This window comes from Electrophorus electricus, chromosome 9 (assembly GCF_013358815.1).
Source record: "Electrophorus electricus isolate fEleEle1 chromosome 9, fEleEle1.pri, whole genome shotgun sequence".
NCBI classification, from domain to species: Eukaryota; Metazoa; Chordata; class Actinopteri; order Gymnotiformes; family Gymnotidae; genus Electrophorus; species Electrophorus electricus.
Genome location: NC_049543.1, coordinates 1,752,172 through 1,823,388, shown reverse-complemented (window position 1 = coordinate 1,823,388; position 71,217 = coordinate 1,752,172). Strand labels below are relative to the sequence as shown.

Sequence of the window (71,217 nt, the reverse complement as noted above, 5' to 3'; positions counted from 1 at the left end):
GCTGAGAACGACTGGCCGGCCGTTAGCCGAGGACATTTTACCCAGCGGAGGAGCGAGCGAACACGCAGTGGCCAAGCGGACAAAACCCCCTTTTCTCCTCCGCCGTTGCTCACCACGCTCCCGCGGTCATCGGACTCGGGCTAACGCTAAACTAGTGCCGCGCATGGGTAAAAACCGCTGAGAAGCGAGAGAGAGAGAGAACTGAAAGAAGAGATAAATGTCATGAGGTGTCAGAGAGAGAGAGAGAGAGAGAGAGAGAGAGAGAGAGAGAGAGAGAGGGGTTGAAGAAACCACCCTGGAAGGAAAGAAATCGGTGGTTTGGTGACGCAGCAGTTGTGACAGGACCAGCTCACGCAGTGTGGGAACTCCAGCTACGTCATGCATGCGTGTGTGAGCGTGCGCGCACGCGCGAGTGCGTGCAAAGGCACATGTGTATGTGTGTGTGAGTGTGTGCACGCGCAGTTGGGCTTGCAGGAACCACGAGGTGTTGTGATGTTACGCTGGGAAGGGGTGAGACTCCACCTCTCTCTCGATCGTGACTCGTGCAACGTTTAAAAAAAATAAACACGCCGTATGAAGCTTGCGTGCGAGTCTGCGAGCATGCGTGCGAGCGTGAAAGAGTTCTTTGCTCTTCTCTGGGCATACACATAACGAACCTTCCTAAGAACGGAAAGAGAAAGACAGCGGACCGAAGAACTGGAACGCCGTTGCCTCAGAACTGAAAAGGAGAGAAGGGAAATTAATGGAATTCCATGGAGTAGAAAACACGGAACCAGAACAGAAGGAACGTGGAGCTGAAGGCGTCCGTAAGTAACCAAGCACCGGATCAGAGCATGTGCCGGTCCGGCTGCGTGCCGGTTCTGTGCGAGGGTTCTGGAGCACATAACATGTCACCCACATCGGCACCTGCTCTCTCCTGACAGACTGCTACAGTTCACTGAGTAACACAGCAAAGTCCATACAGGCACTCAGAATGGTGTCGTAATCACACACACACACACACACACACACCATCACCATGTCTCACTTTAACACACTGTCTCACACACTGCTTCGATGGGATCATTAAGGCTGCATCACTAAAGAGTTGTGAGAACTTGCACCTGTGTGTGTGTGTGTGTGTGTGTGTGTGTGTGTGTGTGTCTGTGTGTGTGTGTGTGTGTGTGTGTGTGTTTGTGTGTTGAATGAAGCATTGCTGTAATAACAGAAGAATTGACAATCCTAATTAACCCTGTGACCACCTCCTCCCTTTCTAACAATAGCCAAACTAAAGCCTGCTAATCTACACATCTCCTCAGATCCCCCAACACACACACAAATGTCACATGGTCTCACAGACATACCCCAAAACTCTTTCCATTTCACTCTCTCCCACACACAAACAGATGTCCTGCACACACACAAGCTCTCTCATGCTCACACGCACAGTCCAAGCTGTTAAAATGATTCAGCTCCACACACACCATCTCCTTAAACATCGGAGTGTTGCTGTGCACATCCAACAGAAATAAGGTGAAGCACTGAAACCTGAGGCCTGAGCTACCCAACATTCACACTGAGGAAGTTTCTAGCAGCTAAAACCAAAGTCCTTCCGTAACCCACATGCTCGGAACAGCAGCAATACAAACTGCCACCTCGGCAAAGACTGCTAACTGGTTTCACCGTCATTAGCTTTATTGAGCAACACAGCGTGTACTCACTTGCTGTGTCCCCATTGGTAGAGGGGGGCTATAATGGGATGGGGTTGCCAGGCGACAGGTAGTCAACTGGGTTGGCGGGCTTGCAGGGGTCAGTCCAAGGGGAGGGTGAAATATAGTCTTCTTCATCAGTACAGTCATGGATAAGGAGTGAGGGAACTCATATTGACCTGAGACCAGTTTTGCAGGTCTCATAAAAATGTATTTTGTACAGACAGGCTGATTTTAGATCAGTGAGAAATTGACTAATGTGTGTCCTCTACTCACACATATGTGTAGAACGTCGGCTCTAAAGCACTGATATACTGAAGTCCTGACTAATAATCAATTATTAACTAATAAGATTAAATATTTAATAAATGTGTTAATTAACTGGATGAATCGGAGAGATCTTTTTTGAAAACATGCTCATTCACTTATTGCTCATTCATTCTCTTAATGTATTTGTGTAAAATCCTGAGTCCCGTTCACACTGAAATGGTGATTCCTGGTTTGTAAATAGTTAATAATGAACTAGCAAGAGGTGGAGTAATAGCTGTGTGTGTGTGCGCGCGCATGCGTGTGAGTGTGTGTGTGTGTAAGTCTCTCTCTCTCCTTTGACTCATTTGAGTGAAGTGAGGAGGTGTTTGTGAAGAACTGGGGGAAGGAGACCTCATGGTGATAAGCCCCTCTCGTATTCACACACACACACACAAAAACTTACCACTGTGCCTGTTACCCCTGTCTGTGTTACCCCTGAGTCTCTTAACGCTCTGTCTGTTACCCCTGAGTTTGTTACCAGTCTGTCTGTTACCCCTGAGCCCAACTGCAGCCTCGTCCCCATATGCAGCTACACTACTGAGTACCAAATTATTACAGCAAGCAAATCATTATTGTTATTATTGTTATTATTATTAACAGCAATAACAATAATAATGCCATTACAAGGGAATAAATAAATAAATGTATTTATTAATGTACACTTAAATAAATACATTAATAAACAAACCCCTTTGCACAAAGGAAAGACAAGAAAAGGGGCCCTCTGTGTCCCAGGGAGACTCCCACATGAGTCACGGGAGCGCCTCCAAAGGTCAAAGGTCACAGAGCCGTGCATATGGAGCGTGCTGGAGGAATTCTCCGCCGCTGTGTCTGAGAGCTTCACGCTTCTCTAGCGCACACTGAGCTAGTCAACCCACCCCGCCTCCAAATAATGTTCAGACCGCTCTCGTGATCTTGTGATCTTTCCTTTAGAAAAAGTTCAGATTTACATGGCGCAGGTCAGACATGGGGGACTCCACCTTGCTGGCTCAGCGTACGCCTGGAACAAACTTCCCGTTGCGCTTGGAAAGCGTGAAAACACATCTGGCTTTGTTTATCACATACAAAGCTCGGTCCTGGAGTAAGAAGCAACTTCCGTGAAGAGTCTTTCACAGCATAAATTAATCCAGAGCTTAATCTGGGCTGGGAACACCAGACTGCAAAACTCCAAACGTGGATACACAGGCTGGCGGTTGGCAGTGCTAAACTTCTCACATTATAGTGCACACGTGATGGCCAGCTCTCTGAGCTGGTGCTGATCCTGAGCAGGCGGTGCCACGACCTCCACAACGGCCCTTTAAGAGGGAAAGAATGTTCGAAACAAACTGGCTTTTCCATCTACAGCCCTGTATGATGATCCTGATATACCAGTCACAGAACACACACACACACACACACACATCCACTCCCCCAGCTATCACTCAGCACACAGCCCAAAGCAAACAAGCAAACAAAACAAAGAGTCGATAATCTGGCTGCCTTCGGCTGGAGCAGAGGAACTGAACCGACGAGAAACAGCCCAGACCCTCCCTCCTCACCCTCGCGCCCGGACAGGCCCCAGGTTGAACCAGCCAACCACCGCTTTCAGGTAACTGTCATAACCTGGAAGTATATCTTAACGAGCCAGCTGGAGCAAATTCCATGTCGGTCTTGCTAAGACACGAGAAAGATGCCAATGCTGAAGACAGCAGCTACAAGGCTCATTCTAGTCAAAACCTGTCAGGCTTGGACTTTAGTATTTTACACACAATGTGCACACAAATATCATCATTTCTCACACTCATTTCTCACCACACAGCAGGTGGTGTAAGGCAGAAACATAATGCACTCAACAACGGCAGGGGTGGAAGGCCTTCAACCTAATAATCTTATTAATAATAATAATAATAATACTACTAATAATAATAATAATAATGATCTTAATAACCATCATGATAAATTATATAATGCTCTCCTCAGACCTCAAGTCAAAGTTGCATAATTCCACAACACATACACAAAACACCTTCCACACATAGTAGCGTTTAAAAAGATGGCTCCATAGCTCGTGCCGTTTATCCTTACTGAGTCTCTTGAAGACACTCAGTTAACTGAGTGAAATCACTGTCATGCTCACCCATCCTGTCTGCAGGCCAGACAGCCAGGTGTCAGCCTTCTGCAAGAGGCTGAGGGTCAGGGCCATGTGATCTACTGGGGCCCTGAGCAGACACAGGACAGAGGACAAGCTAAACTCAGGACAGTCACCAGGACAGGAGCTTCGGGTCCCTTCGCTCGAACAGAGATTTGTGGACAGAGTCTGATGTATCCCATAATTCCAAAGTTAACAGCTGTGTAATGCACATTAAAAGAGATTACGGAGGTGAAGACGATGTCTGGTAAACGTAGCGTTTCTCAAAGTCAATCCAAGAACCCAAAACCTGCCTCGAACAGTTGAATGGTTTAACCTCCCATAAAACCAGAACACTCCCACGCAGAGAGGGCGGCACCCAGTACCAGACTGGGGAAGCAGAACCCCACATGTTTCTTCACTGCCAAACCAGTTCTACACAGGCAGAAGTACTCCTAGCTGTGATGTCAGGTGTATGCAGTCTCAAAGACCAGTGCAATCAGAGGGTGTGTGGCAGACAAGTTCAGGCAACACACATGTGGAATGCCTCTGAGCTGGAGCCAGAACAGGAACCCAGAGCAGGACTGATCCTGGATCAGCTGAACCCCGAGCAGAGCTAAGCCTGGATCAGCTGAACCCAATGCAGGGCTGACACAGGGTCAGCTGAACCCTGATCAGGGCCGAGCCTACTGTTACCATATCGGACCAGTCTGTACAGACTTCATTCTTGGGGCCTGTTCAAGAAGTCACAGATAAAATAAATGGCTAAGGTGAATAATTAAATGTTTAATTAGTTTAAATGTGTACATGTATGGTGTCATAGCAACGACTGTTTCTCAAAAACTACTCGACCCAACTTGTATGAAGAGTTACAACAGTTCAGTTTAAGGAGAGGAGCAGAGTTATGGCAGGGACCTTTACTGTCCCACAGTGTGGCCTTTAAATGACTGTAATTATGATTCTCATAAATGTTTCACATGAACTTGTTCTGGTGTTACATTAGTCCTCATTTTTCTCAGATGTCAGAGTGAGCAGAATAATTACACACTAACCAAAAAGGTTCGAGTGTGAACACACACACACACACACACACACACACACACACACACACACACACCTTTCCCCTCTTTGTCTTTTTTGACACAGTGTCCTAACATTCAACATTTTTACAGTTACACGGTAATTACTAGCCTACATCTGCACAACAACCAGTTCATGATCACTTATTCCATAAAAAGACTTTCAGGATTAGACAGATCTGCTAAATCATCTCAAGGAAAACCAATTAGCACAACATTTAAAACCAGAGTCCTGGCTAACAGGTAATCGTCAAATAACAACCCATGATCATAACAGAGAGTCTGTCTGCTGCCTTTAAGATCCACCACAACAATGACATGATTTAATAGATAAGAAATGTTCTTGTTTCTTATGCATTGTTTCTTATCTATACACAGGAATAATAACAAGCCATTTGTGTGTGTCTGTGTAGCTGCTTCTGGAGTATGCGCTCCCCTGGTCATAGGCCACACGCCTTACCTGCCAGGGGTCCTTCCTCTTTTTCAGCTTGTCACACTTCCTTAGCTTACAGATCTGATGGCCAATCTTCCTGTTGAGGCAACTACCACAGCTGCCGCAGTTCTCCGTCCGCCTGCAGGGGGCGCACGTCCCGCACCGTCTCCTCTTCTTCCGGGTGGGCACCGCCGGCCCTGGGAGCTCGGGGTGGGATAGGGTGTAGAGGCCGGTGTGCTGGTGCTCCGTCTGAATGTACTGCATCAGCGGAGACACCACCGCCATGCCCCTGGAACCGAGGAAGACTCTGGCATCCTCTTCATCCTGGGAGAAGTCATAGATGTCGGGTGGGGGGGGAGCCGAGGCACCCCTTGAGTTGGGCATGGTTCCTCTGCTGGTCTGGCCTAGCAGAGGCAGGGAAAGGTACGGTGGCCAGGGAGGGACACAAGGGGTTTGAGACAATTAAGGTGAGTGTCACCACAGCAGAGAGATGTGAACAAAGTAACTGCTGCTGGAGTTGAGTAGGTTGCCAACGAAAGAGGGCGACCAAAGATGGCAGAGCAAGGCTGGATGTCCCTACTGAAGGCGACTCAGGTGCTCAAGCTCTGTTCACCTGTCCTGACAGGTGACCTGCAGGCAGGCAGTACAGGGCATCCAACCAGGTGGGACCTCAGTGGCTTCATGGCCATTTCAGCTCATTGCTCCTCCAGCCTTTAGCGGACTGCGGGATACAGAAAAGAGGGGGAAAAAAATAAAAAGTGAGAGAGAGAAAAACCCTGCGTTAAAAAAGTCCTCATCTCAGCTATCGATACGTCAGTGCGGTGGGGGATGGCAGATTTGGGACTGGCTTAACATTCAGCATGCTAGCCCGAACCTGACTACATGAACCTGTCTACACAACTGTGCGGAGATGGGTGTATATGTAACTGCACTGCACGCCAGGTACTGTGATTAAACACCGAGTGTGCGCATGGCCACACTCTCCCAGTCTGGACGCACATCTCGGCACGTAGAACCGCCGCGCGACGTGCGCCGTGTGAGAACGCGCGCAGTTGCAAGGGCGAGTTCCCGCGAGGACAGCTCGCTTTGTTCGTGCTCGGAGACTCCGCTCAGCCGTCTGTAAAACCGTCAGTGAACGACCCCTCGTCATATCACATTACGGGCTGGGTCCCTCCCTGCGCTGCCCCGCGCGTCTCTTATGTCGTTTTGGGGACCACGGCGTCTCGCACCGCTCCCAAAAATACCCCCAGCCGTGGCTCCGCTACCGCGAGCCCGACACGCCTCGGCGTGGTTTGCGCCCCAGACACGATAAAGTGCTGGAGCAGCCGTGCGCGCCCTTCTCCTGCACGCCAGACAGCTGCTGAAAGGCTCGGCGCTGTCCTAACGCGGCAGGCGCAGAGCACGTGAAGCGGGAGCACGCTAGAGACGCCCGCGGCGATCGTTCGCTCCGTTCGAGCGGACGTCGCGCGCGGAGGCTATAGAAAACTGCGGGGTATTTATTTATTCACCCTAATGCAGGGAGGCTGGTGGCTGTTGCCGGTTGTTCAGAAGCGGGAAACGGTGATCCGTCCGCGCATGCCGAAGACAAAAAATGTAGCGCGCGCATCCTGGCCGAACACGCGCTGCGACGAATGAGCACGTGGCTCATTCGGCGATTAAAACCCATGCCGGGCGCTTTCGCTCGAGCGGCGGGAGAGATCGTTGTCCGCTAGAACACGCGCTGCCTGCGGCGGCCTTAAAGACCACCGAGCTACCGTTTGTTCCGCTAAATCGTGTTTGCACGCGGGCAGCAAAGTTTACTTTAAAAAAGGTGGAAAAAACGACACATCGGCACGAGACCCCCCTCCCCTCCTCCCTCTGTGAAAACAGAACCCCGGGGTGCACGCGGATAATGGCCAACCCATCAGGGGAATTTGTTACAAGTTACACCAAAGTAAACACAAAGCGCCACGGCGATTAATTACCGACTAATTAACGCATTTGTGAGTGGCGGAGCACCAGATTCCGGACATCCCCCAGTCCGGAGTTATCAGGGACCAGTGTGTATTGGGCTAATTGCACCTAATCGGCCTCTAGGCGGAATACACACCGGTCGCCGGTAGCCGCTGTCATCTGGCCGCCGTGAAGGAAACTTACAAACATCAAACTACAGGAAACTACAGCCGCGGAATAAAAAGCATGATACTACTTACCCCGAGGACGGAAAGCTCTGCGTGCGGTTGCATGGCCCTGCTGAGCGACTGAGTCTGTTAAGGTAGGACTACTTAAAACACATCTGACCACGACAAGAGTGTCCCCAACAGTGCCAAGACCCGCGCGGCGGAAAACGTAGGCGAGTGCAAGCAACAGCGTGACTCACGCGCAACGGGCCTCGCCGAGACGCGGCTGGAAACCTGCCAGCACGTCGCGCTGTAGCGTCATGAGTGAACCAGAGCTGAGAATTAAGAGAGAAACTTTCTCGTGCTTCTCGTGTCTTGAGTGTTGGGAGTTGTTGGAGGAGAGGGACGAGCCGGGACAACGGACCCACGAGGCTGGAGTAAACCGCGGACTGGAATTCAGCGACCGCGCTGGAACGAGAGGCTTAAATGTTCATCTCCAAGACAGCAGGTGTCATTCCAACCACTAGCACTAAATAGCATTATCATGAGAAAGGTTTCACATATTGGTTGCTTTAAGAAGTTTTAAACACCTTCCAACGGATAATTGCCAAATATTTTGTGCAAACTGTTCACTGGACCAAGTATTTCAGACCAAGATCAATATCACAGAAGTCAGAACAAACGCTCAGGTCAGGGACTGAGTGCCCTGTGCAACCTCCCAAATTAAACCCTAAAAAAGTTAACACTTATACGGTCTTCCTTTATGGTTGGACCGAAGTCTGGGTCCAAGCAGAACCTTTCTGCCTTCGTCCGAAGCCCCCGGGCTGAGCCAAACAGGCATTTGGTTCCAGGTAGTGTACTGTCTTTCAGAATGTTTTTTGAGGGAGAGTTCTGAGACGTTCGTGGAATCGTACAGGAGGACACTGAAAAACGCAGAAACAACTGCACGTGAAGCCAGTGAGTTTTAAAAGTATCTTCAGAAGGGGAGAAGCTCGTGCACGTGAACAAACTCAGGGATGACAAATCACTTTCACATCTTTTATTCTGCAGCACTGGAGAAACCACGTGGATTCAGGACCAACACAGAAATGAAAAATCACACACAACACAAGCAAAAGTGCAAAACAGAAAACATCCAACACAGTGCATAGTGCCAATAAAAAACAACAGGCTCCAATAAAACAGCTGAAGGGCTCGCTCAGTTTGGAGTCTGTTCCATTGGTTCCCATAACCTAGCAACCAATCCGGACCTTGGACCTCCACCAATAGGTGAAATTAAAGGGCTTCAATATTTTCATATCAGAACTGCATTATGGGTAATCCATGGGAGAAACATCCTTTCAACCAGATATGTTTCTGAAATAAACACAGGAATGTGGTGTAAAACTGGTCAGGTTGAGTGGATACTCTAAACTGTCCTGTATGAACATCACCTGTGTGTAAGTATATATGTGTGTGCGTATGTGTGCGCATGTCCAGTGATGGTTGGTGGTATATAAATGTAAATAATAATAAAAGCCGTGCTACACAGATCCAGGCTTGGTAATGGAAAGCTTGTTTACTACGGAGTGTCTGACTGATCAACAGGATCATCAGAAGAACAGGACCCCATAAACCAAATGCCCAGGAAACGTTCCCCACACATTGCGCACACACAGGAATATCAGTGCACAAACCAAACAGGAAGAAAGAAATAAACAATAAAAACACAAAGGATGAGGGAGTCGAGGAAAGAGCAGGGAAACAGATGGAATGATGGGAATAGAGACAGGGAGTGATGAATGGGAAATCCGAAGAGGCTGATGTAGTCAGTGTGTGGAGAGGGAAATGCAGAAAGGACAGAGAAACTCCAAAGACTTACACAGACTGGTGCATTACTGAAAATGCACGATTATGGGAAGAGGACCGTTTTCATAGAGGACAAGAGAGTTGAACACTAACATGTGCATGAGTTTCAGACTGACTGTAGTCCGACTGTACATTAACACACAGTCACTGTGGTCCGACTGTACATTAACACACAGTCACTGTGGTCTGACTGTACATTAACACACAGTCACTGTAGTCTGACTGTACATTAACATACAGTCACTGTGGTCTGACTACACTAACAGTCACTGTAGTCTGACTGTACATTAACACAGTCAATGTAGTCTGACTGTACATTAACACACAGTCACTGTAGTCTGTACATTAACAGTCACTGTGGTCCGACTGTACATTAACATACAGTCACTGTGGTCCGACTGTACATTAACATACAGTCACTGTGGTCTGACTGTACATTAACATACAGTCACTGTGGTCTGACTACACCAACACAGTCACTGTAGTCTGACTGTACATTAACATACAGTCAATGTAGTCTGACTGTACATTAACATACAGTCAATGTAGTCTGTACATTAACACAGTCACTGTGGTCTGACTGTACATTAACATACAGTCACTGTGGTCTGACTGTACATTAACATACAGTCACTGTAGTCTGACTGTACATGGTCCATAACTCCACTGTCTGTGTGTCTAACGTCAGTCATCCCCCAGGTCCGAGATCACCAGGAGCCGCGATTAGTGTAGAGGACTGCCCTGCGATCAGGAAGGATAACATTACTAAGGTATGACGAACTCCAAACACTACTGACTAAAACCTTTCATGAAGAAATAATAATTTCTTTAAAATCCTGAAATGCATTATTTCTAGTTAATAAACTTTAGTTAATAAAGTCCCCTCCCAGTCTTTGTTTGTTGGTTATTGGGTCGCTTTGTTGTTTGCTCGTTTACACTGCGTACAGTAAAACGTCAGCACGCGGGTGTGGATGTCGTAGTGCTCCCGTAGGCAGGGCGCCACGGAGCCATCAGCTTCTAGGTCCGGACCTGGAATTTGCCAGCCATGGTCATGTACTTGATGCCTTTAAAGGGTTTGTATTTCTCTCCATACATGTCCAGGCGATTTACCTTCAGGCCTTCAAGACAAAGAAGAAAAGCCACGTGTGACAACACAGTCTGTGCTTTACAATACTTTGCCATGGTTGCCATGGGTATAGGTATGTGGGACAGGTCCTTCGCTGAAAGAGACATTTGCATGTGAACCCACAATCCTGCAGGTTTAGGGCTCGACTAGGACCGCTGCTAACGCTGTGCAATTGCACCACCTAGTGGTCGAATCACGGTAACGTCACGAACGGTTACGTTGGCGTAACAATAGCATTATGGTTTAATAACAGCATAAAGCAGGTCACAATCACTTCATGAGAAAATCAAAAGCCTCAGGCGATGAAATGTCACGATTTGAGTTCGTATTGTCTAAACTGAAGTGGTCCTAATAAAATGGCCTGTTTTATTTTTATATTTAGCTTTTATAAAAAGTGGTACGCTTCATTTGACTGACTGCCCCAACTGCATTTCTGATCCAAGCCAAATCAGAAATTTAAAATCACTAGCTATTTTCCGATTAGAATATTTTTATAGATAGAAAATGCTCTCAGCAAATGGCCACTTGACAAGAGTTTATGCAAAAAAAACAGGATGAAGTGAATAAGACTGATCTCAGATCTGTCCATCAACAGGGTGAACATTGCATGAAAAAGGACTGGGCACAGAACTACAGGTGGGCAATACATCATACGCCATCATTATCACGATAAATTACATACAAGAAAATATACTTTTCTAAATATACTGCAGGTATTGCGAACATTCTAGTACATTCGTGTTTCATGAAATGAGAGATTTAGGTCAGATAATAGCATTTCAAATGCGTCATTACTGTTTTGTTGGGGTTCAGAGTTCAGAGTTCTTGTTCTGTAGGCAGCAGTGAGAGGAGTTGTGTGGACTTGGAGGCCCCAGGCCCCGGGACAGTTACCTGAGACGGCCATCTGTGGGATCTTGAATTGGATGTTGATGGTGGGGTTCTCGTCCGGCTTGGATGCTCCCGCCTGTAGACTCATACTGCCTTTCAGACTGGGCAGCTTCTGAGGGTTGATCTTCCCCACGTCCCAGGTCAAGAGCTGAGGACACGGACACACACACACACACACACAAGCACACACACAAGCACACACACAAGCACACACACAAGCACACACACAAGCACACACACAAGCACACACACAAGCACACACACAAGCACACACACACATGTACACAGACAAATTAGTCTTATAATATTATGAATGTAAATGTAAATATTATGTAATTATATTATCTTTTGGGGCTGTATTGCACTTGTATATTAACACTAATTCTATGCCTGCACTTAACCTAACCTTTAACCTCTGATCCTTCAGCCCTAAGTGTCTGAAAGTACTGGAGATCTGCTGCAGACGTTTCTGCTGAGAGTCACAGCACCAGTTCACCCAGTTAACACCCAGTTAACATCTAGTTCATCATAAAAGCTTCCAGCCATACAGAAACAGAAAGAAAACTATCAGTACTTTCCTTTTTTTTTGTGGATATTTTATACTGACACTCCAGCATAACAATTAAATGGGCAGAAACCCCAGTGTGTGATGGAGACTGTTCAAAAGACAGCCTCATGCACATTTCCTCACACACAGACCAACACAACAGCACGCACTGGGCAATTAATACATTCTCACTCAAACACACATACGCATACACACACACCATAAACACAAACACAGAGACAAACAGACAGACACACATGCACACATTACAAGAAATAAATACACACACACACACACAGTAGCAACCATGACACAGAGAAACGTAGCGGTGCACACAAACATACACACACGCACATCCCCACAAAGCACTGGCATAAAGGCTCCCAGTTACCTTAGTGACAGGGTCAAAGGTGTAAGTGCCCTGTGAGGGGCTGAGGTTGGCATTCAGGACCACGCGGGGCAACCGGCTGCTGACCAGCACAGACTCCACAACCTTCCCCATGGTCTGTTTGGGCCCCAGCGTCAGGTCAAAGCGCCCCTGAGAACTACCCTCCCGAAACGTGATGTTATGCTTCACGTATACGGGAATGGCCACCAGGCTGATGGAGAGAGAGAGAGAGAGAGAGAGAGAGAGAGAGAGAGAGAGAGAGAGAGAGAGAGAGAGAGAGAGAGAGAGAGAGAGAGAGAGAGAGAGAGAGAGAGAGAGAGAGAGAGAGAGAGAGAGAGAGAGAGAGAGAGAGAGAGAGAGAGAGAGAGAGAGAGAGAGAATGAATGCAGGAGTGAGAATTTGTTTATCACTTTATGTCATCTGTGCAGTATTCTAGCAGATGTAATGACAGTCCTGAAATCTTTAATTTATATTTTAGTTATTATCTTATATTTTGTTAGATATATTTTTTATTTTATGTGGATACTGGTTGAACTATAAACAATAAAATCACTCACTCACTCAGTCAGTCAATATATAGACCTTTTCCCTGTTGAGCTAAACTTCACTGATAATGATCACCATCTGGACACTACAAATCCAATCAAATTTGGTTTAATATGAATTTAGAACATGGGTTTGTGTGGTCTTGTAGCTCTATTGGATATCCCATCCTCGTAAAAATGTTTTCTAACAGCTGCAGCAGTTGCAGGTAGGCAGTGTAACGAGCTTTTTAAAAGGGAAGCATCCATCTCACTTCTGAGAGCTGACGTGGTAGGAGAGGAGCCGGAAGTTTCCGTCTGGAGGGATGAAAGAAAGAATTCGCTCAGCCTCCCAGCGCTTAAAACGCACACACGGGTGGAAACTGACATCGTCCAGCAGCCGGGGGTTCTGAGAGAGAGAGAGAGAGAGAGAGAGAGAGAGAGAGAGAGAGAGAGAGAGAGAGAGAGAGAGAGAGAGAGAGAGAGAGAGAGAGAGAGAGAGAGAGCGCGAGAGAAAGGGAGAGAGCGCAAGAGAGCGAGAGAAAGGGAGAGAGAGAGCGCGAGAGAGAGCGTGAGAGAGGGAGAAACAGGGAGAGAGAGAGAGAGAGAGAGAGAGATAGAGAAACAAAGAAAAAGAAAGAAGGCAAGAGATGAAGGATGAGAGATGAAGGGAATGACGTAAAAGAATCAAAAGGGAGGAGAGAAAACAGGAGAAGGGGAGAATGAAAGAACACTGCATGTGAGTATTGTGAAGGCTTGCAGCGTCAAACAGCTGGAGTCAAATTTAAAGCCAGAAAACGTGCCAATCCTAGATCAGCATTTGCTTGTTTATACAATGCAGACAGAAAAGAACACAGACAGAAGCCTGATCCTGGATGAGCTCTTATGTGCACATAAGACACTCAGCTGTGACTCTCGGTCTAATTAGTTTGATGAGACTCACCATAAACGACAGAGTGAGGTCAGGCATACCAGTGAGCTTCACACAAGCATCAATCACACCCTGGATCTCCGCGGTGACGGTGGAACCTGCGAGGTGCAGTGGGCGGGGCAGAGAATCCTTCTTAGTAAGACGGGTGGACTTTGATGGGTGGACTGTCAAATTAGCATATTATCGTGATATATGTAAATAAGAAAGCCGGCAGCCAGTCACTGTAACCGAGTGGGACGGGATTCTACCGGATTTATCGATGATGGCGTCAATCTCTTCCACCACATCAAAATAGGCCTCGTTGTTTGTGTACTTGACCCCTGTTCGTCGCCATGGCACCACAGAGAGCTGGCCTGTAGGAAGCTGCTCCCCAACATTAGTGCTGCCTGTTTTACAGAGCGCACATGCACACACACACACACACACACACACACACACACACACACACACACGCATGCAGGCACACAACATGAGCTGTAATGATATCATTGTTTTATTGCTAATATCAATTCCAAATAGCAAATCTGCAGTAAGTGACAGTACACTGTATAAATACAACCAGCAACCTTTATATTGTAACCACTTGTCTTTAAATGTGATAGTACAAGATATTGTGTACTACTCAACAACACTGACCCTTTCCCAGGTCACGAAAGGCTGCCAGATGCACCTCTCTGTGTTCAGCTTAATTTACTCTGTGCTTTTTAACCAACTGAAATTTGCCAGAGTATGGAAGTATTACCCAATCAGGAAACATCTTTACAAGAAGGCGTGTGAACCTGCTTGTCTGTTATTTTATGCAGAACATAGTCGGGTAGGCTCTGTCTCTGTGTGTGTGTGTGTGTGTGTGTGTGTGTGTGTGTGTGTGTGTGTGTGTGTGTGTGTGTGTGTGTGTGTGTGTGTGTGTGTGTGTGTGTGTGTGTGTGTAAGGAGGGGTGATCTATTATAGCCTGGTGGAAAATCACAAAGCCCTAAACAACAGCATGTGAAACACGGTACAGTCACACTGCTCACAAGCGTCCAGTGCTCCATTCTTCACGTTCCACCTCACCTCTCTGACACCTGAGATGGGCCGAGACGCTTTGAGAACAAGGGAGTGTTGTCTGAGCAACCGCACATGGCGGACAATCCTGCCAGGCCATTTGTCTGAATGAGTCGAGACTGAGGGGTGGCGGCGTCTGAGCGATGGGGCGAGCTCACGACGTCCTCACCTGTGATGGTGTTCACCACTGTACGCAGGATAGTGGGAGGTTTGATGAGTTCTTTCAGGATGTTGGACTCAGTAGCCAGAGGGAAGCCATTGTCCAGCATCTCCTCCAGCAGCTCGTACACCACCACCACGTTGTCTTTGATAGCTGCTTCAGTGCACACACCAAAATAGTCCTGAGAGAAAGAGAGAGACAGACAGAGGGATGTTTGCCTAAAATCCTACAGTCATGTCGATTACAATTTGAGTTCCCAGCTGTCAGTGTGGTCCTATTGTTCACTTATAGCATGGCACAAGTATCTCAGCTTTGACATTAGGACAAATTCTAAAAGGTTTTTTAAATCATACCCCAGTGGGCGATGTTCCTGTAGAAGGCTGGTGAGATGTTTGGAGTTGCGTGTTGTTGTAGAAGGTTGGTGAGATGTTTGGAGTTGCGTGTTGTTGTAGAAGGTTGGTGAGATGTTTGGAGTTGCGTGTTGTTGTAGAAGGTTGGTGAGATGTTTGGAGTTGCGTGTTGTTGTAGAAGGTTGGTGAGATGTTTGGAGTTGCGTGTTGTTGTAGAAGGTTGGTGAGATGTTTGGAGTTGCGTGTTGTTGTAGAAGGTTGGTGAGATGTTTGGAGATATGTGTTGTTATAGAAGGTTGGTGAGATTTGAATTCACAAACCTGAAACGTGTCCACAACCCGGTGCAGAAACTCGATGACGAAGAGGGGCGGAACCTCGCTCTGGATCACAGCCACGAAGAATATGCGATGGCGGAAGACGCTGATGAGGTAGTGGTGTGGGGTCGGGATGACCGGAGGGACGTTCTCTGGTTCTGTGGCGCGTTCCTGGGCCTCGAAGAAGTAGTCACACACAGATCGGCTGACTGCGCTCTTCCAATGTTTCTCCAAAAATATGTCCCCCGTGGCGTTGACGAGGAACAGACTGTGGATCATCTTGACAGCTGTCGGACTGATATAGCAAATGAAAACAAAGCATGTTACGTTACGGGCAGCCTACGCCAATGACAACCATGTAGCCCAGCTACATACCCCAACCTTTCAACCATGTAGCCCAGCTACATACCCCAACCTTTCAACCATGTAGCCCAGCTACATACCCCAACCTTTCAACACTGGGATCATGACACATATATCGCACTGCAAGATCAGACCTTGATCGCCAGAAATAGGAAACGACTCGACCTCATTTAATATTCGAAAGCATCGTGTTACGAAGCTGCTAAACCATCACCACCCAGGACAGCATTTTTCGTCGGCTGGATGAGCTACAGCCTCCATCCCACCTTCACAGCCTCCATCCCCCTTTCACAGCCTCCATCTTTCTCTCTTCATCCTCCGCTTTTTCGCGTCACAGGACTGTCTCGTGACCACCTGCCTCATTATAGTCGTCGCACGACCGTAAAAAAAAAAAAAACTACAACAAAGAAACCGCGTGTGTGTGATAACAAAACACGAAGGAAACGACAGCAACAGAGCACTCACAGCAACAACGCTCGGCAGGGTTTGGCTCCTTCAGCCTCGTGAATATTCACTGGACGCAGACGTGAAATAAGCCGTTATTCCGTGGTTCAGGGGAAATACATGACTGGCGTTTACTGTGGCCAATCATCAAACGAGACGTCATTTTACACCCTTCCCGTCGACAAAAATTACTGGTGCGCGTTACGGAAGTAAGTAAAGGATACTCCGCGGCTATTGGACGGATTGCTCAGTAAACACACTTAAGCGCGCACTGGGATTGGCTGAGGGACATGGCCGTCTCTGACACGGAACTGAATGGAGCTCCACGCTGACCGACACACACGCACTCCTGCAGAAACAGGACCTAGAGTGTTGTGCACGTTATTACACTACAACAAAACTATAGTCTCCTGTGTACACGAGTCAAGACCAATATGAACAGCAAAGTATCCCGTCATGTAGGACACGTTTGCACAATGTCTGCAAATGTTTAAACGTGAATATTTTGACGACACATAGGTCTCTATAAACCTGTGATCTGTCGTTTATACCCCAAGATTTGCTTTGGGGAAAGGATTTTAATTTTACTTAATCACAAGAGAAAATGAAAATGCATTGATTAGAGTTTTAAGCTGCCAATGCCTAGCATTTCTCGAACGTTATGGCAATGAACCAGCCAAACTCACGTACATCAGATGAGAATCGTAGTACTGAAAGCGTTTTATTATTAATATATTATTAAGCAATCTCACACGAGAGGTAGCGCTGTTATACTGAATACCTGCACGGTACGCACGAGCCCGCGGGCCGAGCACTGAAGATCATAGCCTGATGTTAAGTACAACAGCACGTTATTGCTTTAAAACAACAGTTTAAAAAAGAAACGAAAAGCTCAAACATTATGACTTGCTTGTTTTTTTTTTTGTTTGTTTGTTTGTTTAAACGGTTGTGCCATCACATACAGTTCTGCAACTGGACTGTTGCCAAGCAACACAAACACTGTGCTGCACACGCGCTTGCTACTCTGTGCAGGTCTGCATCACCGCAGGACAGATGCATCATTTATTATATATCATATAATGTCATTAGTCATTAAGGGTTACTAGTAATATAGATAACGCTCGTTCATGTCATTAAGGGTTAATAGACTGCACTTGTTAGGCGGAGTGGTACATGTAGAGTTAACAGTCCCAGCGATGTTATTCGTTGAACGTCTCGTCCAATCAAACCAGGCAGTCGGAACTAATTTCAGGGGCCTGTATAGTTCACTTATAGGTCAGATGCAAAGGGGCGTGTTCATCACACACCATCTACGCAGCAACAAACCCCCGCGTACACTGCGGGTCCTACTCAACTCCATTATGTAGGTCAGCTCTTACATGTGAAACGTCAATATGAAGTATTAAAGCGGTAATGTCGCTAATGATGTGTTATGATACCAGGTTACGATGCATTTCAACTGTGTCCGTAATATTTACAAACATCATACTTCGTGATTTATTTCACCAGGTCACCAATGACCGTAGTGAGTGGTCAGACGTTTAATGTTGAGTCAACACTGCCTCAGGGAAAGCACGGACAAGCCGTGTTGGTCATCTCGATACTTCTGCAGACGTTATCCACAATAACGGGCAATTTGTCACATTAAAGGCGTAACGGAGGAGAACAATATACAGAACCACGTGAAACGGCTCAACATAATTTATTTTTGTTTCAAGTTAAAATGTACAGAGTTCTTTGAAAGTACTTGCTAAGAAAAAAAAAAAAAAAAAAGGAACAAATAAATGGAAACACACACAGGGACGAAACAGAGGGGCGAACGGAGGGCGCGCGCTGCCGCTCGCCCGGCGCCTGCTCCGCTCTCGCGCCCTCTCCCCGTCTTCCGCGCGCTCTCGCAGCTTACACCGTGTACAATTACAAAGGATACAAAAGGGGAAGCAATAGAAAGACATACCGAGCTCTTTTTACATGCTCTGCAGATGGGAGGAGGTCGTCCTATTCACACACGAAAAAACCGAGGAGGAGAGGAAAAAAAGAAAAGAAAATGACGGCTAAATGACCCTTAGATATTTGTCGTTTCTTTTGTTTTAAAATAGCATTAATATACTACACAAGGATAGAAAACTCTAGAGAGGAGATGGAATGGAAAGGTTAAAGGCATCTTAGTCACTAAGTGAGTTGTCATTTTTTTTAGTTTTGAATTTCTTAATAATATTACCCCAAGAGTTGAGCTAAAAAATATGTAGGTTTTTTTTTCCTGAAACAGAAGTGAAAAAAATGACAGTACCAATATCCATGTCAATTTTTTTGTTTTATATTATAGAAAAAACATTATCTCTACAATAAGTTTGCTAAAGTCAAAAAAGAGCCAGCTTGTGTCATAAAAGAAAGCTGCCCAGTCTGATAAAATTCAGAAAATTAAAACAAAATACGGAGGGGGGGAAACAAATAATATAATGAAAATGTCAGGTCTTTAAGAAAGTATTCTCATATTGACATTGAATACTGGACACTGAATACATAAAGTCTTTTCTCGTTGTCCTATACTGGTAACCGTCCCCGTACAACATGCACTTTAACCAAGATGTCAGCACGTGTCCCGATGTGTTTAATAGACGCACGCACCACTGCTAAAAGGTCAAATGCCACCAAAACAGCACAAGTGTCTGTAATTGGAGGTATAAGGACCACTCGCAACACTTTTCACTGCAGTGCTTTAGCTCATGCGCGCGCGCGCACACACAGGCACGCACGCAGTGCTATTAGCGCTAAACAGACACAAATGCTGAGATTACTTTAGTATGTTTCAGAAAATAAAATGTTTTAAAAACCCAACACCCTGCCACCATTCTGTGTCGTGAAAACGTGGTACGAAGGGAGACAAAAACAAAACAATAAACAAACAAAAATAACACACAAATAATTCTCCCGATTAGACTGCCCTCTGGTGGCGTGACTGGAGTGTTGGCGAGAAGGGTGCACGTGTGGCAAGTTGGGAGACTGTGCTGTGAATCAGGAAGTATCAGAATATTTACATCTACAAGTTTCACAGGTGTACTTGTTCATTCCAGTCTGCTAGACTGAAACATGGGATTTTCCTCACTGCTCTTGGACAACTACGTACAGTCTCTCGGCCTCTCCCACTGCTGGGATTGCCGATTATCCGAACACAAACGGTCCCGTGCGAAGAACGAGGAAGACACAGATTTCTGGATACGCGTCATGGTGTCTCCTTCAAAAGCTCCAAATCTCTCGCTCTCTCACACGCAGACAAGTGCCTCCGTCTCAACTCTGAAAGTGGCTCTAGACTTGTGTGCATGTGTGTTGGTGTCCAAAGGTAAGTGCGCGTGTGCGCAAGTGTGAACGCTTGTAAGAGCAAGAATGTGTGGATCATTCCCCCGAACCCCAAGTCTACTTACACACTCTCTCACACACACACACACACACACACACACACACACACACACACACACACACACACACACATTTAACCTAAGCATGAAGAAAGACTGAAATACAAGCATTTCAACTGTCATCCAAAAAACAAAACATACTTTAGAAAAAAAACAAAACAAAAAAGGTGGTAATAATAATATTAATAATAATAATAATAATAATAATAATAATAATAATAAAAGAACAAAGTTAATCTACAACTGTTTTGTCATTTTTTTTCAGGTAAGGCTTCCTATGTCGATTCCAACACGTGCACGGATCAGCGTACACATCCATGAACAACTGCGAACGTGAGTCAGTCTCTCAGCCGGAGGAGTTGGCCCTTCTGAAACCGCTTCGCTCTGCTTCCATCGTCATGAAGAAGCGGGGACGCTGGAAGAGGAGTGGAGTACGCCCCCTGCTGGTAGTGCAGCGACACGGGTCCCAGCCCATTGCGGTGGGTGCCTCGCCGTCTCGGCTGTGAATAGGGGCGGGGCGGGGCGGGGCAGGTAGCTCCACGACCACGATGTACAACGCAAAGAGACGGAACAAGCTGAAGCTCGGCGACTGTAGCACCTCCACCCGTCCACGCCTCCGCTCACACCTCAGGGAGGGTGGTGCACTCCAACACAGAGAGCATGCGAGTCTCTGGAGGGGATTAAATGTCTTCCATTTTGCTTTAGTTTTTTTTTTTTTTTTTTTTTAATGCTCTCCTCTGTCTCTCTCTTCCTCTCTCTCTCTCTCTCTCTCTCTCTCTCTCAGTATGTCTTTCTGTCTCATCTGCTCATATAAGGCGACTGTTTAGGAACGCCCGCGTAGCTGTGGTGGGACGGAGCCGCGTACATCATGTTGCCATGGTGATTAGGTTGCATAGGCTGCTGAGGGTAGGCCTGACCTCCCATCATGCCCATTTGCATCTGCATGGGGTACTGCGCCGGCTGGTTCATGTACGGCGGGTTGCCGTGGTACCCACTGTTCATCATGGGCTGGGGCATGCGGTACCCGGCCGACATGGCGGCGTTCAGAGGGTTCATGTTCATGGAGTTGTAGGCGCCTGGCGTGGGCATGAGGTTGGTCATCATGCCCCGCTGTACGGCCAACGTGCGGGGCGTGCTCTGCATCGCCACGGCACCCGAGCTGCGGCCGTACAGCTGCTGCTGGTGTGGCGACCCGGCGGGGATCTGCGAGGCCTTGGAGCGGATGGCGATGTGGCCCTTCACCGTGGTCATCTGGCCCTGCAGGCGCTGTGCGTGGGGAGGAGGAGGCAGGCCGATGTTGGCACCTGGCATGCTGCACTGGATCAGGGAGGAGCCTAGGTTCATGGAGCTGGAGGCGAGGTTGGGGGGCGGGGTCATGGTGGGCTGGGTCTGGGGGAGGGGCGGGTGAGGGGAGGAGGCCAACTGCGCCAGGCCGGGATTGGACAGAGACACGCTGGTGGCGTAGGAGGTGACGGAGGCCGAGTGGGAGTAAGGCATGTTGTGGGGGTCCATGATGGTGTTGGTGAGCTGCTGCAGCTTGGCCAAGCTGAAGGTGGCCGAGGGCTGGGCGTAGCCGCCCGCGCCGAAGTCTCCGCCCATGCGGTCGTAGAGGCTCCGCCCGCCGCTGCCGCCGCCGCCGGCACCGGCTGCGCTCTCGGGAATCTCCATGATCATGGGCGTGGAGGCGAAGCCGTTTCCCATGCTGCACTGGGAGAGGGACTGCTGCTGTGGCGGAGGGGGCGGGGGCCCCGAGGGCGGGGGCGGCGGCGGTGGGGGCTGTTGCTGGGCAACCTTTTTCTGCTGCTGCTGCTGCTGGGTGGCGCTCGGAGGCCTGTCGATAACGCAGCCCTGGGGCGACTTGATGCTACAGCCGGGAGCATTCGTCGTGGGCGGAGGGGGCGGAGGAGGAGGCTGAGGGCCGCCGCTGCCCGCGCCGGCCCCGCCCGCGGCGTTGGGGCCCGGCCCGGCCTGCTGGATCAAACCGCAGCTCCCTATGGCCACGGCGGATGATGACGAGAGACCCGGCGTGGAGACAAAGGAGCAGCTGTTACCCTGCGAGGACGAGGAGGACGGCGTGGACGACGAGGACGACGCCGTCGACGAGGCTGACGCCCCCGCGGCCGGCACGGACATACCGCCTCCGTTCCCCGTGTTGCCCCCGCCCCCTCCGGCTCCGCCCATCGTGGAGTCGTAGCTGCTGGGGTTGTCGTAGTTCTCCGTGGTGCTCTCGATGCTCCCCAGGTCGCTGAAGCCGCTGTCCACCACCTGCTGCGAGTGGTCAGACACAGACGGCACATCCATCATGGGCGAAGTCTCCATGTTCTGGAGCGACGGCGCCGACAGTGAACCGGGGTGCTCTGGGGTTATCTGGGTGTAACCCCCGCCCGTGCCGGCCCCCGACGCCCCGGCCACCCCCGGCCCCGCGTCCAGGGGCCCCGGGGTCATCCCGGGGCTGCTGACGGAGCGCACAGACTGGCTGGCCAAAGGGGGCAGCGGTGGGTTGGGCATGGGACTGCTGTTCTGGGACGCTCCACAGTCATCCACCATGGCGAGGCCGTCCTCTTCGCCGTCGGCGTGGCTGTAGCTCTGCAGGGTACGGCAGGCGGCCAGCGTCTCCTCGCAGTCCTGGTAGGCGCCATGAGACTCGGCCTCCTCGTCCTGGGCTTCACCTTGTGTGAGCGACTGGACGGCCTGCACCGTCTCCAGGTCCAGCTCGCTGCTGCTGTGGTGGTGGTGGTGTTGGTGGTGGTGGTGTGGTTGTTGGTGGTGGTGGTGGTGTTGCTGGTCGTGCGCGTGGTGGCTGAGCTCGTCTTTGAACTCGGCGCTGGCGTGCGGATGCTCCGTCTCCATCAGCAGGACAGACTTGCCCTCCAGCGGACGGAGGTCCGGCGGTTCAGAAGGGTCCGCGATCGAGGTCACGGTCTCCACGGCAGCAGCGGTGGCGGCGGACGACTCCTCCTGCTCCCGTCTTCGCCGCTCGTCCTGGGCGTCCACCGAGCGGGTCTTCGCCTCTGGAACCTCGTCTGGCTCTTCCTCCTCATCTTCCTCCTCCTCCTGTTTGCTGACATACTCCCTCGTCGCGCTCGCTTGCATGTCTAAAAAACCTTCTCCGCTCTGGGGCTCCTCCTTCACAGGTGGCGACCGGGTGGGAGTTGGAGGCTCCTCCTCCTCCTCCTCCAGCTCTTCGTCATCGTCCTCGGAAGCCGGGCTCTTCCCGCGCTTACAGTCCTCCCTCTTCTCCTCCAGTCGGCCGTCGCCTTCGTCGTCTGCATCGTGATCGTCGCTCCGCCGGCTTCCAGAGCTCAGCACGGCCACTGCCCTCCGGCTTCTAGAGCCACTTTGATCTTCGTCTTCCCTGTCCTCGTCCTCCTCCGGGTCAGCTGTGTCCCCGTCTGTGGTTGGAGGAACTCTCGCGATAGAGGTCTGCGACAGGGTGCGTGAGGGTGGGCGGCTGGACTTCTCCCCCACCCACGCCCGATCTTCCTCCTCGTCCTCGTCCTCCTCATCTTCCTCTGGCTCGGACGTGGGCGGGGGTTTGGAGACAGGCAGCGGGAGGCCGGGGTTCTTCGGCGGCCGGCCTCGCCTCCGTGGCTTGGGCGTGTCCCTCATCTTCTGCATAAAATCATCATCTTCGTCCGAGTCCTTGCGCTTCTCAGAGTCCGGGTCAGAGGTCAGGCTTTTCCTCTTGCAGGCGTGGTCTTCCGGAGCCGGCTTCTCCAGCTGCAGCTGTCCGGCGTGGCCCCTCGCCAGCTCCTGCCTGTCTGCCTCTTCCTGAGCTCGCTGCAGGTAGTAGCTCCGCGGTTTCCTGCCTGGTTTTCCCTTGATCTTTTGAGGAGGCGGTTCCTCTGAGGACGGAAGGGTCAGGCCAGCGTCGGCGGCCTGCCCGGCGCAGCTCCCAGCCTTCCGACCGGGGCGCTTCTTCCAGTGCGCTGGCTTGCGGCTCTTGCCCTTGGGCCAACCTTTCTTCTTCTTCACCGGTGTTTCCGCAGCAATGGCCGGTGGACTCACTCGCTCCCCCGCCTCGGTTTGGTCAGATCTCCTCAAGCCGCAGACCGGCTTCAACACCGGAGTGGAATCTGGAAAGGAAAACCGAGAGGGAAGCGTTATTAACGACAGAACTGTGAACAACTCACAAATGCGCACACAGTCGCACGTTCGGTTTGTTTTCCTGCTAATTGCTTAATTAGATCATTAGATAGTTAAAAATTATTTTAAATTTATAGAGGGTCACCAACCGTCCTCCTCAGACTCGGAGATGTTGGGTGGGCGGAGCCTTTTTGGTGCAGGGTCTAGGTGCTTGCGGGCGGGGGGGTAGCAGCGGAGGGCGTGGCCAAACGGAGTCTCCTCCTCTAGGCGGGGCATGGGCCTCTCGGAGTCCGAGTCTACGAAAGGCTCGTCCAGAACCTCCGTCGTCTCGGAGATCGTCTCGGTGACCACGCTGCTGTGTGGGTGGCTACGCTGACGTACGCGCCGCTTCCGCAGAGGCTTCTGGGAAATATATGGGAGGGGCTTAAATATGAACTGTTCACAAAGTCGCCCACATTTTCATATTTGCTTTTTTGTGACGTTTAGTCACCAAGCTTTCATTGAAAAAAAGACAGGGCAGTAGCTACCTCGTGTGTGACAACTCTGTTTAATTACATAAATCTCTCAGCTTTCAATAGTCGACATTTCTGATAATTCTAGGTAATGTAATGTAATCAGGCCCGAGGAAGAAGAAGATGCAATAAATAAATTAAAGATTCACTTTGGTGATTTTCACCAACCTTGCATTTGAGCCCCAATGTTGGTTTGGTTAAAACAGGAGGGGAACAGGTGCCCATCTCTTCATCGTAATCATCGTCATCGTCGTCGTCGTCGTCGTCGTCATCATCATCGCTGCTCTCACTGGAGCAAGACTGTCGAGAAGGCAAAGGCTCGCTAAGCCTGGTCACCAGGGGCAACGGGGGCACGCCCTCCCCCGGCCCCTCGCTTAGCCTGCGCTTGGGCCCTCGTTTTTTTCGCGGGGGGCGCCCCCTGCTGCGTGGCAGCGGAACGGCGGGGTGCCGCGCGGCTTCCGCAGGGTGGTGGCAGGCGGTGCTCGTCTCGTTCTCTGAAGTGAAGAGCGTAGGCAGAGAGAGGGATGGCGCCGTTGCCTTATTGGCTGGAATCCTGTACTCCTCATCCTCGTCTTCCTCGGGCCTGATTTTCCGTGGCCGCCCCGGACCCGGGCGAGGCCGGTCCTTCACTTTGCCCCACGGCCAGTTTTTGGGAGGGCGTCCACGACCCCTGCGCTCGCCGTTGGCCTGCAGGGCGGCGCCCTCGGGGCACGGCAGGCTGTTGCGTATGGGCGACGTGGCCGGGGAACTCTGGCTTTTAGGATACGTGGGGAAGCATCTCCGGTCCTCATCTTCATCCCGCTCGCCTCTTGCACTCCAGGGCAGTGGAGGGCTCTTGTGGCTGGAGATCACCTGGAGATCACAAAAGGAGTAAAAACACAAACAAATCTATGACAGTCCTAGTTCGAGCTTCTGAGCGACCTGCAGAGTAACAGACACCACTGCAGCAGAGAGCTTTGCATACTGGAAAATACATTCCTAACCTAATGACTGCAGCCAGTGCTGAGCACATTTGAACACACACCTCCTACAGCCCGAGTGTGTTGTTTTAAAACAAGATGGTTAATGCCAACACAGGAAGAAAAGCATTAAAAAAAATTCTTTTTTTTAAATCAAGACAAACCAGAAAAATATTATATTAAATATAATATTTACAAGATACAACATAAAATATTAAATACTCTATTAAAACAATAAACATTTTTAGATATAAGATTTAGATGAAGATTTAATATAAGATATACTAATTATATTAAACAACAAATGATAGATTAAATACTATTATATTAAACGATATTTAATATAATTAAATAAAAGATATCGTACCTCTTTGTCATTTTCTTCGTCTCCATCCTCGTCCTCATCTCCCTCGTCCTCCGACACCACCGTGTTTGTGACGATGACAGGCGTCCAGCGTAAGCAATCGGGGTCAACCTCTAGCAGCCGAGGGCGGGCCCGGAGGCGGGACACATGCGCTGCCACCAGCTTCTCTTTGCGAACTAGAACCAGCCTGGAGGGACATGAACAGAGCGGGGCGGTGACTGCCTGAGGGATCGACGGCTCCCATTCGCTCAGACCCGCCACCACACCCTTCCACTAGACCACCATTTTAACCCCTAAGAATGGCCGCAGGGATCAGCTCAGGTAATGACACAGGTGCGACACAGGTGCACAAAATCTCACAGCTGCACAGTTCCCAAAGCACAGGGCAAGAACAGAAATGTGAAAGTACCTACATACTAACATTGCAGACAAACATAGGGATAAACAAGGAAAGTGAATTAAAAATTGTGACGTGTAAGGTTAATTTGTGTAGACAGTTTGGTAGCGCAGGCCACGTGAGGCACTTCGGTGGTGATTACAGTTCAGTATTTTGCAGCTGGGTTGATGAGTTTTCAGGAGATGAAGGTGGGTCAGTACAGATGTGGCAGAAGCACACAACGTATTCAGGTGCCTGTTGGTTTAGATCTTTAGCGCCCTGAAGTACTTTCCAGAAGCAAACATCTGATATGAGTGACATCTGGGGTGGAAGGGGTGTGTAGATATTCTGCAGGCTCACTTTCTCCACTCCTTGCGTGTGTGTGTGTGTGTGTGTGTGTGTGAGACCCTCACCTGTTGCCCCTGTACTCCAGCATGTTAAGGCTCTGCAGGGTGGCTGTGATGTCCTGAGGGCAGATGCCAGTGATCTTGCTGAGTCGGCGTATGGTGAGTGTCCGGTCCCGCACCTCGTGCAAACATTCCAGCACCACGCTGCTCCAGTAGGCCACGTAAGACAGACGGCCCAGGTCTGACAGGGGCTTCTCCGGGGAACCTGGCTGGCCCTCCCGCTTAGATAGTAGGTAACCTGAACAGGTGTGCAACTGTGTTACTCAGCCAGCCATGACCTGGGACTCAAGGTTGAACAAGATTAAAACAGACAGTCTGGTTGTATCTAAGACATGTTAGGCTTCAAAAAGATTCAAATCAAAAATCTGTTTTGTAAGGCAACAAAAGAACATCTGGGGATACTTTACCACGCTCCTCAGTGACATGCAATCAACATGATCACTAAATGCTAAAACATTCACAATAAAACGCAAAATAAAAAAACGACCTATTCCCTCTGTTAAAAAAAGTTTAAATCAGACATATGGAAACATCACAGGTAACGTCTGCGGTTGTCTGGCCTTCGTGTGTTTGCAGCAGCTATGACGGTGCGATTTAGCACTTCACTGTGCTCGGAAACATGCAGTCCCTTTGTACAGAATGACGTTTTAACAATTTTGTTTTCTAACCATAATGTGTAAAATAAAAGTTCTGGCGAGCTGGAATCAGACATCTCGAGCCAGACATCTCAAATTGTGTGGTGCTAGTAGACGAGCATACTTTTTATGTTTTACGTCACTCTGGATAGGAGCAGGTACCAAATGAGCAAACAATGGCAAAGGTTTAACATATTAAACGCACAGACTGCAAGTGACATGTAAGGTAGACATCTGGTAAGGCGTGCAGGTGTGCCAGGTAACCTCCCACGGGACTATGGGTTTGGGTTAGCTCAGCAATGAACCTGCGTAAGCTGGATAACATATCTCTTTCACGAGCCTGCTGACACGGTGTCGAATGGCACGTTTACAAGTCGGTGCAGCCATGCGGCCAAGCCCCGCCCCTGCCGCAGAACATCGGGTAGTCAGGGGCGGGAGGACGTACTGAAATCGATAAGGAAGCGTCCGTAGCCTCGGCGCTGGTACTGGGGGAGGATCATGATACAGGAGACGTTGTACTTCTGCTGGCAATGTTTCTCCTGCAAAATGCAACAAGACAAAAAGTTTTGCTTGTTTTTATGTGTGTGTGTGTGTGTGTGTGTGTGTGTGTGTGTGTGTGTGTATATAAATGAATATGAGAGAGGGGGGAGATATTAAAAATATATAAAATCTCAAAACAGTTGGCAGAGAATTCCAGCCCCTAAAGCACTGGTTGCAATTTGTCATGTGTACATTCTTGTGTAACACTGGGGTCTGTCATAATGACTGATGACTGAGGTACTGAAATGTGTATTCCTGACATTCCAGCATCTCAGAAATGGATTCACCCACCCAAAACTGCAGGGGGCAGGGCTGATTTTGCTTATTGAGATTTCCCCTGTGTCAAACACTCGCTGGCAAAATGCAATACCACAGACACTGGGTGTCCTACCCCAAACCGAAACTCCAAAACATTCCTTCATTCTGTTTCCATTTTAATCTGATGTAAATCTCTAAAAAGCACTGCAGGTTCTGCTCAAACTGAACCTTCAAGCGTTTGCCTTGCCAGAGCATATATTTTCAAAGAAGTGGAATTTACAACCGGACTTTAAGCTGGCGTCCCTCAACAAACCCCATGTGCTTATTACTAAAAGGTTTTTCCCCGGACGTGCATGTATCTGTAAGGGTCGAGTGCAAAGTGCTGTAGCTCAGGTATCGCGCAGATGTGGCAGGTGACTTCACCTTGGAGAAGTAGCCCACCAAGTGGCAGCCTTTGGAGTCGTTCTGTGTGAGCACGTAGAAGAGGAAAGGCTCCACGTCGTAGTACAGGGTCTTGTGGTCCAGGAAGAGTTTGGCCAATAAACACAGGTTCTGACAGTATATTGTGCTGACATTCCCATCAACCTGAAGAAAATGCATTAAGTAGATTAAATAATTTAAATACAACAACAAAACTGGAGTGTTTCAAAAAGATTTTGAAGTGTAAAGACAAAAAAAAGTTATTTACTGAAGTTACAAAATTCCAAATTATACAGGACTACATAAACTAATCTGTAACCATGAAGTATGCGCCTTGCTGGTAAAGACTTCATCCTTAAAATGAACGCGGAGCAGGCCAATTTCTGACTCTCTGAGACATTTGATTCATGACTCATAACTCACTCCTGTAATTTAAACCAAATATGTCAAAGGATTATGAGTGCTACGAGTTCAGAAAAAAGCAGGAGTAATAAAATATCCAGTATAATGCAGTGGCAACTACAGCTCTATGGAAGAGGCGGGGCTTTTCTAGAGAATACTATGGAAGGGGCGGGGCTCTGCTAGAACTTTTTATGGAGGGGCGGGGCTCTGGTATAGCATGTTCTATGGAGGGGGCAGGGCTATGCACCCAGGACAGTCTGGCCTCTGTGTGTGTGTGTGTGTGTGTGTGTGTGTGTGTGTGTGTGTGTGTGTGTGTACAGACTCTAGATAGCTGGCATTTAAGCAAGTATGCATGTTTATTTGTAGACTAGCTAGGAGCGTGCGTATGTTTGTTTTATTTTAAAGACTTTAGCCATCCAGCATTTGAGCAAGTGTGTGTGTGTTTTATTTGCACAGACTCTAGGGAGGCCACATTTTAGATTCTAGCTAGGCTACAGACACACATGTTCACATGTGTCTGTATTTATACACAGTCTATCTAAGCTGCATTCCAGTACACACGCGTATGCATCTCACCTCAAACACAGAGACGTTGTCCTTCCTGTAGATCTCGTTGGCAGGCGGGTGAAACCAGGTGCATTTGCGCATGTGCTGGTACAGTATACTGCGACTCTTCATGTAACGCAGACAGAACTCACAGAGGTAGAGCTTAGGAAGTCTAGAGAGAGAGAGAGAAATGAGATATTACCGTAAGTAGCAATTACAGTAATAAAGTGCAACAGCAGAGTTGTAGAGGGACACTGAATTAAAAGGTTAAGACCATATGCTGTGTCAGCACAGATAGTGCTGCCTTCTGTCATGTGGCTTTGATCTCAACTCTCCACACATGAAACAGCTTAACCACACGTCCACTGCACTATGATCTATACAGACCCTGTTTAACCAAACTATTCTGGGATAAGTTACTGTCCCTCTTATACTCATAAATAAAACCTGTGAATGGATAAGAGTATATGTGTGTGTGTGTGTGTGTGTGTGTGTGTGTGTGTGTGTGTGTGTGTTTTACCGGCTGTACTCCTGTGGGTAAGGAGACGAGTACCACGTCTGGATCTCATACTTCCCGAACTCAATCACAGATGGGCATCGCATCTGTGGGTCTGGGGGTCCGGTCACCCCGACCTTCTGCTCAGGGTGAGGAGGAGGGGAGGGGAGAGAGCCAGAAGGTTTCCACAGAGCAGATCAGCAACGTACAGCTGTGGAATCACAAGTGCACCTCCACCGCACTACTCACACTGGGACATTCTTAGTCTGTCTGACACACACAGATCACCAACACACTGCACTAATTAACAGCACGCACCTGTAATGCATACATGTGTACACACTACATGTGCTCCCATAGACCACCTACTACAGAAATTAACCGCATCAAACAGTGTGTGTGTGTATTTACGCTGTTAAGACTTATTGCCTAAGGGAAAGACAGGGGCTTCTAGTGCTTTAAGGCTCAGGACACTAAACACACAAGCTTGAGAGGGAGAAAGTGCCTGTGCATGTGTGTCCGCATGCGCGTCTGTTCGTGCGAGAGAGAGAGGGAGAGAAAGAATGACTAACAGCAGCTCTCCACACACACGGCAGTAAACAATAAAGGAGAAAAAGAAATAACTAAATCAGCCCTACAATTCTGAGTAAATACGTTGGTCTCACACAAGCTCTATATGTAGGCGGTTTAGCTAAATATAATCTTTGATTCAGCGCTGCCTTCCGTGTAAGCGTGTGGGGACACCAAATGTGTCGTGATAGCGCGATGGTTCAGAGGACAACAGTAAGTCCTGAACCGTTCAGCTCTGGCTGTTGCACAGAAAACTGTTCAGGTCTAAAACAGGTCAACACTTCTGCTGTGTACACTGATCTTTGCCCTGCCCCGCCCCCTGTACCTGTAGTGCTAGCTGCTGGATGTGTCTGAACAGCTCCACATCCTTCTCTGTTAGGTTTTCTTGTCCGGGTGGCTTTTCCTCGTCATCTCTCCAGTCATCACCACACTCCTGATTGTCTGTGAGAGAGAGAGAGACAGAGAGAGAGAGAGAGAGAGAGAGAGAGACAGAGACAGAGAGAGAGATGTACTTCATACTGAAACCTGGTTTCTCCACTTTGTTTCCATAAATAGATGCCTGGCTGGTTCCTGTACGTTTCCATTTCTGTGAAGGAGTTTGTAAACCTGCACAGCTGAACTGCCGTAGCAAATGTACCGCTGAACCACAGACAGACGCCTCCACTCGTTTATATGTACCACAGAATTCCTTCAGGCTGAAGCATCTCCAGATACTATTTTCATCAAATTTACTAGCGTCAATCAACTAGACATCTAGATTCATCCAACAGATCCTCACAGCACACAAAGAACACACAAACAGTAATAAACTACATTAGAGCCCTCATTCACTCATTCAGTCACGAGGCCGGTATCGCGATTACGGTTGGCGAGCCACGCAGCGATCGGCCCTACCTCCTTCGGCCCCGCCTCCCGTGCGGTCGTCGGGGTCTCCTTTGCGGCTGCCCTTCTTGCGGACGCGGTATTGCTGTGTGTAGTCCACGACCTCGGCACGAGCCTTCCTCCCGTCCGGCGACGGCGTGAAGAACTTGGTGAGGGCGTCGATCAGCCCCTTTGTCTTCTTGTTGAAGCGCAGGCTGCCGTGCGCCGAGTCCTCCTCCCGGTGCGAGAACAGTAGCCGGTCGTCCCCAGGGTAACCCTCGCACGATGAGCTGGAGGAAGAGTGTGGGGAGGAGGAGCCTTGAGAACGATGGTCCATGCCCCCCGGTCCCCGCCTCCGCCGGCCCCGCCCACCACCTCGGAGTTTCTTAAAGGGGCGACCCGGTCTGTAAACAGACAAAAGTCACACTTAACAATAATATTAATATATTTAAACAATATTAAAAACAATTAATAACTTTTATATATCTGTAACAGGACAGGGCAAAATATCCTATCCTATCTTAAAGAAATCTTACGATGAACACACACACACACACACACACACACACACACACACACTTCTACATTATAATAACAGCACCCAGGACAGATTGGCGGTCCAGTAGAGAGGTTAGCGTGTTACCTGCCCTTGGGCCGGCCCAGTGGTGCGTTGTACCGTCTCTTTATCTGTGCTGCTTTCTCATGAAGGAGTTTCCGGCCCTTTTTCCTGGGCCTGCAGATCTGGCAGATCCACATACCTGCAGAGGACAGAACATGACCGTCTTACACAGGACAAACACCGTCATGCAGCGCACACACACGCAGGGCATGACCGTGCGCACTTGGTGTATGCTTGCTTGTGTGTGTGTTTCACACCTTTTGGCATTCGCGTCAATGGTGGGTCACAACATTCCATGTGGAAACCTCGATCGCACGAGTCACAAAACAACATGTTTTCCTAGGAGAAGAAGGAAAAAAACCAAAAACCCACAAATTCACATTTCTATCAAATTTGCTCTCTCAGCACCAACGAACAATCAAAATCACCTCACTGACAACCTTGTGAAATGGACACACTTGCAATGGTGTCGCACGTGGGAGGGGTGAGTGATGGGGCAGGTGACGGTGTCGCACGTGGGAGGGGTGAGTCGTCGGGCGATGGTGGGCGGGGTTAGAGAGTGGGTGGGCGGGGTTAGAGAGTGGGTGGGCGGGCGTTGGAGGTACCGCATTCTTGCCCTGGTCCTGGCAGCTGCTGCAGGTCTTGCACTCGATGCACTGCCACCACAGAGCTCTGACCCGCGTCGTCAGCTCAGGGGAGAACTTCAGACACGACGGGTGGCCTGACAGGCAGAGCAGGGAAAACAGTCAAAACACAGACATGGGTACAGGGTGGGTGCAGCGTGTGTGTGTGTGCGTGTGTATAAGGTGAACTCACCGCTGTTGCCACAGTCAGCACAGGAGATGAGCTCCTCTGGTATCTTGTCTCTGTTCTGCTCTTTGGTCCCCAGACAGAAACTACAGATGGGGATGGGCTCAGCTACAGGCTGAGAGAGAGCGAGAAAGAGAGAAAATATATGATATAGGGAGGGATAGAGAGCGATATTGAGAAGGATAAAGAGTTTGTAAGAGTGAGAGAGAGAAAAAAAACAACACACTAGAATCACTAGTTGAACAGGCCCTTCGTTCTCCATAAACATCAGTGTGTCAGCAGCTCAGTACCACCTGCAGGTCTGAAAGACCCCAAACGGTTCACGTCACAGAACACAGTTCATTTCAACTCTCGCAGAGTCCGAAGTGGCAAAGGTTGGGAGTCAAAGCCCACATAATACAGAAAATGAGCTTTTCACCAAAATGGGCCCTCAAACATTAGAGCAGGGCCCAAACTGGCTGTTCTGCTGCTCGGGGAGACAGAAGGTACTCAGAGGGCACGCTCTTTCCTCCTTGGACGAGGAGAGAGAGGACAGCGGAGGAAGGGCTCAGCACTGCTGCTACTTCAGAGTTCCTGCATCCTTATTATTCACATCAGAAATAGATACACACGCAAACACACAGGCGGAGACAGACAGATGCGCATGCCCAGAGAGACAGACGCATCCGTCTGTGTGTGGCTCTATCCCTGCACGCAGACATAGACTCTGTGCTGGATTCTGCACACTTCCTCAGAATCTCCAGACACTCCTTCCTCTGTGCACACATTCACACACACTGGCGTTCTCTAAAGAAATGGCAATTTTCCCCAACGAACGCTTTACTCTGTAGTCTTGAGAGACCCGTTGGGTGGGTATATGGTCAGTGCATGTGAGGTAAATTGTAATTGCTTTGTTTGTGAGTGTGTTCCTGACACAAACAGGTATTCCTGTCTGTCTGCATACAGCAGCGATTAGGAAACAGGTCTGGGCAGGGAGAAAACAAGAGAGGCAGGGTATTAATGCCAGGCTGTTGGACAGAGGAGAGAGAGAGAGAGAAACCGTGCAAGTGTGTACATGTGTGGAATCGTGGTACAGGGGAGGGTGTGTGTGCGTGTACAACTGGGCAATCAGTGGACAGGTGTGTTTGTGTACATGTGGGGGTTCAGTGGACAGGTGTGTGTGTATACACACACACAAACACTCACACACACACACACACACACACACACACACACGAGTGTGCAAGAGTGGGTGATGTCAGAGCAGAGCAGGTTGAGACAGGGAAGATACGGCCACAAAGAACGTGATTTATCGGGTTCATTTCTTTCCGACTCACCCGGGGCATGCACACACAGCTAGCCTGGGGCTAGAAGAGGAACAAAAAGAGAAAGAAAGAACAAGAGAGAGAGAGAGAGAGAGAGAGAGAGAGAGAGAGAGAGAGAGAGAGAGAGAGCGCTCTGCACGTTGGTCCATGTGCCCTTGCCCCAGAGAGCCATCCAGAGAAGAGCTTTAATGTGAATTTAAGTGTTCAGTCCTCAACCTCCCTGACCACCTCATCTCCACTCCACTGCCATGTGCACATTATGTTTACGGCGTTTATCTGACGCTTTACAATTTTGACTGAACACAACTTGAGTAATTGAGGGTTAAGGGTTTTGTTCAGGGGCCCAACTGCGGAAACCTGGCAGTACTGGGACTTGAACTGGCAACCTTCTGATTACAACTCAAGTCCCTTAACCACTGAGACACCACTGTACTGTAAAGAGTGAAACAGAGATTACACTAACACACACTGCATTTATACTACCTCATATGTGATTATAGGGCAGTGGTGTCTCAGTGGTTAAGATACTTGACATGTAATCAGAAGGTTACCGTTTCAAGTCCCACCACTGCCCAGTTGCCACTGTTGTGCCCCTGAGCAAGACCCTTATCCCTCAATTAGTCAAGTTGTGCTCAGTCATAATTCTAAGTCGCTTTGGATAAATGTAAATTACATGGCCACATAAACAGTCACACTGCAATCACACTGCTGCATAAAAACACCAACTGTGACTACACTGCTGTGTAAACATTAAAATGCACTTACACGGCTCCTTACATGTCAGGAAACTGTTTCTACTGCCACAAAAACGTCATCACAGCCGACATAACGCCAGCTGAGATGTGCCCTGCGATGCTGGCGATGACGTCATTTTAATAAAGGGCAGGAGTTATTTGGACAAACTGTTTCCTGAAACTTTCAAAGCTACAAGCCCTCAGCTAATGGCGGTGATTGGTCAGTATGCACATGTGAAAAACATTTTTTTGCATATTGCTATAAATCAGCTCTCATGCCCTGGGAGCGGGGCTTCACACCCTGGAGGCAGGGCCTCAGTTCAGTCAAACACCAGACTAATATCACCCAAGTGGAGTGCGTTGTCTATATGACTTTAGCAGTCTGGGTTTCTGGACTAGCTGCACTGCCTGCTTCTGACACCCTGCACGGGGGGCATCTGGGCATTAAGCCCCACCCTTGATGAGGTTTTGGGTGCTCTATTGTTGTAGGGAGACTCCATAACAAGGTCTAATCCAACACTTAGACGAGGCCTAACCCTGATTCACTCCTCCAACAGTATAAGGTAATAAAGTACAGGAAGCGGAAAAACAGCTGGACAGAAACGTACTGGTATCATCATCCGTGAAACATGCCAACAGCCCAAAAGCAGCGTGAAGTTTGTTTCCTGAACTAATGCACAGCCTTCACTCACGCTGACGCAGTACAGAGCCTTGGCAGGATTTGCAGAGACCATCGCCAGGACTGGGTGTATGGACACGCCTTCAGATCACACAGCACTGGCATACACGAAAACAAAAAACTGGATTTGACAAGTGAGCGAGAGAGAGAGAAAAAAAAGAGACACAAGACAGACACACACTACTTGTTTACTGTCCCTCATCTCAGCTACATAACATGTGCAGCATCTCTCTCTCTCTCTCTCTCTCTCTCATCTCTCCTTTTGTCGCCAAATGTCTTTGCTTGTCTGTTCTTCCACATCAGTCACAGACTTGGAGGACGACGTTGGGAACGTGATGATCCGTTCCACGGTTAGTCTGTTTTTAAAATCTCACAAGCACAATGCCCAGCTCTGCTCCAGATATTAATGGTGTCCACGTTCCTGATGCCAGTGGTGTGTCCAGGTTCCTCGTCAAACCACTTCTGGAGCAGGCTGGCCCATTTTGCTTGTGAATTTTTGGCCTTGATACTGTCGTCATCAGGTTGATGTGTGTGTGTGTGGCACATCAAACGCAGTAAGAAATGACCCAGCCAAACACACGGGCGTTCCCTTGGTTCCTGCCTGCAGAAATTCTTCACTGCTCCGCTTTCACTGGGGTAGTTGTAGAAATATTGAGCTCCTTCTCCAAAATAGAATTCCAGCCCATTAAAAACCTCCCATGATCAGTTCAGCAGCACCACACAGAGCAGATCCAACCCTGGTGAGAAGTGACGATTCTTAGGGTGATAAGAACCAAAACATTACTGATCATGAGCTGAGGGACATCAGTGCCCATGATTCACTCTACAAGCAGTTTGGCACTGGATAATGTAGAAGAGAAACAAACACGCGCGAGCATGCAACGGCGAGAGTGACAAGAGTACAAATGTGTTTATGCTCCTGAAGACGTGTGTGTGGGAGAGAGAAAGAGAGAGAGAGAGACAGAGAGAGAGAGAGAGAGAGAAGAGAGGGAGAGAGAGAGAGAGAGAGAGAGAGAGAGAGAGACACACACATTTCAGCCCCACACACAGTTTGTCCTTGTGCCTCGCTCTTGTACAACAGTGTAAGCTACACGCCGAACATCAGCGAGTAATGACTCAGTGAATGGGTGCTGCGCGCGCGTGTGTGTGAGATGTTCAAGTGTCAACCTGCGATCCATCATTTATGAAGGGCATGGGTTCACAGAGAGGTCTGCGCAGTATGGAGGCATGTTATAGGCTCATTACGTCTCTCTCTGTGTGTGTGTGTGTGTGTGTGTGTGTGTGTGTGTGTGTTTGCACAAGAGAGTGACAAAAACTATTAAAAAGAAAAAATATCACCAAAAAGAGGATTAATAAAACAAACCCATTATACCTACCATCAGTATTCTGGAGTACATTAAAAACAAATTATTAACTAACAATGTCTGTGGTTTTCTTTTCAGTGCATTAAAGAAGTCTCTCGACAATTAATGCTCTGTATACATACTTCATAAACAATAATCTCCAGTAACTAACATGCTGAGGGTGCACGTGTGTGTCCTTGAATCCAGTCCTAAATCCAACATCCTGGACCAACATGTGGCCACCATGACCATGATTGTGTGTATTGTGCAAAATCTAGGCGCAAGGCACTCATCATCTCGTCACTTAGCTCCACCCCTTCAACTTTAGCCCCGCCTCTTCCCACTGAATTATAGTAAGAACGACACAATCAATAAATACACATGCCATGTGGAATTCATCCCTTCTCCAGATTCTCCTCTTCACCTTCAGTGAGAGAAAGAGAAACACAATCAATACATGGGACCCTTCCGTATTCATCCCTAGCTCCTCCCCCTCCCAAGCCCCTCCCCTTCACCAGGTGCCTCAGGGCTGCTGAAAGGGCAGGTGACATCATCGACACACCTGCCCATCTCCACTGGTAAGAACAGCTTGGCATCATGACTTCTGACATCAAACATACTGCCTCTAGCAATCGGTTTCACGTGCACATATATGCACGCACACAGATGCTGTGTGCATACAGACAAATAACCTTAAAATCTAAATTTCTTTAGAACTAAAACAAATGGTTGGATTTGTGGCACTCAAACTCACTCCACAGAATAATAAAACTGACCTTACGCAGTGGAGGGTGAGTGTTACACAGCTCCTCTGGAGACATATCACCTCCCTGCCCCTACTAGTATTACATAAGATGGCAGTGTGTGTTCAGAGAGCCCAGACCCCAGTTTCTCATGTACGCAAGTTGACTTGACTGCGACCCCAAACCGTGGCGAAGGTGGAAGGGCAGTAGGGGTCATGGTCTGTCATACTACTGACTCCTACACTCGCTGCCACCATTTCTCCCTCTCTTTCACTCACACACACACAAAGCAATAACGTCTGCTCTCCTTCCCAAAAGCATTGAGATTTCCCCATTTATGTATCCATGACCTCTGTTTGACCCCCCCCCCCCATGCCCTGGCTATAACCCAATATCAGGGCATGCCAGAACGTGACGAGTGCCGTCAGCTCTGAATGGAGATGTGTGACACGGTAATGGGGGAGCTGAGAGAATTAATGTCCACACGCTGGCAACTCATTCCAGGACGCATCCATTTGTTCTGGGGTGGGAGGGTGTTGGTTGTTGTGGGGCGTGTCCCCTTCATGTCTAGCATCTCGAGACAACGAAAATGTCCAATGCAACAAACTGCAGACACTCACTCAGACACCAGGCTTATCAGATGGAGGGTCGATGGCACAAACTGCTTAGACAAACATCCATTTTTAAAACACCGCGCGCGCACACACACGCACACTCTTATCCAGACTTTAATGGACAGCAGAGTACATCGCCACTGCAGAAACACCATCAACGCTGTGGAAGTTAACAGGTTTTAATGAGCCTAATTAACAAACACTGCAAAGACGGCACTGACACTGATCGCAGCGTTACCATAAATGAGAACGGAGAGGCGTAGACTGCCAAACCCAAATAAAGCTTCGATATATTGATACAGCAGTATATCGTCAATGCATCATTACCGACACCTGGATCGGTATGGTCACGACCGGGGCATTATTTATGAATATTTGTGTTCTTCACCAGTGTGATACTGATGCGTTCAAGTTTAAGTGCAATATTTAAAATATCCAACAGATGGCACCTCAAAAAGGAAAAACAAGGAAAAAAGGAAACACCACATTTGTCTAAGGACAACGTACAAATTGTTTTAAAACCTGGACAAGCAACTGCAGTCAGCACCTTCAACATTTTAAAAGGTGATATTTGGGTAAACATGGATGGAAAATTTCTAAAGTTATCATCATTTATGAAATTCTATTAATTTATAAGTTATCACTGCAAGTGTTAACATTTGTGAGTTCTAATAATATCCAGAGGTGAATCCTGTCCTGTTAGACAGAGATTAGAAGCTATTGGCTGTATTCAGGAATTCTTTTTTCCAGTACTGGTACTTTAAATTTACTCACCCCACTGACTGTGTTATTGGTCTTTATTTATTATTACTTATTAAATGTATTATTGTTAATAAATATAGGTTAGGTGACATGCATTGTGATACATATTGTATCAGGTTACACACACACACGCCCCTTCAAAGCAACCATTTCCTTCACATGCTTCTCACATAGTGCATGATCACGACTTACGCAAAAGTCTGTGCTATTCAAAGACACCTTGCAATTCCTGAGAAGACGATACTACACACACGCACAGACATCACACATGCGTGTGTGTTGGCAGGGTCACAGCGCTGCGCCGTTCCTCCACACACAGGCTGAAGACGGCTGAGAGGCTCAGAAGAAACGCTCGGCACGCCATCGCAATGTGAGCCGCCACCCTACAGCCCACATCCTCGCCGCTGACAACCAGATCTGACGTGATAGGAGTGTGTGTGTGTGTGTGAGTATGTGTGTTTTGCCTCGAGGACAAAAGAGCGGAAGGCAGAGTTGTGTTTATCGGGTTACTACAGTGGGTGTGTACTGGGCTTCTCCTGGAGCCTTCATGTCGGTCAGAGCCCCCCAGCACACACACACACACTCCTTCTCTCCTACTCTACTGATACCTGGCTCTCACACACTCTCTCAATGTTTTTATTTTTAGGCTCCCCTTTCTAGCTCTGAATCTCTCTCTCTCTCCCACACACACACACACACACACACACACACACACACACACACACACACACACACACACACACACACACACACTACAGCTGGTAGCCAGCCTCAGCAGGATGTGAAACATAGCACCGCCCCCCTGACCCCCTTCCCGCTCCGACCCACCGTCTCTGTGTGTGTGTGTGTGTGTGTGTGTGTGTGTGTGTGTGTGTGTGTGTGTGTGTGTGTACGCGCGCAGTGTCTCTCCTCATTCTCCTTCACACTCTCACCCTTTCTGACTCTCCCTCTCTCTCTTCCAGTGCCTCATGCTGTACACTGAACCAGCCCCTGGGCTCCACCCACTAAATGCCACCAGGTTCCTGCACACTCCATCTCTAAGTTTAAGTTTGGTTTATTTGTCACATACACAGTCATACACAGTATAACTCGCAGTGAAATGGTTGAGAGTGCTCTGTCCAAACTGAGGAAAAGAAAACAGGGGTGCATAGAGAAATATATTATTCTACATATGTACAAAAATATATTAACAATGTATGTACAATATGTTTATATACACAATGTACAATGTATATGGTTGTGTATATATGCATGTACACAATGTACAGAATGTACAGATCCATTTTGTAAAATGACATTTACAGTTATGTTACATGGTGGTAATTGAACATGTTTACAGTTATGTTACATGGTGGTGGTGATCCCCACAGTTTATCAGTTTCCCTGATTCAGGGCCCGAATAGCCTGTGGGAAGAAGGTCCTCTTCAGTCTCTCTGTCTTGGTCTTCAGGGAGCGAAAGCACCTCCCTGACCTCAACAGAGAGAAGAGCCTATTGTTGGGATGGGTGGGGTCCTTCACAATCCTCCTGGCCTTGGTCTGGCACCGCTTGTAGTAGATGGTCTGCAATCTACCACACAGATTCACACAACCACCCCACCACACAGTCCAAAACTCCACCCAAAACACCCAACAGTGCAGCATCACTCTGCCCAAAAACTACCAACGTCCTGCCACTGCCCTGCTTACAGATCACACTTTCGCCGCCAACAAGCCACCCCCAGACACACACATTTAGGGCCACTCCACAAAATCTTCACCACACCCCCACGTGTCATTCAGGCCTGTCCTGCCACCATGTTCCACTCAGTACCAGGGCACAACAACAACAACAACAAAAATCACGTTCATTCTCCAACCTGTAGTTCCCAAACCGATGGACCATTCATCATTTCCTACAATTAAACACGTGTTTCGATTTATCACTTAATGAAGTTGTTAAACGAGGCCCAACAGGACACCGAGCGCCATGGTCTGGCAGGACTCCACCCCGAGGTCCGGCAGGACGCAAGCCTCCAGGCCCTCCCCGTGGTCAGGAGGAAGCGGAAATGACCTCATCCTAGTGCGCCCCAGTTGGCTGACCTCAGCGCAGACACAGCCGTGCTCTGCCCTTAAACTTAAACCCCACACATGAAACGTGATCTGCAGTTTCAACCAGCCTGGGAGAGAATGTCGCCAACATCCAGTGGAGAAAGGGGTTCAAACATAGGGCTCCGAGTCTCAGCCACACATGGGTGACGGCCACATCACACAGAGCTTAACTGGCCTGTGGATTTTACACCATAACAGACTGGGATACAAATAAATAACACCTCAGACGTTAACTTGTTATAAATTAACATACAACGCTATGTCTAGTAAAAACTACTATAACACCGTAATCCTTAGATAACTTTGAACAATGAAACGTCAAAAAAAAAAAACCACACACTAACAGGAAGTGGTTTTGGCCATCTTTACCGACACACGATGTGTTAACACAGCTACCTTTTTCTACAACACTTCCACCCACAGTCTGAACAAAACCAACCGACATAAATATCTGGTCATAAGCCGTGTCAACCACTACATCACATCACATGTAATGGGCATTTACTTAAGTTAAAATTTCTGTCCGACAAAAGGTATTAAAAAGAGAACCAGTCAGATGTCAATATACTCCAAAATCTACACAAAGCATACTGTGATACACACAGATGTAATTGTGTGTGTGTGCGTGCGCATTATTGGCAATACAAGCAGAAGTGAAAGCAGTGTTTGTGTGTGCATGAGAAAGAGAAACTGAAACGCATCTGTCCTGAACAGGGTTTGACGGGCGGTTGAGACGCCACTTCACGTCCATCTCATCTGCGCTCACGTGGTCCACACTACATCAATTTTTTCCACTAAAGACAGAGAGCAGTTTCTTGTGACTATGTGTGTTAGTGTTACTAGACCAGAACAAGCACCTTTGATGTCAATTCAAAACATCTTCACACCTAGTGCTGTGAAACATAGCAGTGGGAGTTTTAAATTGTTAACATGCAACTCTTTGACACCAGCACAGAACTTGATCCTGAATTAAAAGTCAAGAACACGGGACAGGCCAAAGGGACACATCGCTCAGAAGTACAGGAACACCCAACGCTGTAAAGATGTACATTTAGAAAAGAACTGAGTGACTGACTAAACGAACTAGTGTGTGTGCGCGTGTGTGTGTGTTGATGCCTTCTAAGGTATTCCCACAATCACACACAAGCTGTTCACATGAACCCAATGAGTCTGTCAGTGTTCACAGGCATTTGTTTGGTTGGTGTAGAAAAAAAACTTGAGTTGCAACTACAGTGAGAAACTCACTGTGTGTGTGTGTGTGTCTGTCTCTTACCCGATCCTTCTCGTGGGGAAGCAGCCGAACAGGAGGCAGCGAGTCCAGCGAGATGCAGCCGGTGCCGTCACCGTGGGAGCTGCGGCTGACCAATCGGAAGAGCGGGCCTTGTTTGGCGATGCGTCCGTGGGCGACAGCTCGCTTCAGTGCCAACCTCAGCTGCTGGTGGAAGAGCCCCGGGCCCATGGCACTACTGCCCGACAGGGAAGCCGCGACGTCCGCCTGACACTTCAGAAAGCGCTCGATGCTCTTGAGCGTCGATCCGCCAGCCTCATGGAGCCCTTCCAGGGCACGCTTTATCAGCTTGTTCCAGTCCAGGCCCGGCTTCTTGGAAGAACTGGGGGCGGTGCTTCCATTGCCCCCGCCCACAGGCCCAGCCACGGGCCCGCCCCCAGCTCCACCCCCGCCCCCGCCCCCGCCCCTGGGTTTGGGGAGGGCCAGGCGTCCAGGGTTTTCAGGGTCCTTGTAGGAGTTGAGCCCCTTGTTGGACACCTTGAGGATAGAGCCGTCTTTGACGCTGAGCTCCAGGTGCTCAAGCACGGTCTTTCGGTCGAGACCGTGCGACATGGACACAGCGTTGCAGATCCGCTCCTCGGACGGACGCTGTTTCTGTCTCTTTACCTTCTTGATGGCCTCCAGGATCCAGGTGGTGTACAGCGGGTTGGCCAGTTTCACCATGGCTGCGGTTAGAGACCGGGCCCACGGCCCGACACACACACACACACACACTCTTTCACTCACCCTCACAAGCACTCAGGAAGCACCCAGTGGCCTTGGCCCTGGAGCTTGCCTGCCTCTTCCTCACCCTCCTCCTCCTCGCTGCCCTAGGCGGCTATCCCTTGTCCCTGGGCCTAGTGGCAAGTCTCTCAAAGCAGAAGCAGTCAGGGAGGAGGCTGATCACCATAGCATAAACCAACACCCCCCCACACGAGAAAGGCCTCCTGCTACCCCCAGCAACCCCCTGCCCTCACTCTGGGCAGCACCAGGGCTGCAAGGGGATGCCCAGTCAGAGTGGGGGTCCTGGGACAGTCCTAGAAACACCACCCACACCAGGAGCGTGGTGGACCGACAGTAGCCTCAGATTGCAAGGGGACTGAGCCTCCGACAGGGAGGAATCGTTCAGTGAATCTGAGACTGGTATGTAGTGTTATCCAGCAGGGTCAAATGTCTCTAGACAAGTTTCAGTGTAGTGGGGTTTTGTTTCCCCCCCCCCCCCTTCTCAGTTCATATGGAAATAAAAAAGGAAAAACAAAAAACAAAACAAAACCCTACTCAGAGTGGAACAGTGACTTCATCCGGCGGTTCACCTTGTTTTCTTCCCTTTCTTTACCCTTCTTTTCCCAGTCTTTGTCCTGTCTGTGGTGCTTCACAAAGTGGTCCAGAACAGGTTTTACTCCCGGGAGTGGCGAAGGTTGATCGACGTCATGCCAAACGCTGTTCAGTCGCTCCTGAACCCTGCACGCACGCACACACACACACACACACACAGAGGCATTACCGACAGCGGCACTGTGGCATACCTACCATCAGTTCCTGCAATGTATTCTGGACATGGTGCTTTCACACCGGGACGGAGTGCATTCAGACCTGTGCAGAGGTGAGACAGCACAAACCATCATCCTCCTATCATATCAAAACCCCAAATCCGCATGAAGAGATTCTGGTGAAAAGCCTTTCCTACTTTGACACGATACACAGAACCATCACAAACTCGTCCCCTTCCAATGAAGACTCCCATGTCAGTAGATAAACAGACATCTCCTGAACAAGCAGTAAGAACAAGCATCACCGTTTAGCTGCATTTGACCATCAGGTCCTGCTCTTTACATCACCAGCAGAAACGCAGGCATCAGGGACACAAGCACGACTTCATGATGCAAAACAACACACTTCAAAAAAGCATCAAGGCTTACACTCAAACTAATCAAACTCCTTAAAAGTCCATGCCAGATACTCTTTCTTCATATTATAATATTTATAAAGACCTGAAAGACAATACCTCAATCCCAGACCAGCACTTTCACTCCTGAGTTTGATAAATGCCTAACAGCAAAAAATAAAAATAAAAATAGTGCAGGATGTATGATAATGGGAATATTATATTCCAGGCACTAATATGGGACAAATCACACTAGGCTTAAGTCACCAACCATTCACTTGTGAACCACTCTCAGTGTTAAAATGTAGGGTAGAAATGTAGGGAACAATTGCGATTGTTTTCACTAGCTGGTAGTGTCTTTTACACAGACAGGGATGTACAGGAATACACCATGCTTTGGATGAGGCTGACACAGAATAAGACACAAGTGGCAATATCCAGACCTGTCCGGAACAAAGAACTTGTGCAAGTTACGGATGTGTCACAAAACCTATCTACCAAGTTATGTTATGTAGGACTTAACACACATCATGGCCATGTTTGATTACAAATAGTCCCATAAACTTTGGACACGTGCTACAGAGTGTGATAACATTCTGTGGGACCTCAAATCAAAACAAAAACAAACGTTACCAAAACGAGGAACAGCTAACAAGTGGCCGTTGTCCGAACAATGAATTAAAGAAAACACTCTTAACGCCCCACGGAGTCTCAAACATCGCCCAGTTTCATGTCAGAGTAGCAGAAAAACTTCCTAAACAACTTCCAAACTATTAAACTTCAGCGTCTCTCACTAGCCGTCAGTGGTCGCATAGCAATCCTAGCTAACCTAGCTTAGCTTATGCCCTCAAAACGGGCTATTTGAGCCAACATCAGAATCAGGCATTTACAATATTTAACCATTTTGAAAACGTACATCACAAAAACAGTGCATAGCTTCAAACATTTCTGCAAGCAACAGACAAATCATGAAGGGGGCCCGATAAACAACATTAGCTAGCTAGCTAGCCAGCCAAGTTAGCTGGTGCTAGCAATGGAAATAAAAGCACTGGAAATTCTCTCAGCCAACATAGCTGTGTGCTGGCACTATCGTTAGTTTACTATCGTAAATATATTTTTTATGTAAACGGGGGAATTGTGAAGTCTAATATTAGCTAGCTAAGTAGTCTTTAACTTTCCACCGCGCTTGCTGGCTACATAGCTTCACCGAACTGTTTACATCAGGCTCGATGTGCACCCAGGCTAAATGCACAAACCTTCCCGCGAAAGGATGAGGGTTAGTCGGCGTCCAAAAGCTCCACAACAGGAAACAACGCGCTAATAATACAGCACTGACAGCAACAACAAAAAAGCCCCAACAAAAAAAAAAAAACTCACCGCGACGCTATTCCACACTACGCCCGACAATTTTCAAACAATAACACGCAGCCAACACAAGGGGTTTGTGCTGTGTTGCTAATGTGATGCTGCCGGCTAGGCTAAGCGACGTCCCACTGAGAGCCCGCGGCCTACGCAGACACAATGCGGGGGGGACTGCTGTCCGGCTCCCCGCCCGAGCAGGCACGGTGACCCGCCACCACGCTCACATTTTACGCGGCCTAAATAAGCCTCGGCTGCGCGTAGTAATCCTTCCCCGCAAGCGTGTATTCCTCCCCCCACCCTCGCCCCACCTCCTTTCCACACTTCCTTGCCCGTTATCGCCCACCCTCGACGGAGACAAGGCCGCTAGTGCGGACTAGGCCTCGGTACGCTCGCCCCCTCCACCCCCGGCGTACCCCCCCTCCCCTCCCGATCTTCATCTCCCCGTACCCCGCTCCCTCCGCCTCGGCGCTTGGTCCAGTTCGGGTTTCGGGCAGATGGGGACCAGTAGGCATTTTAAAGCCCGCCGCCTCGGATAGCGGGACTACTCACCGGAATTTCGGGTCGAGTTGCCGCGGAGAATGATCCGAAAAGCACTGGGAGCACAGACAACAACAAGCCCAAAAACGCAGCCAGAGACCAGCGGCTCCAAAGCCGACGCCATCTTTGAGTGAAACGGGAGCTGTGTGAGCAGGGGGAGGGGGGGGGGGGGGTACGGGCGGACCAAGGGACCGTCTGCAAACTGCCAACTCGAATGTGAGACGACGGCAGCAAAGGGACTGCAGCGATAGGGGCCACTGAGGAGGGTTAGACACGGTTGCGGATTTGAAGGGCGAATGTCCGCCGCTCCTGCGTGTGAAATGGAAGAAAAGGACAGACGATGAAGCGGAAAAATAGGTGCGCTGCGGTGCATGTCTAACCACGCTGCCTTAGGGTGCGTCTGGATTTGTCTGTCACAGCTGGGGGGGGGGGGGGGGGAAGAGAAATCAAAGCAACGGGAGTGTGGTTTTAGTGGTAGAGGGTATTTAAAGATCAAAGGCACAGACGTCCACTAGCTTCTGCATTGCACGGTGGCACGTTCAGGTTTCTTCCTCGCTCTCGAGAGCCAATAGGATACCTCGGATTCCTCGCGAAGCAAAGAAATAAAAAAATATTTATATCTCATAGCGGAGCTGCCGAAGCAAGTATTGATAGAGAAGCAGGTTATTTCATCGGGCATCGCTCCTTCACTCTTTGAGACTGTCGTTTTCGTTTTAGAGGATGGACTAGGCAGGTTTTCGGCAGTGTGAACGACGGGTGAAACACACCGCTTCTCCGCCGCCAAACGTATCAGTAATTAACTGCGGCGCATCAAACGTGGTGCATCATACCGTACAGGCTAATTGCTTAACTAATTATTCCATCTTCTTACTTACTATAGCGTATGAGTGTAAAACCCGAAGAGAAACGGTCCAGAACAGTATAAATGTATTATTACTTTTATAATTACTACTTAGCGGAGGTAAGATGTAATCATTTATACTTCTTTGTTTCTTGATCTATTTTCACCAGCATGTGCTTATACTGATGTCAAACAATAACTGTTTTCAATGCTAATGAGCAATATTTTCCGGAGGATGTGTGGGTGTCTTGGAGTGGGTCACTTTAGCAAACACTTGAGCTAAGCTATTAATTTATCTGTTTTTAAAAATGGGGATAAAACAATAAAATATTAGATAGCAGTTAGTTTAATAACGACTGTCACTTCTATTAGAATATGATTTGTGTTTTTTTTCCCCCCCAGAACTCAGCGCCTGAGTTCATTGCGATTTAAACATTGCGATTAATAAATAAGTGAAAAATTTTCACCTCTACTCGTTTCGTCGGTCTGTAATATGATTTGGCACGAGCTAGCATAGTTTTATATCACATATTACAAACGAAGCCCAAATCCATCAGCGCTCACGAGGTCACCTGCTCACTGCAAACAGGTTCACACAGGTACACACAGGGACATGTTAAGTGCATGTAGCCAGCAGAGGATAACTACAAAGAACGCACATCATCTACCTAAAATGAGAATATTTGTATCATACTTAAATCATATGACTGATAGGAATTACACATAATAATACAAAGTAAGAAGGCAGCACACGCTCACACACACACACACACACACACACACACACACACACACACACACACACACACACACATGCACACTCTAGTCAATATTTTGATAGGAATTAAGTGGACATTGCAATAGATAATAATCCTTGATTATTCAGTTGAATGATCTGAAACTGGAAGATAAACTAATTAGCGCCACTGAGAGACCTGTTACCATCAGTGTAAAGTGATTAGATTACAGTGCCATGGGACCAACCATTATATGCTCCCACAGTACTGTAATTACATAACAATACAGCCACCCATGGGTGTACATAAATACAGTGTCCTTATTTCAGAAGTGTAATTAAAAAAAATCACAAACCCGAAACCAGGAATGACATCATTAAAACATTGAAATACTCCGATGTTTAAGTACAGTTCAGCATTCCATTTACATGAGCAATACGAATACAAAATCATCATCATCTTAGTGAATGAAAACGCAAACACACAGTGGAGACTACTGGCATCCATTAAACGTGGTTGTGGACAAAATGTCATTTTCAAAACAAAAATGAATAAACATAAACAACAGAATGCTTCTCAATACTCCCATTTGTGCAGATTTACAAAGATAAAAAGCATTAATGGTCATAGATTTATTACAGTATTTAGTCATATAATAGTCCCACCTATAACACACCTGTGCTCTGGTCTATAGTGATGTGTTAGCAGACCTTTATTCTGGGCCTTCAAGTTTAGAATTTCTTGTGATTTAATGGATGTTGGCTTAGTGAATGAATCTTAACGAATTACTCTAACTATACACCTAGTGAGTCATTCTAATTAATGAATGCTTCTAATAAGACACCCAGTGAATGTGTGTATTTGTATATATCTATACGAATATTAGAAACATTCACAGTTGTGTTAGCTCTCCATGAGTAGTGTGTTTCTGAATGCATGACTAGTGCTGACTGTATATTTTTGGATAGCAGACTTCTCATAAACTATCATTGACACCAACATGCATGAAACATTTCTGCAACACTCCTGCGCCTGATAGACTCACACCAGCACAACAACCACGACCATGTTAGTGCCACCAGTTGTGTTGACAATGTCCCTCCCACAGGCAATAATATCTAGTCAAAAGTGATCCTGTTGTTAAACACCTACCTGTGCTGAACGCGGGGGAGGGTGGCTAACAAACACAACATGCTAACAGATGAATTGCAGTGTGTAACTGTACACCTGTAAGAGAGACATACTTCATAATATGTCCAGTGAATGTGAGGTAGGCATTTTTAATAGCGAGCTAGGTGAGTTCTGGGAATTTGTTTCATGGTGTTCATGACTTCAGCTCTTTGCTATTGTGTGCAAGAAAGATCAAGGCCAAAGAGCTCCATTGGTGATGAGTCAGCTCTCTGAGGGTTAACTGGTGATTAGTGGTTACTGGTGATGAGTCATCTATCTGAGGGTTAACAGGTGATTAGTGTTACTGGTGATGAGTCATCTCTCTGAGGGTTAACAGGTGATTAGTGTTACTGGTGATGAGTCATCTATCTGAGGGTTAACAGGTGATTAGTGTTACTGGTGATGAGGCATCGCTCTGAGGGTTAACAGGTGATTAGTGTTACTGGTGATGAGGCATCGTTCTGAGGGTTAACAGGTGATTAGTGTTACTGGTGATGAGTCATCTATCTGAGGGTTACAGTTCTAGTGTGGTCAATCAGTAATCAGTCACTGTGTGCTTGACCACTATCTATTTTTTTAGTGTACATTGTGAACTGACCTTGGATTCCTGTCAGAGGAAGGTACTGTGACTCTCACTCGGAGAGTCTTGTTCTAGGGAATCTTTACATGATCACTGCTGCGTCCACCAGAGAGCCCTGAAACCAGCTATTACTGCTTCTACTCGTGTGAACTAGAATACATCCTGCAGTGATTGGAAGTCAGCCAAATACCCAAACCCAACCCTTCACCACAGCTCTGTCCCACACACACTCACAAATACACACACAGAGACACACAAACACATACACATACAGTCACAGACACACAAACACACACTTTCACACACACCTCCCAACCCTGGAACAGGCTAAGCTTTCCAATGGAAATTTCCAGGCCTGCCCCCTGAGTCTGGACTTCCACCTGTGTTTCTCAAATCCAAAACTGGCCTTAGTCATTGGGTGTTGAAGTTTGGCCCCACAGAAACACCATAGCTTCATCTTCTAACCTCAAATCAACCCAAAACACGTCTGACTCACCCAACCCACTAACATTTTTTTTTTCCATTGAGTACGTTGAACACAAGATTTCTTTCACCAAGCTCTAACACGCGATGGTCTTATATCTACATGTTTACATGTCTACATGTCTCGTCTTCAAACCCTCAGTTCCTCCAAGAACACTCCTGACTCCATCTATAATCTCAGGCTCTTTGACAAAGGAGAAACTGAGAGAAATTCCGTTTGACCAACCAAGTGTCCCAACAACTGCTCCAACTGACCAACTGGAACCAGAAGGGTACTTGGAAATTTGTGTGACATGAAGTCTCAAGGTATTACAGCAATCATAACTTCACAGAAACGCACCGTATTAACTTCAGCAAGGCAGAGCTCATGGAACAAAACCATCAATTCTACCAAAGTCATTCATCTGTGATCACTCATCACAAACCATATAATTCCAACGCTGGTCACGCAAACCCTGCCAGTGCTTCAGCCAATGGCCAAGCACGAAACCTGCCGAGCTCCCTCATACAGAGACAGCCCTCTGACTGGAAACCGTCTGTGTGTGCATGTCACAGGCCAGAGGATCTCCCTTTCTCTTGGCCATCATGGGCTGCTCTCAGGGGAGAACTAGCTCACATTACAGAAGGAGCGCACTGCAGCGAGGAAACAGGCCATGTTGTTCCTCGTGTAGCCTGCAATCATCTTCTCCCTCACTGCAGCTCTCCCCACACACATGCTGAGCGGGCGCTGAGTGGAAACCAACCAGCCCAGCATACACACGTAGCAAAATAAACACTTCTGCCTTGTTACGGTCATGTGACTGGCCTGTCAGACCTGCACTTCCAGAGCAGGATACATTGCAGACAACAATGAAGCTCCCTAATCTCCCCCCCCCCACCCCCAACACACACAGACACACACACACACACACCACCACAAGACCCTCTCACATTCCTGTTGGTGGGGTTTTCTTCTTTTGAGTCTAGCAGATATTGTCTATCTGTCTCCATCTCTCTATCTTTCTCCGTCTCACTCTCTCTGTCTGTCTTGCCTGTCTCTCTCTTTCTAACTCCCCTCCTCTGAGGCAGCGTGAAGGATTCCCCTCCCCTGTCCACGCTCCCCAGTGCAGCGGACTGTCCTGCAGTGGTGCCTCCGGGAACGCTGCTCTGGTTGTGACTCCTGCCGTCTCTCCATGGAGATGGATGGCCGTGCTGGTCCGGTAAGGTCACATGCCGTGAGCCTTTTTCCACCATACACTGCCTGCCTGAAACATTCAACCCTGCTTTCACTTACACATGAACAGGTTTATTTCAGATCACAACTGGGAAAAAAAGGTGATCATAATGTGACCATCAACACGATCGTACTCGATTTGTGTGATAGTGTTCCAGTAGTGTGCAGGCTACGTGAAAATATCCCCAAATACAACAAATAACCAGATAAGAGTTCTTACATCTACCCGATGCTCTAATTACTATGAAAGAGACACAGTAATCTATAATGATTTACAAAATCCCTTATTTCACAGATATTGTATATGATTCATTCACTCAAACAGAAGCTGGATGCTGGTGTCCAGAGGTGACCACACGTTCTCTTTTTCCAGGACATCAGTCATATTTTGGGACCTAAATGTGAATTTTTCAAAAACAATCTGGGCTCCAATAGCCTAAAATGTAAAGAATTTGTTTTCTCCGGTCAGCCAAGAACCTCCTTCAGCCCACTGTCTTCTATTTCTGAAAACCAAAACACATTCACTTTAGGACACACAATGCACCTCATTTCAGTGGGACAGAATTCAGTTCAGTTCACTTCAGTTCAGCTGCACTGTCACACAGGCGTGTACTGAGAATTGAGTTCCGTTTCCTCAGGTGTAAACATGACGTATGGTGCAGGATAGTGGAAATAAAACATCCCACAAGTTACTCTGAACATTATTATAGTACATTATTTAGTCGATGGCTGAGAGAATTTAACTTTGTGTTTAAGATATGTATGACAAATTGAATATATGAAATGGATGTTACTTGAACAGATGAACAGATGTACTGTTAAATGACCCCAAGCTGAAGGAAGGCAGAATTAGACATGTTGTAGCATCGCTGGTTCCAGGATTTGTCCTTCACACCTAATGTGTGGAACGTCTTTCAGAAGTTTCCTGTGGTGCAGTGGTGTCTGGTTTTGTATTCTCTACAGACCTCTGCACAGTCACGCTTTTCACAGAACTGCTGACCCTTCTCCTAATCACAGTCCTGTTATGTTCCATAGTTCAGTACATATTCAGTAATATGTTACAGCTGATCTCGGACCGGTTTCTTTTCTTGTGAGGGGCCCATTAAAAGTGTCTTTGTATAAGGATGAAACTTGGTGTGCTGTACAGTAACTGGCTCAACACTGGACGATGTTTCTTCAAATACACTCAAAAAATGTTTATGTCTAAAAAGTGCACCTAAAATAAAACTTACAAAAAAAAAACTCCAAGAGAAGATAGATAGACAGGTTTACCTTTCACCTTATGTAAACAAGAATAATAAAATTAAAATTAATAAGACAAAGTGCTGCACGCTTCCATACAACAGCAGCACAAGGGAACATCCAACCTAATAACACTTGTCAGTCTCCTTCACTCTCTCGAGGTGTGTGTGTGCGTGTGTATCGAGCTGACTCACATTATCTCATTACTGCGCCTGTTAATCAGAGTGAGGTTTCTGTGAAGAGCCCCTGTCTCTCTGATGAAGACTAATTACTCTGAAACTGAATTTAAGCTTCACAGAGATCTGTCTTTAATTGGATTAAATCAACAAATGATTTGAATCATTGAACCATTTTCTCCTTTGGTTACTCAACCATTTTTTGTAACAGATTCTGTGGGATAAAGAAGAGCTGTGATTTAAAACGATCTTCCCCTGCATACAAAATGAAACTTGACTAGCAGGCCTAATTAAAGCTGTCACTGGTTAGCCCAACGTGTCTCTCAGCTAGGAAACCTAACATGGAGATAACCATGACTGGCCAGCCGACCGGCTTCGGCTGAGTTTTGAAAGGTTATCTTTAAATCCGTCCCCCGCATAGACGATCGCTCCCTCAGGCACACGACCCTTTGACCTCTGCAAATGGCAAATCCAAATAGTTGCTCTCCCTCTCGCTGCTGTCTGTCTGGGTAGCTGAGGTGTGTCTGCACGTCCAGCTATCCGCATTCTCCAGCTGTGTAGTCACAGCCGCGGTAGAACAGAAGTCCCACGTGTTCCTGACGGACCTCCTTTCAATGCTGAGCCTCTGCCATTTGGAACAGACTGAGTAAATATGGATTCAGCACAGTGGTGGGATGAGTGCTCACACAAAAACATTACAAGGCTCGATTCTTTCTGGTTCTGGTAATTGGATTGGGAGGATGTTGTATATCCACCACAGCTTTGCTGCCCTTTCCCTGAGAGAATGTGTGTATCGGATTCTAATTCCTCAATGAACACAAACCTTCTCATAAGCGATTATTGGTCGAAACTGTAGCCAAAGGCAAAAAAAGTCAAACCTTGGCAATAAACATTTGCGGTGCTCACAAGTTCAACACTCAATCCCACAGCCCAAACACCTTAGTTTCGACCTGTAAGATAAACTGAAACATTTAACAAATGCCTTGTTTGATTGTAAATGTCAAATTGGTCACCCTGGCAAATTGGAACATAAGCTCTATGAACACTGTAACTAAGCTTTACAATTTTATACACCCCTGAAAATTCTGTTCAGAAGAAGAACAAACATGACTGTGCTGAAGGAAACGGCACTAATATTTTCTCTGGAAAGCAAAGCAGAGTTTCAATCTGATGTCAGGTCACTTTCTTTTATATTTCATTCACACCAAACCCAAAATATATTTAGGTGAATAAAGAAGTCTTTTATTTTGTAAATGTGAATATTTAGGCAGACAAGGCAGGTGTAGTCCACTGTGAGGACTTTTTTTCCTTCAAGCTCGGGGCCTCTACCAAAGGTCTGAGAGTTTGAGGGTCCTGTATTGTATCTTAGCTGTTGCAAGGACTGCACTCATCTGGACGGAGATCTCGGATACATCTGAATTCCCAGCAGGGGACCAGGTCTTGTGTTTCTTAATCCCAGCAGGAAAATAGATGACAGTGGTGGTTCCCCGTACTGGTAATCCCAAGACTGGAGTTTTTTTTCTGCACTGCACTGGATTCAAATGCCAGTGTGCTTTGGGAATTACCCAGTGAGGTGACTCAGGTGTTTGGGAAGGAACAAATACTAACTGCCACTGATACTAAACAGAGCTGGAGTTAAAGGAATTAGTGGAGTTATAACGTTGGAGGGTTTAGCAGGATGCGGAGACGAGGCACGTTGAACATAAACATACGTTTTATTGCACATGTAACATACACGTCTTAACACACAGACTAATTGGGTCAAACACCGACCACCTCAACGATAAGACACGAGACTTATATACACGCATGACAATTACACACAAGGATCAAGTGAACGACACGAGAGGGCGTGGCACTACAGACACACACACACGGAGACGTTTGAGGGGGGAGGGGCTGTACCGTGACAGGAGTGCTGTGTATGTAGCTTTTTGAATACCGTGTATGTAGTTTTTTGGAGTACCGTGTATGTAGTTTTTTGGTGTACCGTGTATGTAGTTTTTTGGCGTACCTTGTATGTAGGTTTTTGGAGTACTGTGTATGTAGGTTTTTGGAGTACCGTGTCGTTGTCCCATTGCTGTTAAATCAATGGGATAACGGGTAATCATGGACTCTCCATAACTTAGAGCCAGCGCCAGCTCACTCAAAGACAAGAAAATGGAACTTTCAGAACAAAACCTCACCTTTAAAACACAAGACCTTACTTAACGACAGAACAGAGTAGAGCGACACGGGTGCTGGACAACTAGCATGCTACAGAACTTAGTGCTGTGGTTCCCAGATCCGGTCCTGGACATCTACAAACTGCCACATACAGTTCCAACATTCCCAGCTCCAATGTTCTGACTTTCCTGAAGACCTTGAGCACGTGGATTGGGGTTGCAGTCTGGAGCCACAACAAATTCTATAGTGGTGCTGCTACAGGACTGTAGTTTAGGGTTTTGTCCTGCAGTACTACTCCTTGATGAAGGCGTGATAATTGGGTATATTACATCTTAGAAAAGCACTAAACAGGCAAGTAAAGTGTCCTTCCAGGACAGCAGCCCAAGTGTACCCGCTGACACTAAGGCCTCTTAACACGGGAATCATCGACAAGAAGTTACGACACAGAACAAAGTAAGAGAGTGAGAGAAAGAGATGGAGTCCATTTTTGTTACTCTCCCTCACCAGCTGTCAATGCCGTTGGGGGGGGAGTTAAGGGGGGTTGCCACGGTGACAGGAGGCCACATGTCTTAAGGGCCTCTCTTTGGTCAAAGGAGCCCATTGTTCTGACAGTAAGCTGCCTTCCCAGGGCTCCCAGACCTCAGAGTGAAACCCCCAACCCGTCAGCACACACTGCCTCCCACCCGCTCAGCGGAGAAAACAGTTAGTGCAGCCATTTGAACGCCAACAGCAGGACACAATCAGGCTAGTCTGGAGACGTCGCCTCACAGGGCATCTACATGAGGCCTTTTAGGGAGAATAGCGTAGAAAAATAGAAGACCATTCATTTTGATAATTAAAGCACAGTGTTGCTGAAGAAAACAAACTTTTTAACCTGGAAACTCATTCTGATAATATGAAACACCATGTGCATGCCTTTATATATATATATATATATATATATATATATAAATAAATGTAAAATTTAATATAATTTATTTCTATTTGCTCTAGTAATTTTATGCACTCTAGAAATTTTACATTTACGGCATTTAGCAGACGCTCTTATCCAGAGCAACTTACAAAGTGCTTTGTCATTTACTCATAGAACATATCCAAGTACAGTATAGTAGGTTAGAATTAAACATACCAATGAACTAGAATACTGTAGAATACAGGGATGAATGCTGATACCTAGAAGTACAAAATGCTTAAGGTCTATCTTAAACAATGGTAAGTGCAATTTTGTCGGATGTCCCTTTTAGACTAACTTGTGCAATATGTACGCTACTGTGCAATTTACTTCGGGATCGATAAAATCTTATCTTATCTAATGAACCTGGAGTATTTGCACACTCACGCCTTCCACTAGGTGGCGACATTCTCCAACGACTATCCCAACCTTTTGCCTATAATAGATACCCGAACCTCAAATCCTCAAGGCACGGTGCTGGCTATTGTAACGCTCTGCGGTTGATTAAACGATTCATGTGGTCACACCTGACTCGCAGATAAAGGGAGAGTAGAAAACCTATAGAACCCGGACACTGAGGACTGTGAACTGAATACTTTTATTCTGAACTAATAATGAACCATTATAGGGTGCGGTAACTTCCTTCTTCGTCCACTAGATGGCTCTACTCAACAAGCAACAGAAGTTGAGCTCGTTAGTGTTCAATCAGATAAATGACTGTGTGTATAAACGCGAACATCGGACACATAAGGTCAAAGGAAGGTTTCCATTAAACGGTAATGCAGCTCGTGTCATTTACTAAAACTCAGAAAGTAGCCGGGGTTTGTAACTGTTCACCTAAATAGTTAAAAGCATGATAATCACTTCACTAATGAACATAAGCTTCAGACGTAGATGTCCTGCTCGTGCACAATCAGGTACGTTCACGGAATGCAAATACAACTCAGCTGATTTTGTAAATAAATAAATACAATAATAATAAAACTAAAACTTGATGATAGTAAGCGGACCAAACGCCAGCAGAGCATGCCCAGACTGTGTCACACGCCATTCGCTTGATGTGGCGCGTGGCGGCTTAATGGCGTTACGAGGTGCCCGGGCCGGTTCACGTGCGGTCCTGCTCGCTCACGGAGCGTTTAGGGTGCGGAGGTGCGGGAACCACCGGGGACTCAATACCTTTACCGGGCTCGGGGAAGGGCGCGAGGGACCTTCCTAAAACAAAGAAAAAAGTTCCCTTTTTAATCCTGGGAAACGTAATCCGTTCACAGTAGCTATCCATTTTCTACATGGAACGTCCTCTACGAAACTCAATAATAATCATCGCCATAGATTGCGGATTCGTTACTTAAAATGCACAAATTTTCCCAGTGAAATCCAATAGTAATCGTCATCATTTGCGGAAGCGCTACGGAAAGGTAGGGCGCTCGTGAGCTGCCGATGGCGAGCCCTGCTGAAATTCGACAGAGAGCGACGCTTCGCCTTCTGTACCCAAGAAAAGATTTAAAAAAAAAAACAAAAAAAAAAAATAACTTAAGAGTGTATCGTTTTATTATTATTACTTTTAGTTTTCATTGGACTCTTTGGATACCGGCACGTAAATGACCTACACGAGGACAAACAAGGCACAGCATATAATAACGGAGACGTGATGCACGTGAAGGCCGCGAGACCCTCTCCTCCTCGCGAGCGGCCTCGCTGCTGTCATTCACATGTAAACCGGACTGCAGACGGAGCGGGGTCAGTCTGCGTGCTTGGACGAAGTGACGTCTCTGCAAAACGCAGGACACGAGCTTGAAGCAGACGTGGTTAGTCTGCAGCAGAAATATACTGGTTTGGAGCGCGAGATTATCCCCCATCCCATCTCCGTGGAGGAGGTCGTTCCTGCAGAATGGGAACGCTCTGCATCAAGACGGGAACAGCAGAATGGGAACGCTCCGCGTCCAAATGGGAACAGCAGACTGGGAACGCTCCGCATCCAGATGGGAGCGCTCCACGTCCAGACGGGAACAGAATGGGAACGCTCCGCATCCAGACGGGAACAGCAGAATGGGAATGCTCTGTCCAGATGGGTTCCCAAGTACACTGCAGAAGAAATTGGCTCAATAACTTTCCGTATACGAAGGATCGTTTATGTGTGGTTCTTCACCCACAACTATACATCAAGGCAGTCACAGCCGAGCCTTCATAACTAAAGCTACAGATCTGGTAGAATGCAGTTTGGGTCACCTCCACCTCACCTCACGGTGCTACCTCTGGACCTGTAATCAGGCTGGATTCATTAAAAAAAACCAAAAAACTGCTATTTGGTTCTCAGGATAATTTAAGATCCCACTCTGTCCGATATTCCAGAAACAGTAATATCACTCGAGGCTGAGCGAGTGTTCGGGTGGAGCGAGATTACTGAAATGATGCAGTTCGGCCCATGGTTGGTCCATTTCATTAAAGTTCTCTCTATTTCCTTTAGCGGCAGTCTGTACAAATAATGATCTTTACAAACCAGGATACCAGACCCGGCTGTGTGTTGTCATCTCTTATTCGCTAAAGCGACAGCATTATGCAGCGAGGACTGAATCAAAAAAGGGTGGGCGGTTGAACGTCTCCCAACACTGAGGATAAGCTCGTATACCTGCTCTACCTGTCACACCACCACCCCGGGGAAAAAAGAACTGATTGACATTCTTGGAATTTATGTTTTAAAACATTAACTTTTTCCAATTTAAGCAAGCTGCCTCCTAGAACTTCAGAAGCGCTTTGCTTGCACAGGTGATGAAGGATGTCTGTCAAATGTCCTGTACCTCTGGAAACCTTGTGTGCTTTATCATAATTGTGAATACACACACACACACACACACACACACACACACACACACACACACACACACACACACCTTCTCTCATATTGTTAAAGGAAAATAAAATAAAATGGAGGGAAAAAGGTTTACAACCCAACCAGTCATCAAGGTCACCTGTGAACAATAATATAGATGTAAAAAGGCTGTAACTTCAAAAATCAGGTTTACATAGAAGATTTAATAAACAGAAAATTCCAGCAGTAAATCACGTTACTGCACTGAACAGTGTAATTTTCAACTAACATGCCAAATATTTACTGACAGAGCAAACTGTTTTTTTTTTTTGTTCAAAGTTAGCAAATAATCAGGAGCTAAAAGCGACTTAAAGTTCATTTTAAAAACACTGTAAAAAGGCAAGCCAACAGAACTCGCCTGCAGTTCCAGAACCCCTCCCATAGTTCCATGGGTGTTAGTCTGCCTGGTTGAGCTCCTCCTCCCTGGGGGCCAGTGGTAGAGGTGGCGCTTCCAGCACAGCGCTCAGTCTGCCCCGTGTCTTCCTTCGGCTTGCCGTACTCTGTTCCGGGGGCGTGCGCTCCACCCAGGCAAGTCCGCTGGCCTGCGCGTCCACGCTCAGCCGGTTCCTCAGACTGCGACGCACCGAGCCCCGCCCCTTCACTGTTGGCTTCAGGATGTCTTCGATGGAGAAGTCTACCTGTTGCCATGACTCCAGAACAGGCTCAGCATTCTCACCGCCATCTCGCCATCCCTCACCTGAGATCTCGCTAATCTTGCTTGGTCCCACAGCCACTGAAGGCTTATCCAGACTTTCCTTATTTTTCTCTTCTGTTTTTGCCCCCAATATGCTCTGGTGATCCTCCTCCTCCTCCTCCTCAGTGGACTTCACCCGCAGGTTTTTCCGACCCCTCTGAACCCGAGCCTGCCTGCTTCCGTTTGGAGTTTTCCGCTCCAGTTCCCCGCCTTTATCCTGGTCTAATGTGCCGGTGAAGTCTCCTGCGTTTCCCACAGTAAAGGCGTGACTGCCATCCTCTTGCAGACAGACCTTGGGCTTGGCGGGAACGCCTTGGGATTTGGCCGGATCACTCATCTGCCCTCCGGTTGTGGACTCCAATGGAGATTCTTCCACGTGTTGGCGCTTTCCCATCATTCCCCCAGAGACCTTCTCCATTTCCGACTTAGAAACGTTCCAGCTACGGCGACGAGTGAGTGGTCTTCCACGGTTGCGCTTGGCTCTGGGAGCAACTGATCCCACATTACCTGTGTGCGACACTCCTGAAGGTGCTACGCCAACTTCTGATTCGCTGGCTGGAGTGTCCCACACAGGGGTGCAGGTGATCCCATTGGTGACCTCATTGGCTTGCGAGAAGCGGCTATGCCACAGGGTGTCCGCAGTCCGCAGATTGGCTGTCTCCTCAGAGGGGCGGGTCTTTCCGTATTGAATGCTGGGAGACGTCGTTTGCCTGCAGTCTGGATTTGCAGCTGTAGATGATAAAGTATTACTTCTTCAGAAAGGGAGATGAACATAACAACAACAACAACAATTATTAAATTTGTGAACACACATGATTTTTATAAGAACTATCTGACTAGTCATCTCTCTGTCCTGCCTCCAGAAAGGAACGGCCAAACAAGTTTACCTTTACAGCATCTTATTGAGAGACTCCCGTATCCCTCAAGATGATAGTACTCACACTCCACACTGGAATCAAAGCAAGACTTAAGGGTTGCCAGGAGCAAATTCCTCCTGCTCTTTCAGGTGGATTACGCCAGGATCAATTCCATGACAGCAGTACGTGTGCGTTTGCTAACATCCCTGTAGTGGTTTCTCTGTGGTTCAAATGGGTTTTCCACACTCAGACTGCTGAGGCTTTCATGCTCTTTCAAGTCTCACCTGTCTGTGGGAAGCTGTGACTTCAGGAACAGTGAGCATGTCAAATGTCTTTTTACTGGTTCGGTTCTTATGTGAGAGCCACAATGCCAGGGTTTTGTGACATTGCGGCTTTTTGTACTGCAGAGATACAAGATTCCCTCCTCCTAGCGGAGGGACGGGAGTCTCCCTTCTTCTAGTGGACGGGATGCTCCCTGAAGGGCCACAGTGTTGGCCAGTTAAGCATTTACCTGATTTAACACCACTGATTCCACTTGGTCATTTACAAAACACCTCATGAGCAGAGCTGCGTGTTTTGAACCACGTGACTGTGGTGTCTGGTTAAAGGACCCCAGCTGGAGCCTCTAGTATTAAGTGAAATTCCTTCAGCTCTTCTGGCCAGAGAACACTACACACTGTGGTGTTCACTGTCCATAAAGACCACTACATACATAAACACCACTGTAGTGTTCTCAGGACACAGAGCACATTATGTAAACACAAACACTGTGTTCAAGTCATTAAAGAATGATTAAAAAAAATATCTTTAACTTCTGCAGGAAGCAGTTCAGAGAATGACCAGTTTTCCCGTGTGATGGGAAAGTGATGACAGACATTAAACACAGAACACAGCCAACATATCAGAGCCATTAGGGGGGGTGAGGACCCTCCTGTGGTGTGGAGACAGCAAACAGGTGAAAGCTTTTCCCTCCCCATGTTTACAAAAACAGTCAAAAACTACCAACACAAGTTCCTCACAAATACATATGCTAATGCTTATGTTAATATTCTAAATGTTCCTGCATATGCTAATGTTCCTACTATAAACCAACCAATCAAATGTTACACTTTCAGAAGTTTAATGCTGGTACTTCACCAGGTACATTATGGACACCGTCAGCTCCTGGAGAGCAGGCAAGGGTTCCTCATTGAGCTGACCTTGGGTGAGTCGTGGTGGGGTGCCGTTCAGGATGGCAGTGGCGGCCTCGAAGATGGGGCTGAGCATGGGATTCCTGGAAGCATAATCCCTCTTCCCGTACAGGGAACGGTCCACCTCCTTACTCCCGAACCGCCTGTTCGCTGCCGCGGTCTTCGGACAAAAACAAAACGACCGTCGGGTTACCACACGAGGCTAAAAATGTGACCTTTGGTTGGTTGCATTAAAGCTGTCAGTGCTTCAGTAAAGGGTGTAGCAGGATTAGTATGGGTACTTGTGATTGGCTACGGGATGCATCTCAACAATAAACAAACAAAATAAGTATGCAAGCAATCTGTTCATCTTAGATGTGAAAACCACATTTGGAAGAGAATCAGAGGGGATTCAGAACGTGTTCACTTTTTGCCCTTTATTGTACCGCAGAATTCCTTTGAAATGGACAAAACTCATGTCTGCTCATAACCAAGTGCTTACACACACACACACCTTAATCAAAAATTATATAAAATGAGAGACTAAGTATCCAGAACCTTGAGATGCTTCTAGAATTTGACTGGAGTGAATTCATGGAATGCAGTTTAGAAAGGTACACAATTCACATTCCACGTCAGGACTAAAATGAGTCCAACGTCCAGGGAACTCTATAGACCTCTGTGACCAAACGGAGGGGAGGCACAGGTCCTCTACAAGACTATAAAACCAGTTCTAAAGCTCTGAGCGTTTCTCAGGATCACAGTGACCTTGATCATTGTGAAGCAGAAGAAGATTGGAGATCAGACCTCATGGCTGAGTAGGCCTTGGTCAGCGCGGTGACCAATAACAATTCTCACACTTCAGAAGTCCTCTGTAGAGATGGTAGAACCTGTGTGATGCACAACCATCTGAACAGCACTCCAGCAGCTGCACCTTCACGGTAGAGAGGCCGGCCGGAAACCACTCCTGAGTAAATGACAGGCTGGCCTGCTTGGAGTTGGCCAAACTGCAGTTAAAGTGCTCTGAGAATGAGGAATATTATCCTCTGGTATGAGACAAAAACTGAACTCTGTGTGAAGAACTGCAGGCACTGTGACAAGTGAAAACCAGGTAGTGCCAATCACTCGACTAATGCCACCCCAGTGGTAGCGCCAGGCTGTGAGGGCGTTTCTCAGCGGTAGGGACAGGGAGACTGTTGAGAACCGATTGAAGGATGAATGCAGCCAAATACAAAAAGGGGTCCTTGAAGAGAACTTGCTGCAGAGTTCCCGTGATGACAGACTGGATGCAAACAGCGCTGGAGTCTCTGACTGTCCTTGAGCGGACATCTGTGGAGAGGGCTAAAGATGGCAGTTCACAGATGCTTCTCACCCAGGCTGACTGAGCTTGAGAGGATCTGCCAGGAGAAATGGGCTAACCTGCCAAAATCCAGGTGTGCCAAGCTTGTTTAGGCTGACCCAAGGAAACATGAAAGCTGTAGCTACTGCCAAATGGGGCTTCTACAAAAGTACCGGATTAACAGTCCGTGTACTTATGCAAATCGGGGTTCCCACGCCAAGTCAAATGTGAAATTCCTTGAATTTTACAGTCTAAAAAGCTGAATTTTCATGACCTGTATTGAGTGAGAAAATAGGCTACCCATGTGAGTGAGCAAACAACCCAGCCAAGGTATTTTAAACCCATCAGCTTGCACACTTTAGTAGTTCACAAAACTAGTCTTTAGTAAAATACTTTCACTGCTTTAATAGGCTCCAACTTGACCTATATATCCTTCTAAACAAACTGCCACAAACAAACACTCATTTTTAAATGGGAACAAACTTAATTTACATGGATATCACTTCCTTGAAGGCTTACATAAACTTACCTCTGAAGCATTAAAACGCTTTAGATCAACATTAAACACAAAACACCGAAAACAGAACTAAACTACATAATCCAGCTACTCTTTCCAAACACACACTTTAGTTTTGTTGATTTCTTGTGCTTTTCCCCGTTAAATGTACTTGGATCTTTTTCTGTACAATTTCTACACAAATTAATTTACTGTGTTTATGCTTTCAGTGCTCTGAAGGATTTTCTGTTTGTAATCACATTCATCCGAGTTCCTTCAGCGTTTTGTCAGCAGAGAATTCCACGTCAACTTTACCTGCATGAATGACTTTGGTTTTGTCTGTAATGTTTATGGGCATACATATGGACATTGTTTGCATTAACCACATCAGGCTTGAAAAAACAATCCATAATCGTGATGACATTAGAAAGATTCACATCCAGAACAGCAATCACAGGTCTGAGGTTCGAGCTGCTACCTCTTTTGAAAATGACAAGTGAAAAGGTGAAAGGTCAAATTTGCAGGCACCGTGGGTCTCTGCAACCCAACTTCTGGAGCAGTTCAGGAGTCACTTCTCCAGGGTTGGGGAATTTGCCTGCCTCTACTGTACTCTCATGTGTCTTCGGGTCTGCCAGTTTCATCATCATTCCCTCTGAAAGACATTCTCTGCCCTTGTTTTATAGAATTAACCTGTTTCTCCAATAGCTGTGGCTCCACTCTCTCCTTGTGCAGGAGAATCCTTCAGTAGCCAGTCCAAATTACCTAAGAACTGACTTGCATTGTAATCTGAGACATCTGCACTTTTTTTTTTTTTTAAAACGCTCTGTGCAAAATGTCCACAATTAAAAACACAGTATGGACACATACAGTATGGATTCAGGTTTCTATTGGTCTTGAAACTTAAAAGGGGACGTATTTACACAAGTCAACACCGTTCCACGGGGCAGGGGTTTCTAAGTCCAGTCCTGGAAGGCCAGAATCCAGGAGAGTTGTGTGACTGGTCTGCTCAGACACGCCTACTGAACCTGGCGACCAAGGAGTTGAACCAGGTAATGCTGGATCAGTTGGTGGCAAACCCTCACCCAGGAGGTCAGAATTCAATGAGGTTTGGTGAATGAGGTTTGCTTAAACAACTAATCAATCGACAGGTTTAGTGGGTAGAAAAGATGTTGGAGGGGCAACTTGGGGGTGGGTGCAGTGGTGTCTCAGTGGTGAAGGTACTGGACTGGTAATCAGAAGGTTGCTAGTTCAAGTCCCACCACTGCCAGCTTGCCACTGTTGGGCCCCTGAGCAAGACCCTTAACGCTCAATTACTCAAATTGTACTCAGTCATAATTGTAAGTCGCTTTGGATAAAAGCGTCAGGCTAAACACCATAAATGTAAATGGGGGATATAATGCTAATGACCCCACTTGACATAGAAAGAGGAGTCACATCTGAACGGGTTGTTTTAGCCCGTGTTTTCTGACATAGGCAGCCCATAAAAAACTGACTGGGGTGTCTTATTTCTCAGTTTAGGGGTTGGTAGGCACTCCAGACACACACACATATGTGCACAAGCACTGAAAAAGTGAACTGTGTGTTAAAGTTGACATTAGGTCCATCCAGTGAAAGCTGTACAGGCTTTGTAATTTAACCCTTCAGTGTCAACGTCTGGAAAGCTTCCATCATGTACTCTGCTGTGCCCTGGGCTATGAGCTCACACTAAGCTACACACAACACTGGCAGACTCCCCTCCTGTCTGGTATAAGAATTAATTAAATACACGGATAAATACTAGCAGCAGAGTCTCAGTTAGTCCAGCATTAACGGTCATTAGCTCAAAACCCAGTTAGATACGTTTTTAATTCTGTCAGCAAAGAATAATGCTACCTACCAAACACTCTGATGATAACCAGCTAGCAGGCTAATTTTGTAGCTACGTTCCACCGTGTTGACGGCCTGTGCGACCAACTGGACTCGGCGAGCTTTCAGCGGCGAGTCTGCAGGGTCTCCACTGGCAATAAGCCAGGATACGCTTCACGCCGTCTCATGCTACCCTCGCTGGTACTGGGGGAGGGAGAGGCTGTTCTTACCACTGCTGCACTCTCAGCAAGGACTGCAGTAGTGTGACCATGACGCTCCTCTCTGCTTCAGACGCCCGCGTGACTTTCACTGTTTGTGTGGCCACAAAGGTCTCCCGCTCCCACAGATCGATGCTAGTTTTACAAACTTTACGATCAGCTTCTGGTGTTTTCTCTCATCAGCCAGTAGAGAAGTCGTCCTCCTCTAGCTAAAGCCCTTGAAGTGGGTATTTCTCCTGCTATCGTTGCCTTCATTGGCAGGCAGATTACTGGAGACTGTGGATCTCCACTCGAGTGACTGCCAGTTAGTGGCGTGTGAGAAGCAGATAGATGGCGTGGGAAAATCAAGGAGCCATAACAACCCCACACAGTACGGTAAACCAGTGAAAATATAACTGATTAATGGCAGCTAAAATTTAAGACACTACAAACAAAATTCCCCAATATTCCATGACTTGGCTCCCCAAAGATGACCAAATCCTGGAACATACTGCATAAATAATATCTGGAATAGATAGCCATAAAATCTATGACATTCCAGAAATGTCATGACACAGGACTTCATTGGCTCCCTGTAGCTGCACGCATCACATTTAAAACCTTGATGCTTGCCTACAAAGCCAAAGATGGACCAGCCCCTTCATACATGAGGTCAATGGTCAAAGCCTGATCCGTACCTCGAGTACTTCGAACCTCAAGTACGGCTCGGCTTGAAATACCTTGCTTCAGGTCTCATGGACGACAAGCATCGAGACTATTTTCTGTTCTGGCTCCAAGATGGTGGAATGAACTCCCACTGCTGTCTGGACAGCAGAGTTCCTTGCAGTCTTCAAACACAGACTGAAGACCCATCTATTTGCAGAATTTTTAAAGGACAACTGACACTGCTCCCATATTGACTGACTACATTAGTACGTTTTGTAGGGTATTGTTTATCATGTTGTTTAACAAACTCTAGCACTTATAACATTTATTGTTTAAGATCAACCTTATGTATTTTGCACTTCTATGTATCACAGCATTCTAGTTCATAGGTATGTTTAATTCTAACCTACTGTACTGTACTTGGATATATTCTATGAGAAAATGACAAAGCACTTTTCTAAGTCGCTCTGGACAAGAGCATCTGCTAAATGCTATAAATGTAAATGGTGTTTAATAACCTTTTAATGTTTTAAAAACATATTTACACTTGTCATTATAGATTACTGTGTGTAGACTGATGGGTTCTACAAAACTGTACAAAAAGTGAAGTGTCTGAATACTTTCTGAACACAGCGTGTATACAAAAAATGTGTATACAAAAAATCAACTAATACTTGTACAAAATGTTCATTACCCCAACAACTCCCTTAAACCAGACAGCTCATATATTAGTTCATGAAATTACCTCTCCTCATGTCTAAGAAGCTTTGAAAAATGAAGGCTAAACTGCCAAGCTAAGCAAGCCCCACAGTTGCTCCCCACCTGCATGGGCCCTGCTGTTCATTAGGTACTGTGACAAGTATGTAGGACTGATTCAAACAGACGAGAGGAGCACAATACCTTCATCTTCCCCTTGGCGGCGCTGGCGGCCGAGCGAGAGCTCCTCCTGCTCTCTGGAGCGTCGCACCCAGCTGGAGACTGAAACACAGAAGCAGCATGTGGTGAAGAGGCACTTTATAACGGCCTGGACCGTCTCCACCATCACGACTGTTATGGAGGCAATTTCACTGTAGAATGAAGTTGAGCGAGTCTGATTGGCTGCTTGCAAGTAAAGCAGGTGACTCTAGAAAGCCTCCGCCATCCCATCCTGGTGCTTATTTAATGCTAGAGTATAAATTTCACACTGTCAAGGTTGCCTGTGCCCTTCACTCTGACCGTGATGCTGCATAAATATGCTGTGTTAAACTGCACATCTCAAGGGAGGCCAGTGTGGCCACAACACACCAAACACAGAGACAAAAACCAAGGCCATGGACCGCAGAGGACCCAGACCGGATCCAGTTATATTCTCTTTTCTGTATGTTATAAAACTAAGTATGACTTTTATTTTCTTCTTTTTGCACGATTTTCCAAAGAATTTAAAGCTTGGCTTGTGGAGAGGTGTGGGGGGTGAGTGATGACCCCACCTCACCCCTCCCCTCCCCTCCCCTCCCAACACACACACACACACACACACACACACACTTCCAGGAATTCCTGAAACCCAGGACCAGCCATGAGCCACCAATAGACCGGCTGTAGCAGTGCCCCCTGTAAGGCTCACAGAAGCAGTGCAGTGGAACACACCTTCCTTTTCCGGCTGCGAGAGCGAGGTGCTTTAGTAGTGGGAGCAGGAGATTTCAGCTCTGCCTCCTGCTGCTGTTGTTGTTGATGCTGTTCAGGGTTGGTCTCTGGTTCTGCAGAAGACAAAATAGCTGCTTCAGTTCTTCACCCCCAATCCACGTTCCAAACCAGCACTACAGTGCACAGCCATGACAGAGTTATACACAGAAACCAGTGCAGAAGGGTCATCTAAACCATTGTTTCCCAGTCCTAGTTCACTTTATGTGGCTGTGTTAGCTCAGTGGTGAAGGTACTGGACTAGTAATCAGAAGGTTGCCAGTTCAAGTCCCACCACTGCCAGGTTGCCACTGTTGGGCCCCTGAACAAATCCCTTAACCCTCAGTTAGATTCAGTCATATTGTTAAGTCACTTTGGATAAAAGTATCAGATAATTTATGTGAGAGATTGGCCATTTGGTCTGATCACATAATACAGTTCTCAGCTTTGTTTAAAAACTTAAGTTAAACATCAGGTGACAATCAATAAATGACTGACTGTCCAAATGTCATCTGACTGGTTTCATAGAAATGTCCTAAAGGCAGGAAGTCTCCGTAGGGCAACATATGTCCTGGAGACCCACCAGAAACCCTGTGGCATCTTTGCTCAGAAAGGAAACCGTTCATTTGCTTCCGGTCAACAGATGGAAACATTAAACTCGCATTCTGTTTCTTACGCCTGAAACCTGGAACGGCAATGGTCTCCAATAACCGCAAGCATGCGATAGTGTAACGGTGATGCACTTCTGGGAGGAATAAAAACTCCAGCGATCAAATTCACTACAGTAAACACACAGTGAGAGTCCTGCACAGCGTAAAACATCACCTGCTGCAGTTACAGGAGGATGTGTTAAAGGGGCATGGCTCTGGGGACCCTCGTCCTCTTGGAAGGCAGCATTCAGGAGCGAAGTGTCTGCAGCCAATGGGATCACATCTCCACCTCCAGCCTGGGTGGAGTCTGTTGGAACCATAGTTTACGCATCACATCAAGCCACTCAAAACATTTAGTAGAATTTTACATCACTTACATAAAAATTTTATATACTTAAATCACACACAGGGAAATGTATAAAATCAGATATCATAGTGTACAGTAAATGTATGCTGTAATTCATAAAACTCTTACATTCTCTACTCAAAATAAGCACTGCTGCAGGATTAGGATTAGGCGTATTCAAATCTGCCCCCCAAATCTAAATCTAGTCCTGGATTTTATAATCCCTGGAAGTAAGTGGGAATGCCTCGGAGAAGAGCCACTGCTGCTCGCGACAGAGAGGAGCCAATCGAGGGGGTTTGTGCATCTCGTGAGGATGCTCCAGACACATCCCACTGGAAGGAGGCCCAGAGGCGGAGCCGGCACACGCTGGAGGGATTATATCCCACAGCTGGCCTGAGAGCGTCTGTGTCTCCCACAGGAGGAGCTGGACTGTGCCACAGGGAGCAGAAAAGTATGAACGGATATTCTCAGCCTGCTACCAGGAAGAATGATGATGATGATGATGATGATGAAGATAACGGAGCACTTAATACAGGTAGGGCCACTCTGCTATCACAGCTGACTCCCATGTAAAGGAAGGTTCAAACCTGTTGCTCCTGGACATTGAGGATTGATTCCAACTGCTACGTTCCAGAAGGACACACACACTGATTTGCATAATATGATGAATGAATAAATTCCACATTCCACAAGCACCTATAAAAGTTACCATAGTTTTAAAATTATTTTTAAAATAGTTTAACAAATTACCTTTTCTGTCAACTGGTGGATTCTCAAATTCGTCCTCCATGAGGAAACTGATCTGGGGTGGATGAAATGGTACATTTACATCAACACTAAACATTGAAGCGCGAAGGGTCTGAACTGGGAGTCTCCACCTCTCGGACTACAACTAAAATTCACACTCTCGCGAGACCCTGCGTCCAGCCACTCTGAGCGCTTCTTCATGTGCTAGTTTAATGCGCGGTGCTGTCTTCTGTCCTGAGGCACAGCTTGACGGCACGAGCTGGGCTGTAAAGCCCAGACTATCATCAGCACCCAAACGGTGTCGGCTGCGAGGCCACATCTGTGAAAGACTGCTGCAAACGCTATAAAACCTTCTCAAAACCTCATTTAAAGCAGCAGAAACCTTTATTTTTTTATTTATTTATATATATATATATATATATATATATATATAGAGAGAGAGAGAGAGAGAGAGAGTCAAGACTGAGAGAGTCAAGACTGTCTCAAATAAATGTCCTGTCACAGCACTGTCATTTATACACACAATTGATTCGCCCGCAGATAAACTAACCTTCTGGGGGCCCACGAAGACATCTTCACAGCAAAGTCCTTCTGAACCACATCCGGGTCCAGTGAGGACCAGGGAACCGTCATGACTTTCGGGACTGCTGAAGTTGGGCTGGGGGAGAGGGGGCTCACATTGCTGGGGCGTTTTCAGAAGGGAGCGCTTGTGACCTGTGGATGACGGGGGGCACAAAGGGGTGGCCCCTCTCTGCAGTGGGGTGCTGGGAGGCAGGGTCTTGTCGAAGAACTCGGGCGAAAGAGGTGCTCCGAAACGAACCCGCTTCTTCCTGGACGCGGAGGAGACCTCGGTGACATGTGAGAGTGCAGGAATTTGGTCTGAGGAGCAATGAAATATGAAAGGTCTTTACTGAAAACTCATTATTCAGAACAACGTGTGTAATAAGGAGCTGACGACTGCGATTTTTTAGACTGTGTGCGCGCGCGTGTGTGTGTGTGTGTGTGTACGTGCGTGCTGGCATGATAACCGACCCGTTATGGTTGTCTCGGGCTGCGTCAACATGGGGAAAGACAGGAGCTTCGACTGTGAATCAGAATGCAGATCCTGAGTTGGCTTCAGGCTTTGGAGTTGGGAGAAGCCCACCTGCACAGCAGGGGAGAGCATCACACACAGTGACCCTCAGTAAATAACCTAGCATCACAATACCAGTCCTGGACACACAGGTGGGAAAAGCACTCACCTCATCACAGTACAGCACAGCAGTTCATTTCAGTTTAGATTCTATTAGATTAACATTACTGACCAACATACTGAATATTGGTCTGTGTATTATATGAGTAAAGAGAAAACATATCTATACAAGACAAATACAGTTGATAATAATGTTTTCTGTAATCCTTTTTAACACAATGACGAGTGCCTGTGAGCAACTGAGCAGCAGAATAGTGGGTGTTGAAGTGTGCCAAGTTTTGTTGTTAGACAAATATCACGTGGACCGAACTTCTTGTGAGTTGTGACAGGGCAAATGCTAGCACAGCCACAGGTTTGCAGAAGCAGAGTGGACCAACAGTGTGAGTCCACCATCCACAGGTCAGGACAACAGGCCCTCACTCTTGGTACTGACACCGAGGGCTCCATGACTTGGCAATCATTTATGAAGACAGTGGAGAAGTGTGTAATATGCAAATGAGCACTCTGAGTACCCCCTGCTGTTGTCCAATCAAAAAGGACCTCCCTAAAACAAAAACATCTGTGTTAAACCTCACTAAACGTCTTACTTATCTTCCAGAGTAGCTTGGTTTTGGAGTTACTGGTAGGGCCAAATAATTACTTCCCATAAGCTGCCACAGGGCATAATTATTGTACCTTTTGTAACTAAATTCAAACATTTCACAA

The 71,217-nt window shown here is 47.3% G+C and overlaps 3 protein-coding genes and 1 long non-coding RNA gene across 10 annotated transcripts in view; 1 reads left to right on the top strand and 3 right to left on the bottom strand.

The window, feature by feature from the left end:
* Positions 1-8,739: 8,739 nt before the first annotated feature.
* Positions 8,740-16,743, bottom strand: ap3m2 (adaptor related protein complex 3 subunit mu 2). Of its 5 annotated transcripts, none has more exons than XM_027025988.2 (9): positions 16,659-16,743; positions 15,837-16,125; positions 15,176-15,347; positions 14,213-14,350; positions 13,977-14,062; positions 13,309-13,442; positions 12,516-12,723; positions 11,581-11,725; positions 8,740-10,681 (listed from the first exon to the last, which is right to left on the bottom strand). In XM_027025988.2, the coding sequence occupies exons 2-9, from the start codon at positions 16,107-16,109 to the stop codon at positions 10,581-10,583; spliced, it is 1,257 nt and encodes a 418-aa protein (XP_026881789.1). In that variant the 5' UTR covers positions 16,110-16,125; positions 16,659-16,743; the 3' UTR covers positions 8,740-10,580. The 5 variants fall into 5 exon arrangements, with proteins under 5 accessions (XP_026881789.1, XP_026881790.1, XP_026881787.1 ...); XM_027025989.2 differs by lacking the exon at positions 16,659-16,743 and adding an exon at positions 16,460-16,622; XM_027025986.2 differs by lacking the exon at positions 16,659-16,743 and adding an exon at positions 16,274-16,453.
* Positions 16,744-20,780: 4,037 nt separating this feature from the next.
* On the bottom strand, positions 20,781-46,365 carry kat6a (K(lysine) acetyltransferase 6A). Of its 2 annotated transcripts, XM_035529685.1 has the most exons (17): positions 46,242-46,365; positions 42,452-43,906; positions 32,918-33,026; positions 32,707-32,822; positions 32,359-32,440; positions 32,126-32,240; positions 31,516-31,886; positions 30,947-31,062; positions 30,076-30,191; positions 29,586-29,727; positions 28,611-28,772; positions 27,835-27,928; positions 26,761-26,992; positions 25,975-26,158; positions 24,817-25,500; positions 24,286-24,538; positions 20,781-24,126 (listed from the first exon to the last, which is right to left on the bottom strand). In XM_035529685.1, exons 2-17 carry the CDS (start codon positions 43,127-43,129, stop codon positions 20,849-20,851), a joined length of 6,732 nt encoding a protein of 2,243 aa, XP_035385578.1. In that variant the 5' UTR covers positions 43,130-43,906; positions 46,242-46,365; the 3' UTR covers positions 20,781-20,848. The 2 variants fall into 2 exon arrangements, with proteins under 2 accessions (XP_035385578.1, XP_035385579.1); XM_035529686.1 differs by lacking the exons at positions 32,707-32,822; positions 32,918-33,026; positions 42,452-43,906; positions 46,242-46,365 and adding an exon at positions 32,560-32,586.
* Positions 46,366-46,509: 144 nt separating this feature from the next.
* On the top strand, positions 46,510-52,348 carry LOC113587349. Its single transcript, XR_003411730.2, has 4 exons — positions 46,510-46,586; positions 50,183-50,346; positions 51,109-51,239; positions 51,549-52,348. It is a non-coding gene; the product is annotated as an uncharacterized LOC113587349 (long non-coding RNA).
* Positions 52,349-58,806: 6,458 nt separating this feature from the next.
* Positions 58,807-71,217, bottom strand: part of cdca2 (cell division cycle associated 2) — a 15,957-nt gene continuing 3,546 nt past the window's right edge. For both annotated transcript variants that reach the window (XM_027025976.2, XM_027025977.2), the window contains exons 6-13: positions 70,353-70,464; positions 69,871-70,199; positions 69,324-69,375; positions 68,403-68,534; positions 67,545-67,654; positions 66,819-66,896; positions 61,406-61,556; positions 58,807-60,078 (exon numbers count right to left, since the gene is read on the bottom strand). In XM_027025976.2, the coding sequence (XP_026881777.2) occupies positions 59,051-60,078; positions 61,406-61,556; positions 66,819-66,896; positions 67,545-67,654; positions 68,403-68,534; positions 69,324-69,375; positions 69,871-70,199; positions 70,353-70,464 (1,992 nt within the window). In that variant the 3' untranslated portion in view covers positions 58,807-59,050. The remainder of the gene's footprint in view (positions 60,079-61,405; positions 61,557-66,818; positions 66,897-67,544; positions 67,655-68,402; positions 68,535-69,323; positions 69,376-69,870; positions 70,200-70,352; positions 70,465-71,217) is intronic.

Bases quoted from the DNA above. Each gene is read 5' to 3' on its own strand.
- ap3m2 (XM_027025986.2), bottom strand. From the start codon at position 16,305: ATGTGTCATGATCCCAGTGTTGAAAGGTTGGG. The intron at 16,126-16,273 runs GTATGTAGCTGG...TTGCTATATCAG, and splicing joins CCCAGTGTTGAAAGGTTGGG to TCCGACAGCTGTCAAGATGA. The intron at 12,724-13,308 runs GTGAGATGGATG...TCTCTCCATCAG, and splicing joins TACCACGTCAGCTCTCAGAA to CCTGGTGGCCATTCCCGTAT.
- kat6a (XM_035529685.1), bottom strand. From the start codon at position 43,129: ATGGTGAAACTGGCCAACCCGCTGTACACCACCTGGATCCTGGAGGCC. The intron at 32,823-32,917 runs GTGAGTTCACCT...TCTGCCTGTCAG, and splicing joins TGCTGACTGTGGCAACAGCG to GCCACCCGTCGTGTCTGAAG. The intron at 24,127-24,285 runs GTTGGTGACCCT...TTTCCTTTCCAG, and splicing joins CTCCGAGTCTGAGGAGGACG to ATTCCACTCCGGTGTTGAAG.